The 66,441-nt window shown below is 45.8% G+C and overlaps 3 protein-coding genes across 5 annotated transcripts; 1 reads left to right on the plus strand and 2 right to left on the minus strand.

The window, feature by feature from the left end:
* Positions 1-16,570: 16,570 nt before the first annotated feature.
* LOC132438439 (protein FAM209-like) lies at positions 16,571-18,015 on the minus strand. Its single transcript, XM_060032652.1, has 2 exons — positions 17,767-18,015; positions 16,571-16,834 (listed from the first exon to the last, which is right to left on the minus strand). Exons 1-2 carry the CDS (start codon positions 18,013-18,015, stop codon positions 16,571-16,573), a joined length of 513 nt encoding a protein of 170 aa, XP_059888635.1.
* A 2,379-nt stretch (positions 18,016-20,394) lies between these two features.
* Positions 20,395-60,701, minus strand: RTF2 (replication termination factor 2). 2 transcript variants are annotated; one of them, XM_060033377.1, is made up of 9 exons: positions 60,581-60,701; positions 56,779-56,873; positions 55,843-55,936; positions 53,970-54,109; positions 50,302-50,380; positions 24,963-25,076; positions 22,044-22,098; positions 21,841-21,936; positions 20,395-21,027 (listed from the first exon to the last, which is right to left on the minus strand). In XM_060033377.1, the coding sequence occupies exons 1-9, from the start codon at positions 60,647-60,649 to the stop codon at positions 20,852-20,854; spliced, it is 918 nt and encodes a 305-aa protein (XP_059889360.1). In that variant the 5' UTR covers positions 60,650-60,701; the 3' UTR covers positions 20,395-20,851. The 2 variants fall into 2 exon arrangements, with proteins under 2 accessions (XP_059889360.1, XP_059889359.1); XM_060033376.1 differs by having other exon boundaries at positions 20,395-21,030.
* LOC132438989 (beta-1,3-galactosyl-O-glycosyl-glycoprotein beta-1,6-N-acetylglucosaminyltransferase 7) lies at positions 30,458-50,531 on the plus strand. 2 transcript variants are annotated; one of them, XM_060033375.1, is made up of 4 exons: positions 30,458-30,776; positions 35,899-36,927; positions 37,868-37,963; positions 41,816-42,699. In XM_060033375.1, exons 1-4 carry the CDS (start codon positions 30,761-30,763, stop codon positions 42,037-42,039), a joined length of 1,365 nt encoding a protein of 454 aa, XP_059889358.1. In that variant the 5' UTR covers positions 30,458-30,760; the 3' UTR covers positions 42,040-42,699. The 2 variants fall into 2 exon arrangements, 1 of the variants encoding a protein (XP_059889358.1); XR_009522256.1 differs by lacking the exons at positions 35,899-36,927; positions 41,816-42,699 and adding an exon at positions 50,335-50,531.
* Positions 60,702-66,441: the final 5,740 nt, after the last annotated feature.

The raw sequence follows: 66,441 nt of genomic DNA on the forward strand, positions 1-66,441 counted from the left end.
GCACTGGCAGCTGCTCCCTGCACAGACCTCAGCTCAGTCTGGAGACGCAACCAACCAAACCCGGATCCTGGCACCAGACCCGCTGCAGCTCTAGGTCAGCATAAGTATCACCCCTTTCCTCTGGGGTGCACCGAAGCCAGGTGCTTTCATCGTTGCCCAACTCCAGAGTTACCCTTGTTCTGCAGCTGGAGGACCAAGGCTAAAGAATGGCTTCCCTGGTGGCGCAGGGGCTTCCCTGGAGGCGCAGTGGTTGAGAGTACGCCTGCCGATGCAGGGGACACAGGTTCGTGCCCCGGTCCAGGAAGATCCCACGTGCCGCGGAGCGGCTGGGCCCGTGAGCCATGGCCGCTGAGCCTGTGCTCCACAACGGGAGAGGCCACAACCGTGAGAGGCCCGCGTACCGAAAAAACGAATAAGAATGGTAAGCACCCCAGCTTGCCTGGTCGGGGAGCTGCAAAGCCAGAATCCAAGCCTCTCTGAAGGCAAGGAGGGCACGACGCTCAAGGTCCTGTGACTCTTGCTACCTGTGCGGCCTTAGAAAGGTTGCAAAGGCCCTACCTCATAGGGTCATTTTGAGGTTTAAATGAATTGATACTTATGAAGTACATAGGAAGCGTCCTATGGCTATTATTATTGGGGGTTATCGCCCCCACCCCATGTCCATCAGCACCCCCACGGCAAGGCAATCCAAATAAGGATACACTCAAAACAGAGGGCGCTTTCTCAGAAGACACTGCTTCAAGACAGATCCCCCATATTTAAAGTACATCCCCATGCCTAACCCCTCCTTCTCAGGAACTAGCATTTCAGGAACTGTCAGTCTATAGTTAAAAAATATATTATTATTTTTTTTTTTATGGCCGTCTCCAGGCATCCTACACTTCCAGCACCCCCAGGTGTTCACAAACCCAGAAGCTCTCTGAATCCCATCCTTTCAGCTGGTTTTATGGAGGTTCCATTATGTAGGTACGATTGAGTAAATCATTGGCAGCCAGCTAGTAACTTCCAGCCCCCCTCCCTTCCCCAAAGGTCAGTGGGTGGAGCTGGAAGTTCCATCCCTCTAAGCAGGTGGTTGGTTCCCCTTGGCAACCAACCCCACCCCAGCCTCCCATCCTGAGGCTACCCAGGAGCCCCAGTCACCAGCCATCTCATTAGCATACAAAAAGACATTTTTCACTCCAGAGATTCCAAGGGTTTTAGGAGCTTTGTGCCTGGAAATGGGGGGCAGAGACAAAATATGTATTTCTTATTATGTCACAGCATCTTAAAATGAGTAAGGAGGTATTTGGAATAATCGTTTATTTACCCAGAATTCTCTGGCAGGGGGGCATATTGGGGTTCTCTCTCCTTGTCTCTTCCATGTGACCCAAGCTGAGCCAATCAGAGCGCTTCCCTGGGATTTTTCAACTTGAACTCTTGTAGTTCCTCCCTCCTACCCTTCAGGGAGGAAGACTTACAAATCTAATTGGGTCAAATTCTAATTTACTAATGGGCCAGGTCACTGTCACTTAAAACAGCAGCTCCTGACCCCAGCAGTTCTAGCTTTCAAGTTCTACATCCTTGTTTCTCATCCCTTGGCGTGATTCACCCCCAGTGGCCAGGTGAAGTTGACTGGTAGTTGGCAGGAGATGAAAGGCTATCCTTTTTCTCCATCTTCACATCTAAGCCAAGAGGTACCCCCCTATTTATCAACAATTAGAGTTCAGTTTATCACCAGAGTTCTGCCAGAAGTCCAGTTAATAATAATGAAGCTGGTCTTCCCTGGCGGTCCAGTGGTTAAGACTTCATGTTTCCACTGTAGGGGGCATGGGTTCTATCCCTGGTCAGGAAACTAAGATCCCACATGCCATGCAGCACCGGCCAAAATAATAATAATAAAGCTTACTTTTAATTTGCTTTTGCCTCTTGTAGTGGGTGGACCTTAAGGGGAAGGAGTGGATTGGGCTAAAACAAGATTTAGGCATTCCTGGAATGACATGCCCAGTAGGGGCCCTTGCCACTTCCTTTGGGGAAACACTTCTCCTTGAATCTGTCATGTGATTCAGCATTGCTGTCCATCACAATATCCCATCCTCTTGGCCATGGAGAAGGGCATAAGTCCCAGACCTGGCCAATCACAGTGTCTCATTTCACTAGCCACAGTGGTTGGTCCAGGAGTGGGACACGTGACCCAAGCAGAGTCAATCAGATTCTTTGAAATTGGGGAAGGAGATTTGACTTTGAGGTGGACACTAAAAGGATGGTGAGAAAGGATGTTGACACTCCTTATTGATTATCCTCAGTCCTGGCTGTTATAAGAATTACCTCATGGGCCTGTTTAGAAACACAGGTTCCCAGGTGAGATCACCTGAGTCCGAATCTCAGGTAAGGAAGGAGGTGGGAATCTGTATTTTTTCATCAGCAACCTAGGTGGCTTTTATGTAGCCCTCCTGGGCGAACCTCAGAATTAGGAATCATTGATTTATGATGCAAAGAAGCCTGGCTATAAAATGAAGACCTCCATCACCTGCCAGACTATCTTTCTTATAAGGCACCAGTCATCCACACAGTCCAGCATTGGCCGAATTTCCCTCTGGATCTCTTTTTGTTGGACAATTACTTTTAAAATGGTTGCATGGGGGTTGCGTTACGTGTGTATTTCTCCACGTACCTGTTGTAACGACAAGCAACAATATTCCTGTTTTTCATTTCTCTTGAAAGACCCTGTCTTTGAGCACCACACTGCATGGAGGATGCATGATACGGGGCCCAAGTTCGTCCTACAGGGTTATTCATGTTTACCTCCATTCATGTTTACCTCCTTGACCGTGGGCTGGTGGCTATGTTTGTTTTTTTGCCCAGTCTAAGACTTCCTGATTCTATAATGACCGTGCATCATTTTACAACCACAGGGGAAAAAAAAATGTTTAAAATAAATTTTAAACACACTCCAAAGCCCCCCAAACATTTTTTTAAAAGGCAAAAATGCTATAAATCTGAAAAATGATTATAATGATTGCCTCTTACTTCTTTCTGGCTTTTCCAATCCATCTAAAAGTTGGTTGGGAGATGACACCTGCAATTGGGATGTCTGACATGATAAATGCAGGGGTATAAGCAGGCTTGAGAGTTTGGGCTTTTCAAACACCACTGTTGGTACAAGAAACACTCTCCTGGCTCAGGAGGGGAAAGGCTTATCTTTTTCAGGTGAAAATGCTATGAGGAAACTTGGCAGAAATCCAAGGTTATAGGACCCAAAGACTCTAATTCCTCTTTTATGAAAAGAAGAAATGCCTAAGAGGCAACACTTTCCAAACAATTAACTTGCCCGTGGGCCCCTGAGGGATCCTGGATGACAAAGAGCCCCATGTTCTCTGCAAATCCAAGTAAGGTTTCTACCTAAGAAAAGTAAACCCGGAGGAGAATCTGGAGGGTGCCTGGGAACTAGAAAAACTGGTTCAAGCTTCTGTCTCGAATCCACCTCCTTGATTCAACAAGAAGACCCCTGCCCAGCTCGATGTATCATGACCCCAGGCAAGCAAGTGATTCTTCAGCACAGCTTAAACTGTAATTAAGGGGGAAATTTTTCAAGGAGCTCCTTGTAAACAGCTTGATGTGGTTGGGTCCAGGTTGCAGGGACCAGCGGGGACTGTCCTGTACTATCAGGACAGGGCCAGTGGGATTCCTGAGTAGGTGGCCTACTTTATGGGTTTGCAAAGTTGCAAGTTCTTGAGTCAGGAGACGTACCTGAGAAAATGTCCGTTTTTCAGCCCTTCAGAGCTTAGAGACCAGGGCTGGGCCGGGAGAGAAGTCAGGCGGGGCTTTGGGGACACTTGTCTCACTGCTTCTCAAATTCAGGTGTCTTCCTTAACAAACTCATTTCTGAGAACATTTGCCAGGGAAATAAAGGTCCTCAGTAGAGCAGCTTTGGAAAAGTCTATGGAAGGGAAAAGCAAAATGCAGTCACTAAACATGGTGGTGAGGAAGGGTGTTTACTCCCTTGGAAGACGTTCCTAGTATATGACAGGGTTGGCAAACACTTTCTGTAAAGGGCTAGATAGGAATTTTAGGCTCTGCGGTACATATTGTCTCAAAAGCAGCCACAGGCAGTATGCGAATAATATGGCGGCTGTCACTACAACAGCGAAGTTGAGCAGATGTGACAGAGACCAGATGGCCCTCAGAGCCCCAAATATTTACTATTTCTGGCCAATTACAGAAAAAGTGTGTGGACCTCTGAGTATACTGGGTGGATTACAAGTCAATGAAGGAAGGAACTCAGGAGAAGCAGCATTTCATCGTTGTCAAGATGAAAGAATTGACTCAAAGATGGAAACCATTGGCCACCATCACCACCTGAGCCAGGCAGCCCACGGATGAGACTTGCTGTCTCCGGGATGCTGGCTCACATCCTCCACACCTCCCCACCCCCGCCCCCTGCATCTAAGCTGCAAGCACCTCCCTTTGGGCCCTCCCTGATCTGGCCCCAGCTATCCCTGAGCACGAACCCCACCACTCCAGGCTTTCACTTTACATTCTCATAAAGATGGTATTCGGTGTCCCTTCCGCATTTTCCATCCATCCTTCCTCTGGAAACAAGTGCCCCCGCTTTCCTCCATGCCCCTGCCCCCCAGTCCACATGTCTCCCCAAGTTGAGCATCCAGGCCGAGGATGGGGCTTGTGACCTAGGCCTAAGCCAATCAGCACTCTGCTTTCACCTCAGCCATTGCGATTGGTCGGGGATGGGCAGATGCTCTAGAAAGAGCCAATAAGAGGCCATGAGACGTTTGAAAAGGAAGCCAAAGGAAAGATCTCCATGGCGGTGGCCTCAGGAGCTCCTGGCAGCCTTTTCGCAAGCACGAGGGAAGGCTGGTCTGAGAATGAAGTCGAGATAATAGAAATTGGGCTTCCCTGGTGGTGCGGTGGTCAAGAATCCACCTGCCAACGCAGGGAACACGGATTCGAACCCTGGTCCGGGAAGATCCCACATGCCACGGAGCAACGAAGCCCGCGAGCCACAACTACTGAGCCCGCATGCCACAACTACTGAAGCCTGATTGCCTAGAGCCCGTGCTCCACAACAAGAGAAGCCACTGCAAAGAGAAGCCCACGCACCGCAACGAAGAGTAGCCCCCGCTCACCGCAACTAGAGAAAGCCTGCACGCAGCAACAAAGACCCAATGCAGCCATAAATAAAATAAATAAATTTATTTTTAAAAAAAGGAAATAAAAATTTCCTTTTCCTGGAAAGAGGGTATATTTGGTAAATTTCCCCCAAACTACAAAAATAAAATAAAATAAATGCTGAGCAGAGGGGATTATCAGCATCCTCATCTGGGCTAGGAGAGCTGATTACAGGTGGGAACCTCCCTCCATGGGGTAACTGTTGAAACCACTGCATGGTTGGTGTCTCGGCAGAACCAGCAAGTTTCAGGAATCGGTTCCCAGAAGCTAGTGGCCCCGCCCACCCCAGTGGCCCCGCCCACCCCAACTACCCCCACCCCGCTCCCCCCAGCGCACCCGTTTCCACCACTTGTCCCAACACCTCCCCTTTACGTGAAAGGTTCAGAGGAAGATAAAGTTGGTGGTGCAGACCCTCAAAGCAGAGGTCGCGGTGGCCAAGAGAAAAGCAGCGTCTCCAGGCCACACCTGGAAACTATGAGAACTTTCTTCTCCCTGAGCTCATGATGCCCTCACTTCCCAGAGGCCTGACTCAGTGGGAGCAGGTCCAATTCCAATCACTCATTTATCGTTGTGGGCCAGGCACCCAGCAGTGATTCAGACAAAACTCTGTGCCTGCTTGGAGCTTACAGTGCAGTGAGGGAGGGAGAAAACAAACAGATATGGGTAGATAAGTAGGATGATGGCGTAATAACGATGAAGGAGGTAAGGTGATATGATTAAGAATGAGAGAGCTAATAGCCCAAGGGTGCAAACAACCCAAATGTGGTCCATTCATGCAATGGAATATTATTCAGCCATGAGAAGGAACATGGTACATGCTACAGACACAAAAGGCTGTACGTGTGTGACTCAGTTTATGAGAAATGTCCAGAAGAGGCCAATCCAAAAAGACAAAGTAGATTCGTGGTTATCAGTGGCGGGGCAGGGATGGGGAGTGAGTGCCAATGGGTATGAGGCTGGTGTTTTTGTTTGTTTTGTTTTTTGTTTTTTTGCGGTACGCGGGCCTCTCACTGTTGTGGCCTCTCCCGTTGCGGAGCACAGGCTCCGGACCCGCAGACTCAGCGGCCATGGCTCACGGGCCCAGCCGCTCCACGGCATGTGGGATCTTCCCGGACCAGGGCACAAACCCGTGTCCCCTGCATCGGCAGGGGGACTCCCAACCACTGTGCCACCAGGGAAGCCCTTGTCTGCCTTTTTGATGACAGACATCCTAGTGGGTACAAAGTGGTGTCTCGCTGTGGTTTTGATTTGCATTTCCCTGAGGACTGCCGATGAGCACCTTTTCATGTACTTATTGGCCATTTGTACATTTCTTTGAAGAAATGTCTCTTTGAGCCCTTTGCCCATTTTCAGTTGGGTGTTTTTCTTTTCACTGTTGAGTTGTGAGCTCTTCCTATATGCTTAATACTAGATCCTTGTCAAATATATAATTTACAAATATTGTCTCCCATTCTCTGAGTTGTCTTTTCACTTTCTTATAGTTTCCTTTGGGGCGCAAAAGCTTTTAATTTTGATGAAGTCTAACTTATCTATTTTTCTTTGGTTACTTGTGCTTTGGGTTGCATTGCCTATGTAATCAAAAAAAAAAAAAAAAGGAAACGTTTTTTACAAAAATAGGCCCAGACATTATGCAGGTTATTTAGTTGACAACATTCTTGTCCTCAAGGAGCTAACACTCGGCTGACATTCCTTGGGACTCACCGTCAGTGGTTAAAAAGCGCTGGGTCTTCATCTTGGGTGCTTTTCCAGGTTGCTGGGCAGAGTCTTTCATATTCTGATGAACCAGATGGCCCTTTAAACAGCTCAGAATTTAAGTGGGATGAGTCATCACTTAACTGTGCTTAGAAATTCTAAAATAAGTCACGTGTAAAAAGCCACTGCAGGGTTTCTGTTTTCAGTGCCTTGGCGGGCTGCGCTTTCTGTGTTTGCTGACTGTGGAATAAACCCAAACACTGGCAGATGGCGGCTGCACGGCCTCAAGTGGGAAGCACCAAATCCTGCCCGATCTAGGGAAATAGGTACCATATGTGTTCGTAATAAGAAAACACTGGAGAGCACCCAGACATCCACCAGTAGCGAACTGGTTAAATTGTGGTGCATCCAAACTCTAGAATAAGAAGAGCCAAAATCTATTAAAAATAGAGAATTTAACATGTTGGGGAGAAAAAAAAAAAAGAAAACTGAAAAAAAAAATAATAAAAGAAAAAAAAGACAAAAAAATGTTGGGGAGGAAAGCTTTTCCTCTACTCTCTTATGCTCAGTAAATAGGGGTTTATGAATTAAACTAATAAAAGGTGAACAGAAGACAATTTTTACTGTTTGTGTGCACAGGAGTTCACAGAAAAGAAGTGATAATCAAAGAAGCAGAGAGACTCAGGGGCTTATATACCATTTTAACAAAGGAAAGAGGGTTTAGGGTTCAAGGGACAGACTGTGGGGAAGTGACTAGGAAATATATGGGGGAAACTAATGGAAAACAGGACTGTTCTAGTCAGGTCTGTTTATGCAAATGCATCTCGGTTTCGACTTCCAGTCTTTGATGATAAGAGTCACTGTTCTCCCCCTGGTGTGCGGGGAAGGGGGGCACCTTCTTCAGTGCGAAATTTATGTCCTGCTTTTAGGCAGAAAAGGGGAGGGTGGAGAACTCTTCCTGCCTCAGCTGCCTTCAGCTAAAAATAATCCTTATGCCAAAGTGGCATATTTGGGGACAGCATATCCGTTAAGAACCCAATTACAACACAAATGAAGGTATAATTAAGGATGGAGGTCGGCCCTCTGAAGGAAGAGGTGGGTTTCTAGGAGAACCTCAGGGCCTTTGCACTTGCTTTTCCCATCACTGGGTCCTCACCTCACACAGGTTTGTTCAAAGTGTCCTCTGGAAGGTCTTCCCTGACCATCTGGCACAAGAGACCCCTCCTCTGGAGTATTTTTCTTCACAGCACTTACCCACTCCTGAATGCTGTTGTATATTTTTATGTGTTTGTAGCCACTGTCTGTTTTTCCTAATTGTCTGACAGCCCCCAATAATACTGTAGGATTTGATTACCTTTGCATTCCTGGTGCCCAGAGGGTGCTTGGCCTTTTTGAAGCCGAATAATACTCAACGCATGTATAAGACACGTTTTGTTCATCCATTCATCCATCCATGGACACTTAGGTTGCTTCTACTTCTTGGCTGTTGTGAACAACACTGCTATGAGCCTGGGTGTGCAAACATCTCTTCCAGATCCTGCTTGTAATTCTCGGGGTTTTATACCCACAAGAGGATTTGCTGGGTCACATGGAAATTCTATTTTTAAGTGTTTGGGGAACTTCCGTACCGTTCTTCACAGTGGCTGCACCATTTACAGTCTCTTTCTCGAGAGCAGCCTCTAAGGTGTGTGAGGTGGGTCTCCCTGTGGTCCACGTTCGCTCATCCCTGTATCCTCTGCACCCACTGCCATGTCCGCACAGTGAGATGCTCCTGAGTCCTGGTTGAATGATGGACAGATAAATGACGGAAGGAAGGATGAGTGAGTGGAGGGGAGAGGGTGTTTCTGGAAGAACGAAGTGGCCGGAAGGCACTGGTCCGAGTGAGAGGCAAAGCTCCTGCCTGCAGCGTCTGCCTGACGTCTAAGTCCACACACGCCGGGGAGGAAACGTACTGAGCAGACTCGCGGGCTCTTCAAGTTGAAGGAACCTGGAGGTTTGCCCAGTAAAGGCAGGCGCTTTCCTGAGGGCGCCAGGAGTGACCTCAGGGCTGGGGAGGCCTCCCTCGCGCCTGCACGGGCAGCCAGCGAGGGTCTGCTGGGAGGAGCGGGGGGTGCTCAGGGTGAGACCAGGCTCTGCCCTCAGGAGCTCAGAGCCTCCCCTTTGCCTCCAGGGTGCTGCATCTCCTGGGTCACCACCCTCGGGCAGGTCCCCGCTGGGCCCCCTCCCCTGGGTGTCCCTGACACCTAGAGAACGGAAGACAGGAGAGCCTGGGCCGCAGCGGGTCCTCCCACAGCCGCTGCCCCCTCCTCTCCATCACATTTCCTTTTTATGGGTTTTCAAAATGGAAGGGAATCTAATTTCTTCCCCTCCTGGGGTAACGTGCTAGAGGTGTCTTCATGTCCGCACCATGGCTGAGAAGGGCTCGGGGCACCGGGAAAAGGAACTTTTGAAGCGGCAGACTCACGACTCATGCGATATAAGACGATCATGTGTCAAAAACGTGACTCAACTCATTGGTTAAGGAGGGGCCAGTAGGACGGTACAGCAGGTTCAGAGGAGGCTTCAAAGGACCGGAAGCCGACGGGAGGACAGACAGACAGAGAGCTGCACAACTAACTGCGTCCCTCACATGAGACCCACCTGCATTTTGATAAACACCGAGGCTTCGTGCATTACCCATTTTCTACAGTTTACAGAATTGTTAAGTGGCCCAAAGACAATGGAAGGCAGAGGTCACACAGCAGGGCCCCTGAAAGGTGCTTGTCTCCCACAGGAAGCCTCATCTCCCCCCACCTGTCGTCCCCATATCCCCCACCCCCAAGGGCCCCTGAGAACGGAGACCAACAAAGCCCAGATCAGGTGTGGCCGGGGCTGGGCCGTTTGGAGACACCTGGGGGATGGGTGCATCTCTGTCCGGGGAGTGGGGGAAGGAGGGTTTCCACAGTCTCCCCACAGCCCTCATCTCTCTAGGAGGGAAACTCGAGTCCTGCCGGTGGCCTGTGAGGCACCCGCTCCTTGTGTCCTACCTCATCTCCTCCCTCACTGGGCCCCAAGCACGGGACCCCCAGCAGCTCGCCTTGAGGCCTGGCGCTCCTGCCTCAGGGCCTTTGCACTTCCTCTTCCTACGTCCTCTTCATCTCCTCGTGGGTCCTCAGGGCTGACTCTCTCCAGTAAGGGCTTCTCAGCAACCCTTCCCCGACCACACTAAGATCCTAAGCAACCATTCACTCACGGACCCCCAAACCCTGCTCCCCTTCCTTGTTTTACCTTTCTCTGTAGTACATGGGCCCACCTGACAGCCTACATGTTGGACTATGTACATGTTTCTTGTCTCTCCCCCAGTGGAATGCAAGCTCTGTGCCTGCAAGATGTTTGTTTCTTTTTATCTCCTCATGCCCAGAGCCTGGAACAGTGCATAGAACAAATACTTGACTGAATGAGTGAATAATCAAACGACAAATGTTCATTGTTAACACAAAGTAATGTTTTCATTACTACCAGTACAATGAATGCTAGTTGCTAACTGGGATACAAGTGTTATGACAGCTACTACTTCAACTCACACGTGACTGTTATCGAGGGCCCTTTAAAACGAAATCTTCGGGAAGCTAGAGCGCTGTTCCCTGTGACGGGCTTTGTCTGCCACCTAGTGGAAATCTTCAGTAACTGCAAGCCGTGCAAAGCGTTCTAAGACCGGCGTTTCGGGCAGCTGAAACGCTGTGTTGGCATCCCTGATGAGAACGCGACTCAGCACCACCCTTCTGGAGGGAAATTTAGCAATGCCTAACAAAACCACACATGCGTTCACCCTTCTCCCCACCAAACCCACTCCTAGGAACCTACCCTGAAGATACATCTCCAACACCATAGCACAAGGTTATTCACTGCATCATTATTTGTCATTTCAAACTCCTGGAAGCTACCTGAATGTCCGCATATAAGACAGGGGCTGAACAAACACAATGGCGCACTCTGCAGCGGGAAAAAAGAATGAGAAAGACCCCCTAAGAGCCACTTCGAAGGGATTTCCAAGAACCTTCTGTTAAGTGGAAAAAGCAAAGCCCCAAAGAATTTGGAAAGCTTGCTGTCCTTCACGTCGGAAAGAAGGGGTATGAGAAAATATACACGCATCTGTTCGTTTGTGCAAGAGAAAGGAAGGACAAAACAGAAACTAAGAGGCTGATCTCATCACTACAGGGCTTCGTGGAGGGCAGGAGGGTGTGGGATCCGGGTAGCCGGGATGAGGAAAGAGCGGCAGTTCCCTGGGTGTATCTTCTTCTAAATCTTTGACTCTTACTGGAAGCCAAAACATGCATTTCCCATGTGACCCAGCGACCGCAACCTGGGGCATTTATACCAGAAAGATGAAAATGCGTGTTCATGTAAAAACCTGCACACGATTCTTTGTAGCAGCTCTGTAATTATAACCGAAACCTACAAGAGACCAAAACTTCCCCCACACGGCAGGCAGAGGGTTCCATGGACTCAGCAGCAGACAGGCACGAAGTGCTGGCACATGAGACTACCTGGATAGATCTGAAGGGCCTTATGTTGGGTGAAAGAAGCCAGCCTCACAGGTCACACACTGTAGGGGACTTCCCTGGAGGTCCAGTGGTTAAGACTCTGAGCTCCCAATGTAGGGGGCTCGGGTTCGATCCCTGGTCGGGGAACTAGATAGATCCTGCACGCCGCAACTAAGAGCCTGCATGCTGCAACTAAGGAGCTTGCGTGCCACAACTAAGAACCGGCGTAGCTAAATAAATACATAAATATTAAAAAAAAAATAAAAGGTCACACACTGTATGATTTCATTCACATAAACATTCTTGTAAGGACAAAACTCATAGAGATTGGGGACTTCCCTGGTGGCGGAGTGGTTAAGAATCCACCTGCCAACGCAGGGGACACGGGTTCAAACCCTGGTCCGGGAAGATCCCACATGCGCGGAGCAACTAAGCCCACGAGGCATGACTACTGAAGCCTGCGTGGCTAGAGCCCGTGCTCCACAACAAGGGAAGCCACTGCAATGAGAAGCCCACGCACCACAATGAAGAGCAGCCCTCGCTCGCTGCAACTAGAGAAAGCCCGCGCGGAGCAATGAAGACCCAACACAGCCAAAAATAACTATAAAATAATAAACAAAATTTTAAAAACATCACAGAGATGGAAACTGATTGGTGGTTGCCAGGGGTTGGGGGTCTCTGCTGGGATGGTGGAGTGGTGGGTCCACGCCTCCACACCCGGGATAAAACAACACAGAACTCCCCACACACATTGTTGCAATGTCAGTCTCCTGGTTTTGTGACTGTACTCAAGTAAGATGTAACCGCTGGGAAAAACCAATGCGGAAAACTAGGCCAAGCGTCTAAGGAGATACTCTGCTACTTTGCAACTTCCTGTGAATCTACAAATTTCCAAATAAAATGTTAGAGAATATGATTATGGGCCAAACAAACATGCTGGGCTGGGGGGAGGTTTGGTCCCTGAGCCAACACTTTGTAACCTCTGGTTTCCAGGAGCAGGGTAGCCCTGTTCGTGACCCTCTGCCAGTATTTCCTTTGGTCCCATTCCCCTGGTTCAGAGGCTGGTGACTAGGCCAGAGGGAGCGTGGATGTGTCATCCAAAGCATCAGAAAGAGCGGATGGAAAGAGTGTGTGTGTGTGTGTGTGTGTGTGTGTGTGTGTGTGTGTCCTGTATTGATTTTCTACTGCTGTGTAATAAACTACCACAAAGCCACTTAGTGGCTTCACACTACACACATTTATTTTCTCACAGTTTCTGTGGGTTGGGAGTCTATGTTCTGGTAGGTGGCCTCATCTGCTCAGGGTCTCACCAGACTGGGATCCCCTCTGACTCGGGGGCCTCTTCCAGGTTACTGGTTGCTGGTAGAGCCCATGTCCTTGCAGTTGTATGGCTGAGATTCCGGGTTTCTTTTCTAGCTGTTGACTGGGGACCATTCTTGGATCCTGAAGGCTGCCCTCACGTCTCGGCCCCACGACCCATAACCTCGCGTATGGCAGTGGCCCCTTCAGGCCCCCAGGAGAGGGGTCTTGTCTACGAATTCTGCCAACCACCCGAGTGAACCTCCTCTGACAGAGACAGCAGGTGTAGACAACTACAGCGATCCAGCGGCTACGATTTGCTGAGTCACTGCGGAGTGTGGTAACAGTGGGGTTTGAGCTGACCCTGGAACAACAGAGCCGAGCAGCTTTGTGGAGCTCTGGCTTCTCCATCTATATCTAACGCATTTTTGCCTGAAAATATTGCATGAAATGGACTGGGGTGAGGAAACACTGTTTTCCAGGCAACACCGAGGTCTGCAAAGCTCTGTGTTAGGGCGAGGCAAAGACCCGGGACGCTATTTTATGGGAATTGCTAAATCCAATTGTACAGCAGATTTCGTTCTCATTTATGTCCTCGATCGACTTGCTATAAGGCATTTTGATGTTCTGCTCTTTCTTAGGATTCCCTTCATTAGCGGGTAGTGACCTGGACAAAAGTAGACACAAAAATATGATATGAAATTACATTTTTGCCCATCAGACAAAGAGGGGCTATTTGTGAAGGTTATTGAATACACTGGTTCTCGATGAACACCTTTTCTGGTTGTTAACATATAAATAAGATTAGCATAAACTAGGATTGGCAAACTTTTCCTGTAAAGGGCTAGTTAGTAAATATTTTCAGCTTTGGGGCCAAAATGGTTTCTGTGCAGTAATTCAACTCTGCCACAGAGCACAAAAGCAACCACAGGCAATATGTAAATGGATACAGCTGTGTTCCAATAAAAATTTATTTATGGTCACTGAAATGTGAATTTCATGTAATTTTTCGGGTTTTTTTTTGGCCTCATCCCGTGGCTTGCGATCTTAGTTCCCTGACCAGGGATCGAACCCAGGCCCTCGGCAGTGAAAGTGCGGAGTCCCAACCACTGGACCGCCAGGGAATTCCCGAATTTCATGTAATTTTCATGTCATGAAATACAATTCATCATTTGATTTTTTTCAACCATATAAAAGTATAAACACCATTATTAGCTCATGGGCTGTACAAAAACCGGCCGTGGGCTGATCCGGCCCATGAGCCACGGTTTGGCAACCTTTACATTATCTCTATTCTAATCTAAAACGTGCCCCATGTTGACATCACAGGTTAAAACCAAAGTCTTTTTTCCTTATCTGCATTTCTTCAGAATGTGCTGTGAAAATAACTCACATAGTCCCATTTGCTTGAAAACACCCAGAAAGAGAACAGAAGGCACAAAGGAGGTGTCTCAGCTCCTTCCAGTTTTTCCACATCCTGGAAGTTGAAGTTTCGGCAAAAAGTAAAGGGTTCAGGGACCACTTTTCAAAGGTAGCGTCACAGTTACGAGAGGGGAAGAGATGGCCAGCTCTGATCTGAGGTCTCTTCCCGAACACGTATGTGCGACTGACCCTGAGGACTGTGCTCCGACGATGAGGATGAACTCTTTGAACTCTTTATGGCTGGGAAGGAAGGTGATGGAGAGTCAAGCCCACTTTAATTTGGACTGAAGTGGAAATAAGGGAATTTCCATGGTCTCGCATAGCTGACGTCTCTGCCCAGGCCTGCACCTGCAGGTCTCTCTTTTTTGTTTTTTAAGATGTTTTTTGATGTGGACCATTTTTTTTAAAGCCTTTATTGAATTTGTTACAATATTGCTTCTGCTTATGTTTTGTTTTTTTGCCACTAGGCGCATGTGGGATCTTAGCTCCCTGACCAGGGATCAAACCCGCACCCCCTGCATTGGAAGGCGAAGTCTTAACCCCTGGACTGCCAGGGAAGTCCCTGCATGTCTCTGAAACTACCAGGCTGGCCTAGATTAGAGGTCATGAGCTAACAGAACAGCCTGGAGTAAGTGTAGTTTCCATTAGCCATACAAACATGCCCAAATACCCATATTTTAAATAAGTATTATAAAGAATATTCATATTGACCAATTTGGGAACCCCTGGTTAGCTCATCTATATCTGAATTACATTAAAACATGGTTTGATTCTCCATTTCTCTGAATCCACTTAGACACATGTAACTGTTAGTTTTGTAGTAGAAAAGTCAATGCATGGGACCCATGAGACAGAATGAATAAGATGACTTTTCTGGTGGTAAGAAAATGAAATGATTCTAGAATCCACCATCCCCTTGACACACACACCTCCTAACAATAATTTTTTATTTTATTTCATTTTAAAACCTATAAAGTTGTCCTTTGTAATATAATAAATCATAAAGATAAAAAAAGGTTCTGTCTTTTGCAAAAATAGCTACTGTAAAGATAGTTATTAAGAAAATAATATCAGCATCTTACCACAAATTTCCCAAAAGCCTTATTCTACAAGGGCCATGGCACAGTGGCCAAGAATGTCACCCTACACTAATGCCTCTGTCCATGCACTTCTCACCACCCTCCACTCTAGAGGAAGTGAGGAAGGCAAGAACAAAACAATAACTGCTGTAAATGCTGGAGAGGGTGTGGAGGAAAGGGAACTCTCTTGCATTGTTGGTGGGAATGTAAATTGATACAGCCACTATGGAGAACAGTATGGAGGTTCCTTAAAAAACTAAAAGTAGAACTACCATATGACCCAGCCATCCCACTACTGGGCATAAACCCAGAGAAAACCATAATTCAAAAAGAGTCATGTACCAAAATGTTCATTGCAGCTCTATTTACAATAGCCCGCAGATAGAGACAACCTGAGTGCCCATCATCGGATGAATGGATAAAGACGATGTGGCACATATATACAATGGAATATTACTCAGCCATAAAAAGAAATGATAATGAGCTATTTGTTGTTTTTGTTTTTGTTTTTTGCGGTACGTGGGCCTCTCACTGTTGTGGCCTCTCCCGTTGCGGAGCACAGGCTCCGGACGCGCAGGCTCAGCGGCCATGGCTCACGGGCCCAGCCGCTCCGCGGCATGTGGGATCTTCCCCGACCGGGGCACGAACCCGTGTCCCCTGCATCGGCAGGCGGACTCTCAACCACCGCACCACCAGGGAAGCCCGAAATTGAGCTATTTGTAATGAGGTGGATAGACCTAGAGTCTGTCATACAGAGTGCAGTAAGTCAAAAAGAGAAAGACAAATACCGTATGGTAACACATATATATGGAATTTAAGGGGAAAAAAATGTCATGAACAAGCTAGGGGTAAGACAGGAATAAAGACACAGACCTACTAGAGAATGGACTTGAAGATATGGGGAGGAGGAAGGGTAAGCTGGGACAAAGCGAGAGAGTGGCATGGACATATATACACTACCAAACGTAAAATAGATAGCTAGTGGGAAGCAGCCGCATAGCACAGGGAGATCAGCTCGGTGCTTTGTGACCGCCTGGAGGGGTGGGATAGGGAGGGTGGGAGGGAGGGAGATGCAGGAGGGAAGAGATATGGGAACATACGTATATGTATAACTGATTCACTTTGTTATAAAGCAGAAACTAACACACCATTGTAAAGCAATTATACTCCAATAAAGATGTAAAAACAAACAAACAAACAAACAAAAAACAACAGTTAAACAAAACAATAACTGCTATGGCTACTGGTCTCACACTTTTTTCAAGGTTAAAAAAAGAGAAAGGAAAAAGGCCCCAAATTCGAGAATTCTTTTTCTTCAGAATAGTTTTACTAGTTTGCCTATGGTTTGTAAACACTCAAATTTTTCTCTCCTACTCTGACACACAAATCCACTCACTCGGAGTCTTCTTCTCCCCATATCTCATATATTGTAATATTATTGTGTGGGGCTGCAGGCATCTCTGAGTTGAGAAGCTTGAGGTTACTCCCTGTTGCCATGGCAGCTTTCAGATTCTGCACCTTGGACATGAATTTCACAAGGTCCATCTCGAGCTGGGTTAGGATATTGAATGCATGGTCTTCGCTGGGGGAAGCATTTTGATTTTTCTTTGTTGGAGAGCGTAATGAATAGCCTCGAAGGGCCGGAGGATTCTTCTGCTCCTGTCAAGAAAGATATTCGGGGTGAATAATACTGTTGATGTTGCTGGTTTTGACACAATTCTAAGAGAGCTGGGCTCACCTAAGAGAAGTTGGCTCTAGCATTGATCTAGCCCAGGGATTGGCAAACGATGGCCAAATCTGGCCCACCAGTTTTTCTTGTTAATAAAGTCTTATTGGAACACAGCCAGGCTCGTTCATTTGCATACTGTCTACGGCTGCTTTCATGCTCAAACAGCAGAGTTGAGTCCTTGCAACACAGACTGAATGGGCTGCACAGCTGAAAATATCAACTATCTGGCCTTTTACAGAAAAGGTTTGCCAACCCCTGCTCCCATCAGTTTGGACACAGAATCCTGAAGCGGGGGGTTTGTCCAGGAGCGAACATGCTGCCGTATTTCTCTCCCTTCCTCTTTTCAGAGCTGTTCAGCCACTTTATGGACAGGCTGTTACCTCTTTACACCTCTGATGCTTTATGACAGGTCTTTTCCTTTACCTGGGAAATGATACCATTTCCATTCAGTTCAGCAACTTGTAATGACTCAAACGCTAGGGAAATTAAAAATCAGGGGCAGTGAGTCTGCCTCCATAACTAATGTTGACCTGAAACACGCCAAGTTCTTGAATCTATCCTCAATTTGAAACATCTGATTTAACAGGATAAATATTGAGCCAAGGCTTTAGTTGCCCAGTAAACAGAAGGTGGTCTTCAACTATGAGTCCCCACCTCTGTGAGTTAAGATCTCCCATCCTCCCTAAGGACACGTCGGGAAATGAGTTAGCCAATGTTTCTCAGGACCAGAAGTAGGTACTCTGTATTCATACTCGTTGTACTTAACCGTCTTGCCTGTAACAAACAGAGTACGTGTTCCTCTGAGTCTAAGCTTTCTGCGGTGGAATCAACGTGGTGTGAAATACGGAGCCATCCTTACCTTACCCGTCTCACTATCTCCTCGAAACTTTAGCATCACATACAGCACGACAACAAAGAAAGGCCAGAGCCACTTGCTCGCAAGCCAGCCTTGGGCGTGCTCTGGGAGACTCTGCCGAATTCGAAAGCGCGCTCCGCAAGGCGCCTTCTCCTGGGGTTCTCTGGCTTTATCTCTCAGAGAAGAAAACGTAAAGGCATAGCCGCAGGAGAGGCACAGAGGAAAGAACAAGAACCATTTCAGTGTCCGCATGGTGAGCAGAGATGGGGGACAAAGTGGCTCATGGTGGGTTGGTCTGCCCTTGCACCCGGAGACTGGGAACCAGGGCTGGGCTGGGCGGTTGGTGATGTCACAAAGGCCCTGAACCAGAACTAGCTCTGGCCAATGTGATGACTTCAGGGCAGAGGATAAAGAGGCTCGCAGGGGTTGCCTGGGAGTAGGGCTTAAAGGGAAATAGCGAAATTTCCAGAGGGCAATAAAAAGAGAGGCGGGGGAGTGATAGAAGGCCATCTCCTTGCCACTATGTTCTTTCTGACCCTCATGCTCTACTGGGAGAGTCCATCTATTTTTGTTTTTCTATTTGTTGACTGCAGACGCTGTGGTGAGCAGAGCAGCCCAGGCATGTGTCCCTGTGGAGCTGAGAGCCTAGTGGGAAAGAAAGATATTAAACCAGAGGCTAAAAAAAAAAACAACCAAAAAAACAGAGGCTACAGACTAGGAGCCACTGATGTATTTTGGCCTACATTGTTTCTGAAAATGATTATTTGCCAATATTTAAATGTCGGTGGCGGGAGGGCTTCATTTAAAAAGGCCAGATTTCAAAGGAAACTAAGTTTCCTTTGAAAAGTATGGACCATCTGGTAACACGGGGGCCCCTCTCTGCTGGAGTTGAGTAGCAACCGCCCCTCTAGGTGGCCATGTTTTCTCCACAGTCCCCACCACTCCCTATCGCCTCACAGTTACACTCATTGACTTCACCTGAGTGTGCAATGCCTGAGTTAATTAAGAGTATCATTTATTTCATTAAAATTGTGATAAGGCTGGGCTTCCCTGGTGGCGCAGTGGTTGAGAGTCCGCCTGCCAATGCAGGGGACACGGGTTCGTGCCCCGGTCCGGGAAGATCCTACATGCCGCAGAGTGGCTGGGCCCGTGAGCCATGGCCGCTGAGCCTGCGTGTCCGGAGCCTGTGCTCCGCAATGGGAGAGGCCACAACAGTGAGAGGCCCGCGTACCGCAAAAAAAAAAAAAAAAAAGTTGTGATAGGGGGATTTCCCTAGTGGTCCAGTGGTTAAGACTGCACGCTCCCAATACAGAAGGCACGGGTTCAACCCCCGGTTGGGGAACTAAGATCCTGCATGCTGCACGGTGTGGCCAAAAAAGAAAAAAATAACATTTGTGATAAGAACAGAGAGCTTTAAGAGAACACAAGGGGGCAGCTCTAGGCTGGTTCAGGCAGGAAGGCTTTCCTGAAAAAGACATTCAGGTGGAACGTGTGGGATGATCAGGAGCTGGCTGGGTAAGATGGGGAAGTGGCTGACGTCCAGGCAGGTGTGAAGACTGAGGCGAGAGGGACACAGCCTGCAGGACAACAGAGGCCGCTGCCAGGAGTACAGCCAGGGTTCAACGGCCAGTGCACTTGAAACCATCAGTTTCTAAAAATGACATGAAACAAAAAGTCCCGACTAATGGAACGCAGGGCTTGTACCTGTTCCGCTGGGTCACCTGATTCACACTTATTCCCGGGGAATAAAGCCTTCTGCTGGATATAACCAAGGGTCCATTGGGTGCCTCCCCTGTGCCTCTGTGTTGAGTGATGAAGTTCTGTGAGATGGTTTGAAACCAGGAGGAGAGACGGAGAGTGGGATCCGGCGGCACAGACTGCCCTGGGGCACATCCTCCCCCAGCTTGGGGTGGGGATGTGGGGCTCCCTGCCAAGAGCATCTGTGCAGGGCTTACGGGGGCGCGAGGCCCAAGAATTGATTAGGAAATAGGCACGGCTATTATAACCAGACTTATCTGTATGTAAAGGTATATAAATGCTGATCTGGGAAAGAAAATAGATAATTTTCAGGTTTGTTCTGGAAAAGTCCACAACAGAAATTCACTGATGTTAGTGTCATTCTGATAAAACTCCTCTATATTCACAATGTCAACACGTCCTCAGGTCCAACTTCCCACCCCGCTGAGGCACAGGACCCGGGACGGAGCAGGCTGCGCTCGGCTCTCCACCCCCTCCCCAGAATCCTCCCTCTGAGGCTGCTCCCTCCCGCCTCCGACCTTCCTCCCCCAGCTCCTTTGCCTGCTTTTTCATGGAAACCAGGGCCCTGGATCTGGTATAAAGAACCATCTGAATGATACAACTGTCTCCAGAAAGGCAGTGTTGAACCTGGATGTTCCTGATTCTTAGTCTCATAGGAGAATTTCATTAATTATTCACTTCAATACACTTTATGGATAAGATACACCAATTTTATGCACAGTTTCCCCCTTTTATAATCTTCTGCTGAGAGAGCAAGTGGAATTGACATGATGTCATAGAACTACAATCGCTATCAGTGCAATGGCTGCAATTTTCTTACTCAACGTTCGGGGAAGAAAGGAGAAAAATACAGAGATGAGAACAAGAGCAGACTTTAGACTTACTTTATTTTCGTACGAAATCATCGGGTGCCAACTAAACCTCCTCTCTCATCAAGGCGATCAGCAAGGAAGCCCCCTCAGTCCCCTCCCTGGCGCCAAGACGACCCCTCCTACAGCCCACAGCCCTGCAGGCGGAATGCACTTCAAACTCGCCCTTCCTCAAGTTCGGTTTCACTTGGCTTGTTTAATTAATTAACCACCGTGAGCAAAACCATAAGAGTCTGAGTCAAAATGAGCCAACCACATACCCATGAGGAATCTGGCATCTTTAATTATTTTAAGCATAAATAGTGCGGCCAGCGTGCTTTCGGCCGTGGGCGGGTCCACGCGCACTGGGGGAGGTGAGTGGAGAGGGTGACGGGGTGGGGCCGGCAGGGTCACCGAGCCCCCGTCTTGCCCTGCCACGCCGGCTCCGAGCTGTGGGGTGCGCCGAGGCCGCGCCCTGGGCCTCAGAAGCAGTAGGATGTGTGGGTGACCCAGTGGGCCGATTCCTCCTTGGAGCGCTTGGCGGAGCTGTGGGTCGTGAAAAGGGACTTGTAAGCTTCTGACTCTCCGCTGTCGGCGATGGACCTCTTCATGGCTCCACACGGAGGCTTCCCGGCTTTTCCGGAAGAGCTCCCCTGTGCTGCTGGAAAAATGAAAAGCCCAAAACTTTAAAGCTGGGGCTACAGATTATTCCAGATGTCACATCCTCAAAAGTTCATTAATCCCAGGAATTTCCCTCCTGCTTTCTGGGGATGAATGTTGAAATACGTTATCTCAATTGCCAAGTCCTAAAAACAAATGAAGCTACTGTATTTAAAATCACACTCATCACGACTTGCTATATATTCTCGGCACTGGTCCCAGCTCTGGGGATGACGTACATCAGATCCCGAGGCCAGGTGGCTGAGGTGTGTGTCGGGGTACTGGAACCCATGAACACTCTGGAGGGCGATTACACCACAGGATTACACACTCCTTTATTTACCTCTTCAATCTGTGCTTTTCTTCTTTGTGAAATACTATTTTCTTTGCTAAAGGTAGTGAGTTTCCAGGCAAAGGCACTAAATTCTGGACTATGCACCAAATGGAACGGCTCTCGGTCAAGAGCAGGTGGAGGAAGGCCGGCTCGAGTGCACACGTGGTGCACAGCGAGCCCCAGCCTTAAATTAGGGAACGCCTGAGTCAGGCCTCGGCGCCCCTTGTTAGCCTGGCACCAAGTGCAGACTCCACAGGAAAACTGGCATTTGTGCCCGCACCCCTTCTGTCCCGAGAGGGCTCCTGCTCTAAGGTGAATCAACTGTTTCTTAGTTACCCGCCAAGAGAGCTCAGTGAACTATTCAGAGACACCACTAGGACGAGCTTGAGTCCTCGAATTCGCGCCAGCAAAACCGTGACGCACCCACGCAGGTTCCCAGCTGTCTAAGTGGCCCACTGCCATCTCAATAGGACCCACCTGCACTTCTGGGAGGCAAGGTGGTTTTCTTCTCTTGAGAATCAAGGCTGGTTTCTTCGGGCTTCCCTGTCTTCATTTTTGATGGTCCTGGGGCTTCTGTGAAAGAACAAAGTAAGCAAAACAAAACAACATCAGGAACTTATTTAGGAAACAGGCCTATGGCCTTATTTTTGCTAAGATAAGGACCTCTTTAAGCATCTTACCTTCACTGACATCTGATTTTGAGAGAGACTCTGCCACCTTGGGTTTCTTTGTTTTCTGTGAAAAGAAAGGGGGTGGGGGGAGGGGCGGACACGTGCTCAGATGCACTGATTTCGGTGTCAGTGTGGCTCCCGCCAGTCCGGGAGCCCAGTGAGAGGCCAATACGGGTCACTCAGGGCAGGCCTCCCGCTGAAGAGGACTCTGATCCTCTGCCCTAAACCTCGGCCTCCCCACGTGTTTCCAGTTGTGCACTCTGGCCTCACATGACATACATCCGCAGAGATCTGCTCAGCTGTATAGTTACATTCCAAAACCACATCCTCAAAAAACCTAAGTGCGGAGGACAGGTTTCAGTGGTAACAGTCAGTGTTAATGGTGACGACTGCACACAAAAGAGCAGTTACCTGGATGATAACATAAGTCCAGCCAGTACCAAATCTCAACCTTTCCAGGAAGACTTCTTCAAAGTTGTCCAACTGCTCTGACACTTGTGTATTTAACTATAAGGGCTTGAGGCCTGTACTAAGGAACACTTGAGCCAATTCTCCTCAGCTCTGGATCACTTCTGTCAGAATTCTGTCGCTCATAATCGTTAAACTGGTCAGCAAAAATTTAAGGAATGCAACAAACCGTTCTAAAACCACACAGCTGATTCAATCACAGAAAGGACAAACAGGACTTACGTTCACTCAGAGAATTTACTTTAAACATGCCGTTTTCCTAAGCATGCAAAAGGTGGCATTAAAGATACGCAGCCTAAACGTTTCTGAAGGCTCCCATCACTAGAAAACATCAAAGACCTTGCTCAGGCAGTGGCCCTGAACCTGTAATATGTATATGCTACGTGATCTGTAACACTTGCATAAAACATAAACACATCCTGTTCATTTCACACATGCAAGACATGCATTCACATTTGTGAAGGTAACACGTCATCCTTCAAAAAAAAAAAATGCAGAAAGCTGCTTATTTCTAAGCCCTCCATTCAGAGCTGAGGTTATCTGAAAAGCACGAGCAATGAGGCCTTAGACAGGAAATGCTATGCCCTGTCTCCAGCTGCGGGTATACTGGGGAAATATTTTGGTTTCCTGGTAGCCGTCTCTAGGAAGCATTCCCAGAAGCTCTGGGAAGTATCCTGCCTCCGGAGAGGGGTGTGTTAGTTCCACCGGGCTTTGAACAACTTGGCAGGAAGCCTGGGACAGAGGAGACAGCTCACTAAAGTAAGAAGAAGGCTAATGACCATACCAATGTCTCTAGGAGCTTCCATTAAAATACAATTTTTCCCTTTTGTGCTTCTTAAAAACTGAACTTGATCAATAGTAGCAACAAAGAACAAGTTGGTAAATGTCCTCAAAAATACCTCAAACTTCTATTCGCTTCTAAACCCGAACTCACCCCTTTAAATGACAGAGCGTCTCTTTCTTTCTCATGAATATTGCAATAACCTTGTACAAGACCGCTTCACGGAGCACTTCTACTGGTATTTGATCACAAAAGCTGGGCACAATTCCTTGTACTACAGAACCATCCACACACATTATCTATTTTCTACCTAAGTGAAGCTATCAAAGGAGGAAATGCCAGTGGTTTGGCTCTGAGAATTCTGGGCCCACACACAATAACGATACCGCTATCATATTCTCAGCTTTTTAAAGCCTCATGACCATGAATTATGTATTATTCCAGGGTGATACGGTCTTGCACTTTCCTCTATTATGATTTTAAAGAATGAAAAAGCTGAAAAATCTTTAATTATTACATCACTGGTAAATGCAGCCAGCAGCACAGAACCAGGCAGGCTATTTCTCTTCACAACTTTATGTCCTCAGGATACTGAAACTAATTTTCTAATACTTTAGGCATTCTTCTGCCTTAGTTCTGATGGCATGAAGTTTCTCCCACATTTACCCTGAACCTTTTTTTTTTTTTTTTTTAAAGAAAGAAAAAAAGACCATGGCTATCATCTGTAAGTACTCAAGAAACAACAAAATTTACTACTGGATCCAGAATCAGTGACACATTGAATGATTTCTTAGCTGCTCAACTGTTTTGAGCCTGCTCATCACATCAGATCATTAAGCACGGATTCCACTGCTTATGGAAGGTGGTTCTAAACCTGGGGCGCAAAGCAAAGCCTTCACCCCAGCACCCCCGACCCAGAGCGCCGGGCATCAGCAAGCATCGCCGGGGCGCCACTCAAGACCGCGGCCAGGGGAGGCTCCGGACGGCCAGGCAGCGGCTTCCACGGGGGGAAGGCTGCTTGTCTCCTCGCTCCAGGGAGTGCAGGGAGGGGGTGTGCGTGCGTGTGTGTGTCTGCATGTGTGTGTGTGTGTGTGTGCATGCACGCGTGTGCGTGTGTGTCTGCATGCATGTGTGTGTGGCTGCATGCGTGCGCGCATCTGCATCTGCACTCCCAGGAGGGGGTGGGAAGCACAGGCCCCGGGCTCCCCCCAGATCTCTAGGACGTTCAAACCTGGGCCGCACAGGCTCTGCAGAGGTGCTGGGGGTGGTGTCTTTCACTCCTCCTCAGTTTTACAAGGTGTGACACCAAGCCTCTTACACGCAGTGCCCGCGCAGCAATCGTGGTGGCCGCCTTGCCCTCCGGACGCACTTCACAGGCCTGAGCTTTTCTACCCTCCTGCCCACACCCGCCCCCCGCAGGTGGCGTGAACCCCCGCCCCCCTTCACCGATGAGGCAGCCGAGCGCAGGGCAGACCACTGAGCTCGACCCAGCAAGGCCGCCTGGAATCTTCTAGAGCCCAGGCCCGCCTGGTCATAAAAAACACCTCGATCGCAGCGAACCCCGAACCAGCACCAGCAGCACAGCTGGCGGGTTTGCGACGGGCTCTGGAGCAGAACCTGCAGACTTGACTTGCGCCCAGACTCGGGAAGGTGAGGAACTGAGCCTAGGACTCTGGTACCTTTCCCAGCTTGGATCGCAGCCTCCTCCCCTCCATCCTTCTCTTCAGCGTTTCCACGTCCTCCTTGGTGCCATTGAGCACGATGACGTCGTCCTCCTGGAAGGCAGCCCCACACTGAAGAGGACGAAAGAGAGAAGACGACAGATTCCGTCACCACGCGGAAAGCAGCTACCCTCAGGCCCTCACTCTTAGCCCAACCACGGGTCCTCAAGCTCTTGGGAAATTCCTGTTGTTTCCCCACCTGCACCTTGGCTTGGCCAGTTTTTGACCCCGAGCCCTGCTTGGGAAAGTTTCTGTGTACAGGGTAGCATAGCAGGCCTGCCTGCCAGACTGGCCCTGGCTGGTGTCTAGGAACTTGGATTTCTGCAGGGTTCCTTCCACTTCCTAATTGTGTTGGGCTTCTTTGCTTACAGGCCTCCCCACTGGACCCGACCTCCAGGGGCCCCATGCAAAGACCCAAGCACAGGGTGGACGTTTAGGAAATGTCTGTTTAAGGGATCATTAGCAATACTTATTGAGCACCTACTGCTGGCTCATCTCATGAGGACTGACTTAATAAGAGCCTGTGAGACTCACACTCAGCTGAGCCAAGGCTAAAAGCGAGAGGCCGGGGGATCTCACATTCCAGACAGAGGTTTGCAACCTTGACCTTACATCAGCATCTCCAGGGAGATCCCTGAGACCCACGCCGGTTTCTGATTCAGGAGTTCTAGGGTGGGACCCGATAATTTGCATTTCTAATGTTTTTTCAGGTCATGCAGATGCTGCCTGTGGGGGAACCAGGCTTTGAGAACCACTGTTCTAGAGTTTAGGAAGTTGGTCAATTAGGGTAAATGGGCTAAATCCCAGCAGGAGAGGGGAAGGACCAATCCGGAGGCACAGCCTGCATTTCGGCTCTTTCCTGGGCTGCAGCTGCCCACTGTCATGCCCACAGGGGATCTGCATTTTCAATTGCTCCCTGGGGAGCCAGCACTGCTGAGGACAGTGTTTGGGCCAGCATCCATTTCGGGGGTTTGTTTCCCTCTTCCTGTGAGTTCTCTAGAGTCCCTCTGCCTAGACCTTGGCCTCAGTTACCGCATCTGTTAAATGGGGATAAACTGAACTCCCAGCATGATCGGGTTGAGGCAAGAATTAAGGGTAACGCCGTAGGGAATGGAGCCCAGAGCTGGGCACTGAACACTCAATCAACCATCACCAGTTTTGCATTTTCCTAACACGGATGGAACTACAAGTTCCAGCCCTCAGCATCGTGTCTCTAACTAGCTTCCCTAGGCTGAAGCATCGCATAACCTGAGTTCCTCACCCATGGATTCAACCAACTTCAGACAGAAAATATTTGGGAAGAAAATATTTTCCAGAAAGTTCCAAAAAGCAACACTTGAATATTATATAAATAGTTGCCATGTACCAGTGCAGGTCCTGGCAACTATTTACATAGACCAGCAACTATTTACGTAACATTTACACTGTATTTACAACTATTTACATAGAATTTACATTATATTAGGTATTATAAGTAACTTGAAGATGACTTAAAGTAAACGGGGAAGATGGGTGTCCGTTATACGCAAACGCTACACCACTTTATATAAGGGGCTTGAGCATGTGCGGATTTCAGTATATGCGGGAGTCCTGGGCCAATCCCCCCAGCCCCCCAACCGACAGGGAGGGATGACAGTACGCGCTGCTGCATTTTCCTCGCTGGGAGTTGTGCCCCCTCGTGGAAGGGAGAAAGCATAAGGAAGCCTCACGTGGATTTCTCTAGACTCTGCCTGGGTCTCTGCCCGTTACCATCTGAGGGCTACACAGCCCTGCTGGATCACTGGACAAACCTGGGCGGTGAGGACGGCCGTAGGCCGAGTCCACGCCCAGTATCTCTCTCATAGAAAACATTCTCAGTACAAGAAAAGCCACACAACTGCTCTTTTTCTTAAAAGTTGCCACAGCTTTCCCAGCACCTCTTAACACACAGAGGAGCCGGTCACCGTCTGCTGACTCTCCTTGGCCGCTGCCTTAGCTGGGTTATTTATTGTGGTTCTGTGTCTAAAACCCACAGCTCTAGGTCAAAGTCGGCTCTTTTTCTAAGGTGGTAAAGACCCACAAAGCCTGAGGCTGGTGCCACAGAGAGGAGCTCTGTGCACAGACAGGGGGCGTCTGGTATGGCGTCTGGCCAGGGCTGCCTCTGGAGAACAGAGATGCCAGGAGGCCAGGGGAGGGGAACAGCCCCTCTGCAGGGGAAGGCCACCTGGGAAGCCCCGGGCTGTGGGAGACTGGGGCAGAGCCTTCCCCTGGGGGCTGTCCTCCTTGGAGAGAGAAGGAAAAAGGATCTGCAGGAACAGAATCAGGTGGTAGATAAGGCCCGGTGGGGCTTGGGGCTGGGGCTCTGGCGTCAATAACCCTCCTTAGCGCATCTGCTCCCCTGCCCCGTCACAGCCCTCACCCTCCTCCCCCGCGGGCTTTCTGCGCCTCTTTCCACCACTCTTGCTGCCCGGGTCTGACTGATCGTGCCAGTGGTCCGCAGCCTCCTTCCCTGCACACGATTGTTTAGTTGTCTACGTGTGACGGTGGGCCCTGTCCTGCCTACAGCTGTGGTGTGTTGTACCCGAGTTGTAGTCCTAGAGTTGAATCAGCTGCTAGTAACAACACTGAGCCGGGAACCTTGCACGCTAAAACTTGAGATATTTTGCTCTTTGTCTCCAAAATTCAAAAAATCCACTAATACCAAACCCACCCCTCAAGGACTCAGCTGCCTGGACCTGAGCGGGCAGCCCCTGGGGACGGCAGCACGTGGCCCTACCTCCAGCTACGGGCCCAGCACCTGTTCTGGGGTCATGCCTGACCTCACCAGGCTTCTGCTGGAACCCAGGGCCCTGCGTGGAGCAGCCCGTCCCTGGAGGCGAGTAAAACCAGGGCAGGAAGCAGGTTTCTGCCACGATGTCAGCTGCCAGACAGGGGCTCTCCTCCGTGGACTAAAGGGCGGGGGGGCCTTAGAAAGGGAGTGGGGCTGCTGCAAAGGCCAGCGGCCCAAAGGGACTGACCCTCTCTTTGCTTATAAAAGTAATAGGTACACAAAGTAGAAAACACCTGGATTTCCCATTTTTCTATGTGTACTGTTCCCGTACAGGTGAAATCACATATTCATTTTCAGTTTTGCTTCCTTTTATGACTTGTACCTCAGATGTCCAAAAAAGGTGGGAAATGGCTAAATAAATCATAATACATTCCTAAAAAGGAAGCGTATACAGTTATGTTAAGAGTTTTCGACAACACAGCATATGCTCAGTATATGTTAAATAGAAAAGCAGACTAGACGTTGTATATTTACATGATCTCTGGATGTTAATTTTTTTTAAATATTGAAAAAAAAAAGGCCAGTAGGAAAGTGCTGAAGGAAACAGAATCAAGAGTAATATGCTACTATGTCTGTATATTTATATCACAAACAAGTGGAATAGTGGTTTCTCAATCTTTGTTCCTACAAATAATAATTGTGATGAACAACTGATTACATGCATCTTTGACCCCCAAATTCCACTTCTGAGACTTGCTTGTTCTCTATCACAGAACCCTGTTTCCTGTATTCATGGCTTATGATAAATGAACGTATGCCTGTATGTGTGTATTGACTTTTAAAACAGGGCTTCCCTCTGTCACACTGTAAGCTCCAAATGGGAAGGTTTTGTCTTTATCTTTCATGGCTGTAGCTGAGTCTTAAGCCCAGGGTCCTGCACACAGTGGATGTTCAGTAAATAATTGCTGAATGAAGGAATGAGAACATGACCTAAAGAAATATTTCAAACCAGGATGAAAGGGAGTGAAATTTTAAAGCCAAATAGCTCCTCTAGAAGGTCATGAACTTCACACTCCTTACAACATGTGAGAATGCCCATCATACCACGTAAAGGAAGGAGAAAAAAAACTTATGCTAACCTAAAAAGCAGAAGAAGACAGCTCCTTTTTGGCTTTAAGAAACATAAAACACCCCACTGTATTCACAGCGCCTCTTTTGTAATTTACATGTTTACGCTCTATGTCTGTTTTATTTATTAGGATTTTCATCTTTCAAAAATTTTAGTTGAATCACATCAGTATAAGGAGCTGATACAGGGCTTCCCTGGCGGCGCAGTGGTTAAGAATCCGCATGCCAGTGCAGGGGACACAGGCTTGAGCCCTGGTCTGGGAAGATCCCACATGCCGCGGAGCAACTAGGCCCGTGCGCCACAACTACTGAGCCTGCGCTCCAGAGCCCGCGAGCCACAACTACTGAAGCCCGCATGCCTAGAGCCCGTGCTCCGCAACAAGAGAAGCCACCGCAATGAGAGTAGGCCAACGCTCACTGAAACTAGAGAAGAGTAGGCCCCGCTCACTGAAACTAGAGAAAGCCTGCGTGCAGCAACGAAGACCCAATGCAGCCAAAAATAAATAAATTAAATAAATAAATTAAAAAAAAAAAAGAAGCTGATACATTAAGCCTGTTTTTTTGTCCATTTATTACAACACTCCGTTCAGCATGGCTGGTTTTACTCTGTGTCTCCCTTAGAGCTATGGGAGTACAAAGCTGCACGCAGGCAACTCTCCGCATCATTTTCTCAGGTTCTTCCACTGCTTTTTTCCAGGTTAAGCATGTGAGGTCCAGGTGAAATCCAGCGCCAATCCTCTTCCCCCAGGGACGGACCTGCCAGGCCAGTTCAGCAGCACTCACAGGACAATTTAAAACAAGCCCTCGGGGTTGGGGCAGAGTTGGAGCAACACTTCAGCAGCTGACAGGGTGGCCTTTCCTTTCCTGACTCTTGTCTGATAAAATTAGTCTCTCAACTCACAGAATGTGAACAACTCCATGCAAACATATACACGGTCTCCCCACTAAAAGGCTGCACGGACCTGTTTCTATATAAAAGGCACACATGTCACACGTGCAGCAATGCTGCGTCCCCTTAAGACTAGAGACTAGGTTCTATCTGCCTAGTTAAGAAATCTTTCTAGGGCAACAGCAACATCTGTTCTGCAAAAGAGCAACAGGTATCTCGAGTCACCGCAGCAGGTGAAGAAAAGCTGAACTCGGCTGACTAAATAAAGAGCTCAGGTGTCTGGACACCCACGAGGGTGAGAGTCTCTGCAGGGTGTGATTCACGTCTCTTGGCTTCACTATTCTCGACAGACACATCTGGGATAAACCTAAAGAGAGGTCCAGCGAGCGGGAGGACCTTTTAAACCAGAAAAGGAAGGATGTTAGGAGGAAAAGTATCCATCGGAGAATAACGAAAGGGAGTCATTACTAACCATGCACAGACGGCCGCGGGAGGACGGGGCACGGCAGGGCGCACCTGCCTCCCTGAAGTCAGGCCTCTGGAGAGCCACACTGAAGCACTCCGAATGCTACTTAGGAATCAAATGAGATTTTTAAACGACTTTTATTTATCCCTTTAATGAAAAAGTGTCCGATAACCAAACCTAGCCTCCTACTTTTAAAGACATTTAAAGAATTTGACCCAGGACTGCCAGGATTTCATCCAGCTTTCAGAATCCAACAATTACCCTGCGCTGCCCTTCACCTGGGCTGGGTGTTTTCTGCTGTTTGTTTTGTAAGGCAGGGGGCCAGCCCTGAAGAAATACGCAGGTTCTATTTTCCAACCCATGCGTCAGGATCAACAAGAATAAAATCCTCCAGGGATGAAAGGGTAACAAAACCTGCCAAGCAACTCTGTTCATGTGATTTCAGCCAGAGCCACAGCAAGGAAGCAACTGAAGGAAAAAAAAAGCCAGGCTGGGCGCGGACACGGCCAGGACCTCTACCCCATATGCGAGCCTCTCCCGGTAAGTGCTTCGTTAACTATGCAGAGATCATGAATGGCACAGGCTGAGCAGGTCTTATTACTAAAATATGTTTTTCTGTGCCTCCTCCATGGTTTTAAAATAGAACGATTGGAATATCAGTAATTTTATAAAATGTGGAAGTAGCAGGCATCTTTTCCTCTCAAAAAACAGTCCTCTAATAAAAATGTTGTTTTTGTTGTGATTGTTTTAAATAGATATCCTAAAATGTAGTTTTCCCCTTCACATCAAAGTGGCTGAAGAAACGTATACACATTTTAGGAATAAGCATGTGTGATTAAGGCATCTATTTTACTGGACAGCTCTGGCGGTCTGAATTCGAAATCAGTCTAACTACTATGATAGAGCTCAAATAGTTCAAGAAAAAACTGTTAACTTGTAGGGTGCTCTGGACATCATTCTGAGCCCAGAGACGACAAAAATAACAGACACAAAATTTTCATTGCTGCAGCTACAGTGACTTCTTTGGTCTGAGGGTCTCACTGCTCCGGGACTGGCGGGTACCGAGTAGCCCCACCCCGCTCAAGCACTGAGCACTGCCCCGGGCCAGGCTGAGAGGGAAACGCTCAGCCGTCTGCTCCACACCCCTAGCCCAGTGTCCTCATGAGGCAGGTACTATCATACACCCTCATCTGCAGTCCAGAAAATAAAGACTAGATTGTTTAATCTGGTTAAGCTAATGTTAATACTCTAAAACAGTAATAGTCTATAGAATATATGGCAAAATATTACAAGTTCATCTTTAAAGATGCCCATTTTCTATTTACTAACAGGAATTACCTTTAAAAAAAAACCAGAGGGACTTCCCTGGCGGCGCAGTGGTTAAGACTCTGCACTCCCAATGCAGGGGGCCGGGGTTCGACCCCTGGTCAGGGAACTAGATCCCACATGCATGTTGCAGCTAAGAGTTCACACGCCACAACTAAGGAGCCGGTGAGCCACAACTAAGGAGCCTGCCTGCCGCAACTAAGACCCGGTGCAACCAAATTAAAAAAAAAACAAAACCCACAAAGTATAAAAGATTTAGCAAAATAATTAATTTATCCAGGATGTTGCCAACTCCCCCTGAAAAGCCTATATGACAAATTAAATCCTGTCATAACAAATTCAAAATGACTGCCCTTAAGTGTTCTAGTGGCAACACATAGTACCAGACCCATATTGCTGACTTCTGTTCTTGGCTGTTAAGGCCTGCAGTAGGGGCGGTGGGAGAGGGGTACTACAGACAGATAAAGAAGGCAGAAAAGAAGAAGGAAAACATGCTTGCCGGCTCTCATAATTAGGATAGTAATGTATTTTGAAACAACTCCTTGGCAATATTTTATGCTTGGACAAAAACCTAAATAAAAGGTAAAATAATTCCATTCTGAGAACTGTAACTGGGAATCATCTGTGATTTCTAGCACCACGAAAAGGAAAAAATTTTAATACCATCCTTAACCGTAACTTTGGTAATTACTGCTACTGAAAGATACTCTACAAAATCCCTTGGATGTCATATGTCCTCAGTCAACTGAACGTGTAATCTTCAAAACATTATTCACTGTCTGGAAGCTATTCAATTCTACTGTACACTATACATATTTTAATGATGCTACTCACTAAAGGCTGCAGATATGAGGAGCTAAAAGATTATCAAAATATATAAGGGCCAGGAAAGATAATTTAAGGAATGACACTATACGAAAAAAGCCTTAAGATGTTCTCTCACACACACAAAATAATAATTCTAGAAATCATTTGTGATTTCAGTAGTACATGAGGAAATAGAACACTGGAATGGTAAAATAATGGGTCTGGTCTGAATAAAGAACTTTTGTATCTACTCCATGATATATAATGATAACTGCCACTCTTTCTAAAGTCTTTAAAATAAATAAAAATTTAAACATTTTGTGGAGGAAAAAAATTGCTCAATAATCAGTAAGACTGCACTTTTTTTTAATGGGCTGCATGTTCCTCTCACTTGGAAAATATCACTTACATTTCTTGGAAATTAATTTAGTGATAAAAAGGCACATGTTTAACAATTACAGTTTCATTATGACTACAAAAGTTGATTTCACATTATAGCAACAAAACCATGACAACAAATCACCAAGAACTGAAATGTCTGCAAAGCTGAAAGTGATGCTCATCGCGACTTAAAAAGGAAAAACTGCCAGGCCCTAAAGAGTTGATTCCTGTGGGAATTTTCACACTGTCCACCAGAAGCAGGTTAAAGCCACAGCAAGAACTATGTAAAATTCAGCAGCAGTGGAGTCTCCAAAGGCTTCATTACAAGGCTGTCCTGACTACCTGGAAAAGCTTGTACCGAAACAATGAAAATAAAGCTGGTGACCCTTCCCACAACATGGCATTCTAGCCACACCGATTTCTAAATTTCAAAGTGAACCTGAGCCAAAAGGAAGATTTAACTGGGCAACTGTGAGCACTGCACTAACAGAACACGAGGCAGAAAGGCAGCAGATTAACTGTGAGCAAGCTCCTGTGCCTGTCTCTCTATAAATAAGGGAGGGAAAGCATTTAGCCAACGTACTGCCCTGAAGGACAATGGACTACACGTGGGACGTGTCTTCACTTAATTATCATAAAACACTGAAAATACCCAATCCCCTGGGCTCTGCATGGGGTATATAGTCTGTCAGTTAAGTGGGGCTAACATTTCTGTGATGAGACCAGCATGTTTTACACTTTGACCATAAGCTTAAAAACAACAACCAAGACAACAAACCAAAAAACCCCCCAAACCCCCTTCCCATGCAAAAGCTAAACGCAGGAGAAAATGTAACGAACTATGGTACATGGTTTACCTTTCACCAAAATTCTTAACAGAGAAGCAGTTAAAAGCTTTATTTTCATTTCAAGAAGGTATTTCTGTCCAACTGAATTTCTGTTTTTATGATACATGTTTTGTCTGTTTTAGAGACCAGATATGAAATGTGTTAATTATAATGATGACTGTGCTTATAAAAGGTATTATGTAATTTATAAAAATGCCTGTAAAATTATGCCGTAACGTTTTATGCTGGGGGCAATCAACATTTACCGAACCAGAGTAAAACGTAACCTGACGTATTTGGGCAGTGGTTGTTTTATTTTTGAAGCATGACGGGCAAAAAGAAACTATACAATGAAAATAAATACATTTTTAAAATCCACAATCAGCGTTTACAGTTTTTATGGGCTCATAGTTTAAGAACACAGGATAACTCAAAATACTGCCTTGTTAATGCTTTATCCAAATGGCATTTGCAATAATGATGTGGAAAGGTAAGGGACTAATGTCAAATCTGAGATAAACACTGGTCAAAAGTAAATGGGGGGCTTCCCTGGTTGAGTGTCCGCCTGCCGATGCAGGGGACACGGGTTCGTGTCCCGGTCCGGGAAGATCCCACATGCCGCAGAGCGGCTAGGCCCGTGAGCCATGGCCGCTGAGCCTGCGCGTCCGGAGCCTGTGCTCCGCAACAGGAGAGGCCACAACAGTGAGAGGCCCGCGTACCACCAAAAAAAAAAAAAAAAAAAAAAAAAAGTAAAAGGGTTTTTAAAAACAGGAAGTAGGGGGACTTCCCTGGTAGTCCAGGGGTTAAGAATCTGCCTTCCAATGCAGGTGACGCGAGTTCGATCCCTGGTCGGGGAACTAAGATCTCACACGCTGTGGGGCAACTAAGCCCACACGCTGCAACTACTGAGCACAAGGGCTACAACAGAGAGCCCACGCACCACAACTACAGAGCCCATGCACTCTGGAGCCCTCGTGCCACACCTAAGACCCGACGCAGCCAAAAATAAAACAAATAAATATATTTTTTAAAATAGGAAGTAGGAACAAGCAATGATGTGACTTTTTACAGAAACCTACAGACAAAATTCATAAACAAGGGAAAAAACTACTAACAATATAGACATTTTACCTGATCAATTTTCTTCCCTAAATTCCAAAGGATGGTCTTTGCATGCCAACAATAATTAATTAATTAAAATACTTCTTCATGCATCTCTGTAGAGTTCAAGAGAGGAAACTAAATTATTGTCAAATAATTTTATTAGATAAAGATATCTTGTTTTTAATCACTGAAGCCTTCTCTAAAAACAATTCATAAACTCATTTCAACAAGTTGAATTATGTGATCACAAAATTTCTCTTGATTTGTTGTTTTCTTTATTGGAAAGATATATTCTCATAACACGATACAGAATAATGGCGTAAGATAAATTCTGAATAACGCCGAACAGGACAGTATCTATGTCCAAAATAAATATTTGAGATTTTTATCTGCCAATAAAAGGGCAATAACACATGAAAATTAGTCATCAGGGAAATGCAAAGTTAAACCAAAATGAATTACCACTATGCACCTATTAGACTGGGTAAAGTTTTTTAAATTGACCATACCGAGTGTTGGTGAGGATGTACAGTAAATGGAACTCTCATACACTGCTGGGGGGAATGTAAAATGGCACACCCACTTTGGAAAAAAACCTGGTAATTTCTTAAGAAGTTAAACATATACCTGTATGCGAGCCAGCCATTTCACTCTTAGGTATTTACCCCAGAGACACAAAAACAAAGGTCTACACAAAGACTTGTGCACAAATGCTTACAGCATCCTGTAATACCCTAAAACTAGAAGCAACTTCAGTGTCCTTCAACAGATGAACAGATAAACAGATTGTGGCTCGTCCATTTCATGGAATACTGCTCAACAATAAAAAGGGAAAAATGGTGATAAATGCAGTGATGTGGATGAAATCTTAAAATCATTATCCTAAGTGAAAAAAAATCCAGGCAAAAAAGTACACACGTATAACTTTGTTTATATAAAACTGTAGAATATGCCAACTAGTCTACAGTGACAAGAGCATATGAGTGATTGCCCAGAGACAATGGTGGAAGGAGGATGGAGTAAAAGAGGTCCAAGAAAACTTTTAGGGGTAAAAGAAATGATTGTTATCATGACTGTGGTGACAGTTTCATGAGTATACACATATAAAAAAAACTGATCAAATCATATACCTTAAATACGTGTACACCAATAGAGTTAGCAGGGACGGGGGGGAATAGAGTTAACAACACCCTAAATTCTGCCTGTTGCTCTTTTAGGAAGCTTAGAGGAAAACATTTCAAACCATGGTAATAAGAAGGCGACTGGAGCTCAAAACATGAGCCAGCTGCGAGCCACAAAGCCAGGTCTTCTCGTGTGCGTAGCCATTTGCGTCTTCATTTTTCTTTATTTAAGGAATCCAACTCCTGAGGAACCAGAGGAGGAACCCACCTACCCAGCAGTAGTGGAATGTGGCTTTTATCCAGATGAACTGTGTTCAGCTTTGTTTGAAGGGAAAGAGGTGGCTCCCCAAATTGCAAAATTCTGTAAAAACCCTCACGGATCTGAAATACTTGCTCATTTACACAGGCCAGGAAATTGTTCCAGGATATCCCAGGAGTTGCATTTCATAACCAGACCCCTGTCTGCAGAAGAGGGCACCTTCCCTTTGGCATATATTATAACTATTCATAAGGAGCTGGCTATGTTTGTGCAGCTTCTCAGAGCCATTTATGTGCCTCAAAATGTTTACTGTATTCATGTTGATGAAAAGGCCCCCAAGAAGTATAAGACTGCTGTGCAATCCCTGGTTAATTGTTTTGAAAATATTTTTATTTCATCAACGAGAGAGAAAATGGCTTACACTGGCTTTAGGAGACTACTGGCAGATATTAATTGTATGAAAGATCTAGTCCATTCCAAATTTCAATGGAACTATGTCATTAATCTTTGTGGACAGGATTTTCCAATCAAAACTAACAGAGAAATCATACACTACATCAGAAGCAAATGGAATGATAAAAATATAACTCCTGGAGTAATCCAGCCACCAAACATTAAATCCAAGATGAGTCAAAGCCATCCCGAATTCACCCCTGAAGAAGATATCTATGTACCTCCAAATGAAAGATTCAAAGATGAACCACCCCATAACTTAACAATTTATTTTGGAAGTGCTTACTATGTACTAACAAGGAAGTTTGTGGAGTTTGTACTAACAGACACCCGCGCAAAAGACATGCTTCGGTGGTCTAAAGACATCCACGGCCCAGAGCGACATTACTGGGTAACTCTGAACCGACTGAAAGGTAAGACCAATCCAGAAAAACAGTGTCTGTTCAGGCCAGGGGCAACAACAGGAGAAGTGTATCCTTAACTGAAGATTCTTTCTATTTCGGCTCTTTGCCTTGGTAAACAGCTCTGCGTTCTGTAAGACCTTCCACTGGGGTAGTCCAGGAGGGTCTTTGCTTTCGGGGATCTGAGGTTTGCCGAGAGCGCGCCGTGTTCCCACAGCAGGCTGGCTGCTTTTGCTCCCTCTCCAGAAGGAAGTACCAGCACTGTGCATCTCCTCAAATAGAGCCTTTTGAAACTTCTGAGCACAGATCTTTGGAAAGTTCTTCCTTTCTTCCTTCACTTATTAGATACTGCTGGATACCTACTAGTGCCAGGTATCATGCTAGGGGCTCGTTAAGAATGGAAAATATTAAAACTAGTAATTTTGTTTGTGGCTAATATGATACTTCAGATAGGTTTTCTTAGAGGTAGAGGGAAATCTGATGCACTACTTTAAATGGGCTTATTTGCTCTTTCTATAAAGCTGATTGGTTCTTATTGCGAATGTGGCTTCAAGCTTGAACAGCTAAGTGAATCAGTCAGTCCAGGCGACAGTGCAAACAATGAAATCCAGCAGAAATGGGTTAGGAGCTTTTTAAAACCTCTCACATCCACTGAAAATCCTTTCAAATCACCCCCAGAGAGCTGCTGCGGAGAAAACGCGATCCAAAGAAACCCAACATAACACTCTGTCAATACTAGGTGAGTTACTAGGGATGGTGGAAGGGATGAAAAGTGAAATCTAAGCACAAAGACGGAATACGGGACCTCGCTCCACCCTGATACTACCACAGGTGCAGCACACACCCCGCCCCCAGAAGCGTTAGCCTTTCATCAGATGAGAACATGCATTCTGAATGAGGCTGGGCTTCCCCATCATCTGCTCACTGTATGCCTGCATGTCTTTTCCCTTAGATGCTCCAGGTTCCACCCCAAACACTGGATGGGAAGGAAATGTTCGAGCCATTAAATGGAAAAACAAGGAGGGAACTGTTCATGATGGCTGCAAAGGTAAAAACAAAACCCAAAGGGGTTCTCTGGTGGCCTAGTGGTTAGGATTCTGGGCTTTCACTGCCGGGGCCCAGGTTCAGTACCTGGTCTGGGAACTGAGATCCTGCAAGCCACGCAGTGTGGCCAAAACAAAAATAAAAACAAAACCCAAGCCACAAAACGCCTTCAAATTTTATAAAAACTGTACAACTGCTGCCTCGAAAACAGTGGGAGAAGACTGACAGTCATGTTTACTGCAGTCTGGAAGAATTAGTGATGATCCAACTAGCACGGTGTCAATTTTTAAAAAACTTTCCTTTGAATTATAATATCCAGACAGAGAAGTAGACAAATTCTAAGTATTTGAGTCGATAAATTTTCACAAAGTGAACACACAACAGGGCTGCAACTTTTAAAGTTTTAAGATGAAAACACATGAGCTATCTGGCTTGTCCCACCTGCTCCTAGAATTCAAACCCTAACATTTATTTAAAATGAGTTCTCTGTCTCCCTGGGTCTCTTTACTAGAACAGACACCTGAGTAACACAGGTATATGCTCCTCGGTGGGGTCAGCCAGCTGCCCCCATACTTCTTACGCAGTTCTTGCTGAAAAAAGGTCTCTTTGCTTTGCCCTCAGGAGATTCTCCCTGAGGGACTGTGAATTCTTTTGCCCCTTTGTCTTGTGTGCCAGAGGTTTTAGTGACCAGGCCAATACACAAAAGCCAGATCTGGGGTGGAGGAGAGGACATCTCTATCCTGTGAAGAGTCTGGAAGAGAACTAGCTGGCTGCAGAGCAGCTCTCAGGTGCATCGGTTCGGGGAAAACACCTCCGGAGTCGAAGAGCTAGAACTTGGCTCCTGGGAAGTTATCCGTGCCTCCTCTCTGGGGCCGGCGCTCTGCACCCCTGAACCCCCAGGGTGAGCAGACAGTCTCAGGGAGGAAACAATGGATGACAGACAATTCGCAGCATGATACGGATGAGTCCAGCAGAAAGATGGCAAGTTCTCTGGTGTACTCCGGGGAAGGAAAACAGAGCGTGCTTGACGTCTCTGGGGCCACAGCTGGTGGTGGACAGAGAACGCGGGAAGACTGGAGCAAAGCCGTGTGTGAAGGCGGCTCCGGCAGAGCACGTGCTCTCCAGGGATACCTGGGCCCTGCGCTGTCTGTCTACAAGCAGCTCCCTAACCACCACGGGAGCTACTACAGAGATACATACCTATTTTCACAAGGCATCTGGGTACAGTCCTCGGGTCTGAATACAGTATATCAGATAATGCAAAATAAACTAGGTTCGCCCAGTTTCCAAGCTGATTTAAAGACTGATCTAAAAGAAACAGGTTGTGGACAAACAAAAAATGGAAAATCTAATACCAGAACAGTTCAAAGACAAACAATTCCCGCTGCCATGTGCACAGCCATCCTCCTGAACAGGTACCAGGTCAGAAGGACTGGAATAATTTTCTAGTATTTTTTAAAAGGTAGATATGATTCAGCTAGGGGGATAGTCACATAGAAAGAAGGTAACAGTTAAACGACAGACTAACAAACAACCCTGGCCTTTCTTCAGACAGTAAGTGGCTCACAGGGGTTGACAGGACTGGCGGATAAATGCTCAGAAAAGGAGAGGCTCAGATTCTTCCTGAAAAAGTGATTCACCAATGGTATATAAGATGTCATGGGGCTTCCCTGGTGGCGCAGTGGTTGAGAGTCCGCCTGCCGATGCAGGGGACACGGGTTCGTGCCCCGGTCCGGGAAGATCCCACATGCCGCGGAGCGGCTGGGCCCGTGAGCCATGGCCGCTGAGCCTGCGCGTCCGGAGCCTGTGCTCCGCAACGGGAGAGGCCACAGCAATGAGAGGCCCGCGTACCGAAAAAAAAAAAAAAAAAAAGATGTCATGAAGGGTTGTGGCTGTCAATGATAAAGTGATTCCAAATTCTTAGAGTAGCAAAATCTGAGTATTTTAATAATGTTTGCAAGAAAACCTAGTCACTGCGAGTCTTAACGAGAATCATTATTCCCTACAAGTAAACACTTCAGAAAGTTCTTGCCATCACTAGCTTCACTGTGCAAATGGTTCTACTAGCAAAGCAGTACAGGGCCAACCCTGGCCAGCATTCAGTCAGTCCCGACTTAGGCCAAGCACTGTTGCAGGGTCTGTGGTAAACCCTTCTGGAACCCGGCTCTGGGCCTGCTGTCGATGCTCACAGCGATATGCAGGTAGAAACTATCATTATGCACACTTTACAGACGAGGAACCCCAGACTCAGAGAAGCGAGGTCACTCCCAGAGTCACAGGACGTGGCACAGGAAGTGGCAAAGGCAATAGCAGAGCTGGGTCTCAAACCAGGTGCGGCTGCGTGATGCCACGCCACTGGGGGAGCATATGGCCCAGCTCTGCACACAGTGCAGAGCCATCCCATTGCTATCAGCAACAAAGAATTTGTTTATTTTTATCACCAAAACAGCATTAACGCAATTCTGACAAAGTTCCATTTATTTGTGTTCCCTTCCAGTTCATACGTACATAAGCTATAGAGTATGCAGTTACGATCAAGGTGCAGTTGATTCCTCTTTCACTATGTCCTAAGCTTTTCATATTATCTTCATATTTACACTTTCAACTGGTTAAATGTAATACTACTGAGATTCTGTGACACTGCACCAAGAGTCTATCAGTTAAAAAGATTCTGATCATGATAACAGTTTTCACACATACAGTGCTTACCATGGGCCAGTTCTAGGCCCTTCACTACACGAATGCACGCTTAGCAGGGAAAAGATCCGTTTTGATTTTTTTCAGTCTTACAAACAACACTGGACATTTCTATGCATGCAGTTCCAACCCTTTTAAATAATATTTCCTTAAGATAAGTTTCTGGAAGTAGGATTACAGTATCAGCAGGGGGGAGAGAGCATGGCAGCACTGAGCAGAGAAAAGAGCAAGGTCTCCAAAATGAACAGAAACTTCCCTTACACGCAAACTGAGCACTCCTGCCTCTGCAAACTGAAGGTGATGACAGAAACCACCTCCCAGTGTTGGTGGGAGGATTAAAATAGAGTAGGAGGGGGCCTCCCTGGTGGCGCAGTTGTTGAGAGTCCGCCTGCCGATGCAGGAGACACGGGTTCGTGCCCCCGTCCGGGAGGATCCCACATGCCGCGGAGCGGCTGGGCCCGTGAGCCATGGCCGCTGAGCCTGCGCGTCCGGAGCCTGTGCTCCGCAACGGGAGAGGCCACAACAGTGAGAGGCCCGCGTACCGCAAAAAAAAAAAAAAAAAAAAATAGAGTAGAAAGAGTCAAGCACAGTGTCAGACACATAAAACGTGCTACTGAGTTCACCTCGAAGGAGTCCAATCAGTACTGGATCCAAACTAGAATTCCAATTTTAATTACTTCTATTTATATCAAACTCACTCTGCAAAACCAAAAGAAGGTTGAAGCAATAGAAGGTTGAAGCAATGTGTTGGTTATTAAAACCAACACAACTCTTATGAACTACCCACAACCGAGGAAAATAGTTGAAAAGTTCATGGAACTTAAAACAGCAGCTATCAGAATTTAGGTGTTATCTGGCAAATGATGGCTGTTACTTCCCCCTTGTGCTCATGACTAGCTAAAATTCTACAGTATTCACCTAAAGTAGCCATTAAACATTTCAGAAATCACTAACCAAACAAATGAAAGCTTCCCTTCCATCATGAATTCAAAATTCAACATAAAAGCCCCTGTCAAAGCGATCATGGAAACCCCATTTAATCTGAACTGGCATGAAGCAGAGAGGCCTTACAGATGACCTTAGAAGTGCATCACTTTTCCACGTGGATGTAAACTGATGAGGAAACAAAGGCAGCTAAGTTTCTGTGTTCCCTTTGCAGGCCACTATGTCCAGGACGCCTGTGTGTATGGACCAGGAGACTTGCCCTGGATCATTCAATCACCTTCTTTGTTTGCCAACCAGTTTGACTCGACCGAGCCTCTTGTGGTCTCATGCTTGGAGCGGTGGCACAGACTTAAAGTTCTAGGGCAGGCGGAGGTCCCTGTGGAACCACACTGGCATTTCAAACGGGAGAGTCATTTTAATATGAAATTGAACCACTGAGCTGGAAGTTATAGAGAATGTTTGCTTTCTTACTGGTATAATTCTGTTTCCCTAACTTGAAATCAGAGAACATTCAACCAAAAAGAATGGGAAAATAATTCCTTGACACAAGTTAGTCCTGAAATGAGTTTAGAAACGTGCTACCAACAAGACTCTGCTATTGACTATAGGCCACTTTTACGGCTTTGAGAAAGAAATCACAAGAGAAAAAATAACTCAAAGTCCCACTGGTGACTGGGTAAGTGGCCTGGAGGCTCGACTGCCTCACTTAACAGCTGCTGAAAATCAAAGTCCCCCAAACACTTAGATTCAGGCTCCGGTTAGAATAAGAACATATCTTGTCTTAAAGATATACTACTGTGGATGAGATTCTAAAAAAGAACAAACTCCCACAGAAAATGGGAGAAAATATGCTTATCTCTGGCTGGGAACAATGTAACTTTGTTCTGGAAATCCTAGAAAAGCATGGAAGAGTCTATTTCCTTTGGGTAAAATAAAATTCTGGAGTTGAAACACAACTTCCTACAAAGGCCGCCCTAGGTCCCTGCAGCCGTGCAGCTGTGATGATGCAGTGGTCTACGTCTGCACAGTCTGATACCAGACACAATCACGGGGAGAGCTGGGCATCTGAAACGTGGCTGCAGTGGCTGATTAAGGGAACCTTAACTTTTAAAATTTTAATTAATTGAAATCTAAATAGTCACATGTGGCTGATGATTACCATACAGAACAGCACGGGTCAAAGGCAGGAATGGTCTGAATTCTCTCTACTCACAGATTCAGCTCTGCCAAAAGTCCGCGAATCTTTGTTGTTTTGTCGAGGACTTTTAATATACTCTCTTTCTAAAAAAGAGCTCACGGCGTCATACAAGGCTGGAAATATACAACTATTAAATAGCACAACTTAAAACAACTAAAATAAAGGAAAAGCAGGAACCACAGGAGAGGACACTAAAGAAATAAATGGATAATTCAAGGGCGAAGTATAACCCCTCAGTGAACTGACGCTTCCCAAACAGAGAAATGAAATGAAATCCACTCAATGAAAATAGCCCTTGAAAAGCACGAAAACTACAGAGAAGGAAAAGAGGCTCTGAAAGCACAGCCCACAAATCAAACCCGAGCTACCCACAGCATATTAAAATCTCTGCTTAAACAAACATTTCTTCCCCAAAGATACGTAATCCCAGGGAGAACACACAGTAGCGGGTTAAGACCGTCAGAGGAGGGCATGAGAGCCCCAGACAGCTCGGAGCAGCCTCCCCGCGCACAGGCAGACACACAGCTCACGGCCGTGTTCCAACTGGCTGTTCCGAAAGCTCAGGTTCACCACAGTCATGTCCCTTACGTTTCATCACAACCCATTTGCAAGTAAGTGCACACCCCATTGCATTTTTAAAATTAAATAAAATAAAACATAAAGGAGAAGCTTAAATCTTTTCAAATTACTTAAAAGATAAGCCTTCCTTCATCTCATTTCAACGTCAACTCATAGAACCCAAATTCAAACACATACCTGCCCTCAGAGGGCTCAAACATTATAATGGAAGAAGTCATCTCAGTGAATCCTTTCAGTAACAGTGAGATAAAATAAAAATAATAAAATAACTTAAAGGCACGGTGGAACGAAGCAGCATGAGACTCAGGGAAGCGCAAGCTGGGTTTCAGTGGAGCGTCAGGGGACAGGCCAGGGAGGCCAAGGTAAAGCAGCAGGCTCCGTGGGCATCGGAACCAGAAAGAAGCTGCTGCTCTCTCCAGCCTGACTCAGCCTCTGGCTGTACTCATTCATGAAGTAAAAGAACATGTGTAAAACACGTCTGAAATACATTGCTACAAACTGTAACTTAAAGGCAACCTTGAGGATAACAGGGATACTGAGATGATTCCTCTAACTTTCTGGGGAACAGAACCTTCTTGCTAACGCAGTCTACTGTTCAATTTTTCTATTGTATTTTTCTTTCATGTAGAAGTCTACAGCTGCCTGTGCTGTATATGATTTCTTGAGGCTTAATATTCACAAAGACCATAAAGACAGTAGAAAGGAAAAGCGTGAAGGAGGCTGGGCCCGAACAGCAGAATTTGCCAACCGCTTTTGAAGAGACCCCCTTCCTTATTCTCTCCCCTTTCCACTCCACCCCCTCCATGACAAGTACTCAAAACAAACAAACAAAAGGTATACGAGTGTAAATTTTTGTTTCGCTTCTGACTTTAAACACCGCACTCACCTGTCACAAAGCCTAAATAAATGAAGCCAGGAGGCTAGCAAGTCAAACACTGCTGCCCACACCTCCAGCGCCCAGATCAGCTTCTCAAGCTTTACTGTGCATACAAGTGCCCTGGGGCTCTTGTTAAAATGCGGTTTCTGATTCTGCAGGTCTGGGGAGGGGCCTGCGAGTCTGCATTTCTTAAAAAACGAAAATACAAAAACCTCCCAGGCGATGTCAATATTCGCAGGACCATGGACCGTGTTTTGAATAACAAGCACATCATTTATTTTGCAACCTGTGATTACTCCAATGTGTTTCTTCTTATTACAAGAAGGGAAGAACATAGTGGGGAATACAACTAATTTTTCGGCTGGTGCTTTGCTGACAGTGAAAACAAAGAAACCTAGCAACTACATCTCTTTGGACTCTGTTTACTGAAATCAAGTGTGCACACCATGTGTTTTAGACACAGAACCAGAGCTACTTCAAACCCTGGAGTCTCTTCTAGGGAACTGAAAAGCCAAATGTCGATGGAATTACACAGGGAAAAGCAGAGAACGTGCACACCCCTCAGTATCACGGAGGTTCCTGACACTGTTTTTTTTTTTTTTTTTTTAAATATCACATTCTATTGTGTCTGTTTACTTGTTTATTCCTTTCTGTTTCCATGGGAAGGTGTCTTCCTTTTTTTGTTTTTTCCTTTGGCCGTGCCGCGCAGCATGCAGGATCTTAGTTCCCTGACCAGGGATTGAACCCGTGCCCACTGCAGTGGAAGTGCGGTCTTAACCACTGGACCGCCAGGGAAGTCCCTGACACTGTTCTTATGATGTTGGTTCCTCTAAATTTCAGACATTACGTAAAACATGAAAATATTTGCTTTAGACTTTGACACTGTGGCCTTATCTTCCCTCATTCACATTTTCACGATGCACTACAGCTCCTGAAACTGCGCCATCACTCTTCCTTTTGCTGGTTTGGCAGAAGTGGCTCCTGTTCACCTCTTCTTCCCGGGTGTCCAGCTAGACTATAATCCCCAGGCTCCTGCATGTAGCTGTGGTCACGTGACTGAGTTCTGGCCAACGGAATGTGAACAGAAGCATTAAGTAGGCCTGGCCCATAAAAACCTCCTAAGCTAGATGCTTCCTTCTCTGTTCCCATCAGCCAACTGAACGGAGAATACTCTAAACACCAGAGGAAGTCAGACCTACAGGACAGAAGAAGCCTGAGTCCTTGAGTTTCCCTTAAAAGAAAGCTGCCTAACCAGGAGCTCTCACCGTTCTTAGCCACTGGAATTGGGGGGCTGTTTGTTACAGGACGTAGCCAACCTTGACTGATATACTTAGTATTACTAAACTTTAGAGACCTGAAATTAGAAGTACGAGCTTGATTCCTAATGACAGTATATGAATTTGTCATTGGATTTTTTCTTCATTTAAAAATGTCATTGTTTGGAATTTGGGTCTAAAAGGAAAGCGTCCAAAAATTTACTACAATTCCTTTGTTTTACATACTAGAATCTGAAGCCCAGAGAGGTGAAGTGATTTATACTCCCAAGCCAGCCAGTGCTGGTGTGTGAACCAAAACTGATATATATCAGGCTCTCAATGTCGGTCCTGTGAGTGCCCGAATGAATGACTCCCACTCAAGTGTGCCACTGACTGACTGTCCCATGCTCTGATTTTCTAAACTGTATAGTGTTATCAGTTGAATTATGCTCCCCCCGCCCCGGCATGTGTTGAGGTCCTAATCCCCAGTATGTTAGAATGTCACCTTCTGCAGATGCAATTAGTTAAGGTGCAGTCACTAGTGTGGACCCTAATCCAACCCGACTGGTGTCCTTATAAAAAGGGGAAATTTGGGCACAGGGACAAACTCCACAGAGGGAAGACAATATGAACAGACACAGGGAGAAGAGGCCACCGACAACTCAGGGAGACAGGTCTGGAACAGATCCTCCCCTCACTGCCCTCAGGAAGAACCAACCCAGCCAGCATCGTGACTGCAGACTTCTAGCCTCCAGAACTGTAAGAAAATAAATTTCTGTTAAGTCACCCAGTTTGTGGTACCTGGTTATGGCAGCCCTAGCAAACTAATACGCAGAGTATTCAATCTAGCTATGTTTCAAAGGCAATTTTTAAGGAGATTATACAAGTGAAAAGAGTAAAATATTACTCTTCTGATAACAGATTTATTTTTAAGAGAATTTTGTCCCTGAGGTGTTCCTGGACTCCAGCCAGGGTCCTGTCTTGACTGCAGGTGGTCTCAACAGCCCTGGCAGCCCCCATTAGGAGGCTGGAGGAGCCGGTGTCCGGTCCTCAACTGGTCTTGGCTTCTTGCGCAATCCTGATGCAGTTGCTTCCCCTTTCCTCCTACTTCCTTCCTTTCCCTTGAAGCGCTCTACGTAGACTTTCAGACGTTTACTAGCACTTTGTTCCCAGACACCAACAAAATGATTTCAGAGTTCCCTTGCAATGTTGCATTTCCATGAAATAAGATCAACTTCTCTGCAGAGCTGTGAGCAGACACTCCTATTCTGCTTCAAGTCTGTCAAGATGGTTACGGATGCCTGGCGTCAGCCAGTGAAGGGACAACTGCACGCCAATCTAAGAAAGTTATCCCTGTGGGTCGGGGAAAGAAGCCTGAGTGCTTTCGATCCCCGAGTCCCCCAGACCTGCCTGCCCCTTAGAATTATTCCGGGAGCTTATATGAAAGTGGAACTCCGTGCGGGCTCCACACTAACCCTGAAGATGCTCACGAGGGGTCTGAGGTGGGGAGTGGGAACTTAGCAAACCACTGTGGGGATTCTACAGTGCAGCCTGGGTTGGGAACCACTGATTCAGGACACTTGGCTGCTTTAATAAATTTCAGCTTCATTTCTCACCTTCTCATATTTATATCCTTTCAAGTAAATTTCCTCAGTGTGCCTGCGGATGTGTCTAACACTCAGACAACGCCTCGCGCACTATCTGTGAAAACACGCACACACTTGGACACAGAACAAATGCGAGCGAGGTTCCTTTCCTGCTCGCAGGAAGCCCAGGCCAGCTGAGCCGTTTCCTTCACGATACTTCTCTCTCAGGCTCCTCTTCCTCACCTGCTGTCAGATTCTTGCTCTTGTTTAGTCTTTTCCCTCTGCCCATACTGCACAGACCTACACCCCGCTGCTCCCCAGGCGCTGTGCTGCTGCAAAGGCGTCAAGGGCCGCCTGCTGCACGCCCCCCGAGCTGCCCCTCTGCCTGGCACTCAGAGCTTCCGCCAGCAGTCTGACTCACATCTCTGGCCTCTCCCTGCTCCTGAGCGGCTGGGGCAGGACTACATCTTGAGGCCCCATCTTCACAGGCTGCCCCAGAACTTCCTCCCCTGAGTGTGATGGCTGCTCTCCTCTCCCACACATTCCCTTTGCCCACAGCGCACCCACCATCACTGACAAGGGCGTCTCTCAAACTTCAGGCGTTCCCCTGCCTAAGGTACTGTCAGTATCTTAATATTTTTCATTAAATCTACCCATTGTTTTTACTTAAATTTACTTTAAATGTTGACTTTATATTCATACCATATGTATAAAAACAGTACCCCTTGCCATAAATGTAAAGAAAGCATAAAAATGCAGAGAACACAAACATGTCTCTCGAGGCCCTGCCTGCCAAAGCTCTGAGCGTAAGGTCCGCTCTCTCTTGGGAGCTCAGTGAGATGTATTAAAACCATCCGAGGACCAAACGGAGACTTTCTCCACAAGGCAGGCAGGCATACAGGCAGAAGGTGCGCCAGAATGGGAGCTACCGTCCTGCTGTGCGATGTCTCACAGGGGCGTCTGGGGTCCTGTCTGTGGACCCCTCACACCAATTCCCCTATGCCAGCAGCCATGTCCCACTCTCTGGGAAAGCCTGACCCGTGAGAACACGCTCTGCCTTCAAGGCCTAGAACAAATGTCTCCTCCCATAAAGCCATTTCTCACCAGCATAGCCAGAGAGTTCTCTGGCCCTTCAACTCCAGTAGCATCCTTACATCCACTTGGCAACTGGCCTCAAAAAACAAAACAGAATATGATTTTTCATGTAACCTGATTCCTGCACGACTGCAGTCTCCTTGAGCACAGGCACTGATTCCTTCACATCCCATCCTCCCTGGGAACACCTGTAACATCGTCGTGAACACAGGAGACATAATAAATACTGGACAATAAACGACATGAATCAATTCCTGAATGCATTCTTTGAATTTCTCTTTTTTGGCAAAAGCTTAATGAGACAGATTCCAAATTCTCTGACGGCTTGATCCGTAATCGCCCCAAACTGGAAACAACTCCACGCTCCTCCCTGACTTCTTCACTACCAATCACCTTTTGTCTGTCTTTTGAGTCTCAAATAAATGGAATCACATTTGAGCGTATCCTCCTCCACGTCTGACTTCTTTACAGAGAAATCGTTCTGAAACTAAAGTACATCCGGCCTGGCCGAAAGCTGTCCCCAGCTTCCCACTGCTCTTAGGGTAAAATCCACAAGCCCCAGCGCAGCCACCTGGGCCCTACAGAAGGTGGCCCCTGCCTCACCCTCATCTACTTCTCTCCTGTCCCCACCATCCACCGCACTCTCTGCTCCTTCAACTAGCGAAGTCCTCCGCCACTTCTGAGCTTCGGCTCAGACCTCGCTTGGCTGGCTGCCGTTCACCCTCGGGTCTTAGCTCAAAGCCCCAGAGGCGCCCCCGCTGACCACCGCTGAGGGGGCCTCTCGCCCTCCGGCACCTCACCCTCTGCGCTTCCTTCCTGGCAGCTGTCACAAGCGGTACTGCCTTGCTCGGTTACCTGAGTGTCTCTCTCTCCAACTGGAATGTGGGTTCCATGAAGGCAGGGACTGGATCAATCTTATCTACAATGTACGCCACCCCACGTGCCTAGGACGGTACTGCCCATGGCAGCTGTTCCACAATAGCTACTGGATCAAAGAATAATTCACAACAGGGAGAAACAGTACTGGGAGGCCTAAGGAAATCCAAGCAGAATTAATGTGCGTGAAAATGCAGCCAGGAGTTGTTGGTATCCATGACATTAAAGTAAATGCCAGGCTCCCCACGGACCTGCGGAACACCCAGACACAGATGTCCCAGGCTGCAGCAGCAACCCCGTGAGGACAAAGCCCTCAGCACCGCCCTCACGTGAGCTGAGCAGGCACGCCCTCACGTGATGGGTTCACTCACTCCCGAGAGCATCTATTGAGGACGTGCGACCTGCCCTGGGGAGAACAAGGCTGGCGGGGTGAAGGATGGACGAGCTTTGCCCTCGCTCTCAAACACTCACAGGCGGAGCACAGGGGATCGCGAGGGCAGCGAAGATACACCACGTGAGGCTATAATGGTGGATACACGTCATTATATACTTGTCCAAACCCACAGAATGTACAGCACCACGAGTGAACCCTAATGGAAAGGGGATGTGGGTGATGATGGGGTGTCAACGTAGGCTCACTAACTGGAACAAGTACACCGCTCTGGGGGGGGATGCTGATAATGGGGGAGGCACCTGTGAGGGTAGAGGGTACGGGGAAAACCCCTTACTTTCCTCTTAAGTTTGCTGTGCACCCAAAGCTGCTCAAAAAAAATATAAAGTCTTTAAAAAAAAAAAAAAAAAGAGTTAGAAGAAGAAACCCTCATGGTCCAGTAGGGAAAGCACCACCTAACTAGCAATTACACTGTGATGAGATCAGTGGGATAATAAGGTGCCCAGGGAGCAGGGAAGGAGACAGCAGCAAGGTTCACACAGGAAGCAATGGCTCTGGAACTAAGGTTCGGGGAGCAGGACCCCTCCCGCTTGCAGGTCACGGTGGAGGGGACAAAGGCACAGGAGAGGACAGGCGGGCAGGGACACATCACAAGAGGCGGTCTGAGTCTCTACTTCCGGCAAGGACGGGAGTAGAAAGGTTTTAAGCAGAGAAGCAACTAATTAGATTCATGTTTCAGAAAGAATTGAAAGATGCTGAAATGACACATGGAGGGGGGACCCCAAACCATCTGATTTCTTCAGCTACTGGGAAGGAACAAATGATGTATGTTAACAACTCACCGTGTGACAAACTTCTGCTTTTATCTCTTTCAGGGCTCGTTCAGAAAACACGCAACCACAGCACCGCAGGAAACAAAACCTGGAGAAATAATCCAACATGGAGAATGACTTAAATAACAATTCAAAAATCATTACCCACATTTATCAATTAACATTTGTTTTGTTTACACAAAGGCCAAGAACCTCAAAGAAAAAAATGGTTATATGTGATTCCATTAAAAAAAAAAATCAGTGTGTCCTAAATAAAGTACTTAAAACACACACACACACACACACACACACACACACACCCCGCTTTCTGAAAGTGTGCCTTACGCCACTTCATTTTTACGAAAGACCTACATTAGTACCTATTTTTGCTAACGGAAAGAAATCCAAAGCGGATTTCTGCTTTTATGAAAAATGGCAAGAACTAAAAAATGGCATTCAGCATTTGTTTTGCAGTGAGCTGTTATACAGGCAGCTCGCACCCCAAGCTCCTTCTAGAGGAACTACATTCAGCATCTCAGTGTCAAGCTGCCATAGCTTTGAACTGTGTCTGTGACCATCTGTGCTTTATCCCTATTTATTTTGTGCATCTGCTAGCAAGATGTGTCTTAAGGGTAACTGCTTCTTCGATTTACGCCATTTCAGCTTAGGAAAGTTTTCTTAGTCACTTAGGAAAAGCTCTACTTTTCAGAGAGAGGAGAAACTTGTGTGCTGAAATTAAAACCACAAACATAGGCCAAAGTTCCACTCCTACCCCCTTGCAATAATCCTTTGGAAAAAAGACTCTATCAATAAAAATAAATAAAGGCATTTTTTTAAAAACACCATAAAAAGTCAAAAGACAGAATAGGAACTCAGGGAGAAAATATTTTAAACACATATGAGGTTCAGAGTTTACGAATATTCAAAGAGGTCTATAAAAGCAACAGTACACAATATAGAAAAATGGGTAAAGGGCGTTAACATGCAGTTGACAAGAGAAATATAAACGGCCAAAACACACAAGAGATGCTTAACCCCTACTTTTAATTACAGAAATGCATTTCAAACAAGGACATACAGTGTTTTACCTATCAGGAAATAATGAAAGAGTCTGAAGGTATCCAGTTGGAAACTGTCTGAGGAAACAGGCACGTGTTGCTGGGTGGCTACAACATTTCAGGACAATTGGCAGTAGTATCAGGTAAAGCATCACTCTGCAGACTTTCTCCTACAGAAACATGCCCACAAGTGTGCACATGCACAAGTATGTATTTATGAAGTTGTGTAGTACAGCAAGGAAGAAGAGGAAGCCACCTAATGCCTATCAACAGAGGACTAGTTAAATAAATATGAACTCTTACACAGCTATTAAAAAGAATAAGGTGGGACTTCCCTGGTGGCACAGTGGTTAAGACTCCATACTCCCACGGCAGGGGCCCTGGGTTCGATCCCTGGTCCGGGAATTGGATCCCACATGATGCTGCAAGTAGGAGTTCGTGTGTCACAGCTGGGGAGCCCGCGAGCCGCAACTGAGGACCCTGTCTGCCACAACTAAGGAGCCGGCGAGTTGCAACTAAGGAGCCCGCCTGCCACAACTAAGACCCGATGCAACCAAATAAATTAAAAAAAGAATAAGGAAATCTGTATGTATGGCCAAGAAAATGTTTAAATTAGACAGAGAAGTAGAAAAAAATAAGGTTACAAAATATGTGTAATATGATTCCATGCCGGTGGGAAGCATACATGTCTATTTGTGTCTCTCTTGCAGAGGTGCAGGGAAGTGTGTTGTGTGTTGGGGTTGCAGAGGTCTGTAGGGGGCGTTAGACACCGAACAGCTAACAGTGCTGTCACTGGAGGCTAGGATGGGGCAAAGGTGCAAAAAGCACTTTCACAATTTACTTCTTTTTAATTTACTTCTTTATTTATTTTTTTATTTGGCTGTGCTGGGTCTTAGTTGCAGCATGTGGGATCTAGTTCCCCGACCAGGGATCAAACCCGGGCCCCCTGCATCGGGAGCGTGGAGTCTTAGCCACTGAACCACCAGGGAAGCCCCTCACATTTACTTCTTATGTTCCTCTAAAAAATACCACCATAGAAACTTTCTCCAAACTTTTCACCATAGAAACTTTCTCTAATTTCTCCATAGAAACTTTTAATCCTAGGGATTATAGCAGATGCAGATTGCTCTAATGAAAACCAAATTAATAACATTGTACTAATATTCATTAAATGTTGTTTAGGACTTAAAAAAAACCCTGCTTTATGAATGCTTACTAAGTATTAGTGACTTAGGAACTGGTTTTTCTTTAAACAAAGGCTAAATGTTTTTATTATACCAATAACCTATTTCTATTTTTCTATACACTTAAATCTTTATTATACAAACGTTATTAAATATACAAACTAACCCCCAAATCAATTTTTGAGTGTGGAGGCCCTATTAACAGGAAGAGGGCAAAGCCAAAACAGGCAAAGCTCAATTAACCGAGAAGAGAAAAAGGAGAAGAGATTAACCAGCAAATGAAAGGGAAAAACTGGGGGAAGCCACAACTGGAGCAACAGGCTACAGGTAACCCCTGCTCAAGACGCCAGAGTTGAGTCTGTTTCTGCTAAGTTCCTCTTTTGGGGGTGAACCATGGTTTTCTTAAAAAGAAGTGGGAAGCCAGATACAAAAGGTCACATATTGTGTGATTCTATTTTATATGAAATATTCAGAATAGGTAAATCCACTGGACAGAAAGCAGATTGTTTGCTGCTAGGGGCTGGGGGGAGGGGGCATGGGGAGGGACTGCTTAATGGGTAGGGGGTTTTTACTTTGGGGTGCTGAAAATGTTCCGGAACTAGATGGAGGTGATGGTTGCACAACACTGAGAATGTACTAAACGCCACTGAAACATACCCTTTAAAAAGATTGTGAATGTTATGACTTCCACCTCAAAATAATGTGTACACACACACACACACACACACACACACACACACACACACACGTAGGACAAGGTTAGGTACATGAATCTCATTCCCCAGAATATTCCTCTTGTGAAATTTAGTCTGGACTACCAGCTATTAAAGATATTTCTAAATGGTGGGAAAGAAGTTTAAAGCTTTGGCAAAGTGAGACATCCTATAAAAAGGCACCTACTAATCCACTCGACACTCGTATTTTTTTAAGGGGGAAATATACTTACTTACTTACATTTGCAATAGAAATCTCAAGCTTAAGATTTCTGGTGCTCTAGCCAGAGGATCTGTTAGCTACAAATTCAAAGCAAGTTATCATCATCAACCGGGCCTTTCACTGACCGATCAACCACACGTTCTGTAAGACCGTTTTCCACTGCAGAGTTTTAAGCAATTGTTAAGGAAATGGGATTTGTTTGATGGGAAATATCTGTCCTTTACTTTCTTTCCCATAGGAGAAGACCAAAGAACTCAACTCAAGTCTCGTAAGTGTCACAAGACAGATTTTTCAACTCCCTCTTTACTTTAGGTTCTCCTGACCTCAAGAACAGAAAGCCGCACACAACAAAGAGGCCACGTTACACGTGGCTGGTAGGGAATGAACATGCCTTGTGCGCCACCCAAACCAAAAGGCACCTTAAAGAAATCCGTGTGATTATTAAGCTTCGGCACAGATCCTAACAGCACTGGGATTACTCACCCAGACTCCACAGCATCTGCCCACGCCCATTACTGACCTGTGTCGGCCATTCATCTCCAAGCCCACAACAGGGCAGATGAAACGTGCCCGCTGGAGGTCATCGTGTTTGTCACCTTTAGTGTTTCCTTTATCTCCTTCCCAGGCGGGGTTATCAGAAAGCCTCAGTTCTGTCACATTCTGTGAAAAAAACATGAATATTTTAAGAGTTCCTTTGACAAATGGATCATCTTTGGCCTTAATTATTATTCTAGTCCCTTCCCATCCAAACCTCTTTTTCTACTTTCCTTTAACATCAATTAACATGGATATAAAATTAAACCATAAGTTGTGATAGAAAACAAAATTTTTTAAATGCACTGTCTAGCAAATAATTAATTTCTATTTTACAAGCATTTTGCTATATAAGGCAAAGTAACTTCAGACATGAAAATTTACCCCACTAAGAGAAGAAAGCTTTGTATTAGTTTCATCCAGAAAGGAACACTTTCTTCCCTGGCTGATGAAGCCTCACTGAGGCTGTTCATATTACTGACCAGCCACGTTTATTTAACAGATAAATAGACGGTAAAATCTGTGAGGCCATGGTCTAATGAGTCCAAGGCAGAATATTAGCCGGAGATTACTGTCACACTCCAAGATCCAGCTGTTCCGGTTTTCAAAATTCAGTTTTACAAGGAGTGACTTAACAGCCCCACTTTAGCATTTGAAGCATTTCTTCATATTTAACCGCACCATTTAATTTCAACACTCCAGAGAGCAGCTGAGCACCTTGAAAGGAAAGCCACCACACACGGGGTCGGCTTCCTGCTTGTGTGTTCATCAAGTTCTCTGCTCAGAGTGTCTGTGGACTATTAACTGCAGTAATAATAACCTTTGCATTGTTTTATGTGAATCCTTTTGTCTTTACAGTTGTGATTTCTTGGAAAAAAAAATTTTGCATTAAAAAATTTCAGCCACATACGTTATATATTGCGTTTTAAGTATAGACTTGTATAAGTTAATTTCAGTGATAATCGCATTTTTGAGATAAGATAATTATGCTACTATGGGTTTTTGAGAAATGAATTCTCTTCCCAAGGAAACAATGGCAACAGTCAGCATGGTTACCTCTACAGCACTACCAACAGCTACATCTCAGAATCACTAATTTTTCTGAAATAAACATATTCTGTAATTACCCCGAGAACTCAAACAAAAAGCCTATTATAATAATAAAAAAATTTTAAAAAGAAACAGAAGGAGGAAAAAACTCAAAGCCTTAGCCTGGGAGTCAGGGGCTCTGGACCTAGTTTAAGCGCCCCACTGACGAGCCATGAGGCCTCAACTTGTCATACACAGCGAGTGTTTTCACCTGTCAAGCTTGGTGGTTCTCAAATTCTTCACTACTTTGATTTTTCTCCCACTGACCAGATTTGAAAGATTCTGTCCTCTCAACAAACTTCCTTTACTAAAAAGCTTGTTTTTCCACTTTTATGAAAGAACTTTCAGAACCTCTAATCAGCAGGAGATAACCACTATGATTGAATAGTTATCCACCTATAAAAATCTCTAATTCTATAAAAGTGTCTTCCAAACCAAAATTCGAGTGGCTGAGTTTTAACTATAAAAATAATGCCCCCCCAAACCTATATAGCACAATATACAAGTTTCGAAGTTTTGAAACTTGTATACTACAGTTTTGAAGTTCTTTCCCACATATGAACTCACAACAGATTTATAATCCAGGAAGTACGGGTGTGAGGACTTCTGGTTTGGACTTCAAGTGACTTGCCCCAAATCACACCTTTATTAGGTGGCTGGGCGGGACTGGAATTCCAAATTTCCAAGTTCAGTCTAAAATTTACATGAATTCTATAAAATAAACCCTAACCACTGAAAGCGCCGGAGCACTTCAGAATCACCTGTCTTACCTTAATGCTTTTAATGTGAGAGGCTGCCTTCCCAAGAGCCTTTTCAGAAGACTTGTCCAATAAAAACTCAATGATGGCATCTTTGTTGTAAAGTCTGCAACAATAAAGATCAGTCAAAACATTCTGGCAATAATCAACCTTCACCCAAAGGAAGGAGACTAAATTGAGTACAATCCAAAGTCATTTACGTCTGATAATAGAAATGCCCTGCACTCCTAAAAAAAAAAGTAAATTTAATCCTGTATCAACCATTTCCAAAGCATACAAAGAAAGAAACTAGTTTAAATAAAGGGCTACAAACTGGCAGTCTGAGGACTGAATGTGACCTGAACAAGGCTTTTTTTAAATTGGGAAGTTTAATATAAAAGTACACATTTTCAACTTTCCCTGAAAAAAAGAAAAAAAAAACAACCATATGTTCTGGAATCAGTCTACAATCTTGAACTGTAACAACAGGCTGGAACTGAATAGCAGCTACCCTTAATTTGCCTTTTTTGTCGGCCGTGCAGCACAGCTTGTGGGATCTTAGTTCTCCAACCAGGGACTGAACCTGGGCCCTTGGCAGTGAGAGCGTTGAGTCAGTCCTAACCACTGGAGCACCAGGGAATTCCTGCAGCTACCTTTTAGACAGGAATGTGAACTCTCCAGTTTTCCCCAGTCCTCACCATTCCCTACTGACCCCACATGGGTCCTTCATGCATTTATCTTTATAACTTAACTCCTAATGGCCCCTGAGTTTTCAACCCATGGATTAAATAAACCAAACGGAATAGAAAAGTGCAGAAGTATGTTCTGAGACAGGGAATGATAACCCAGGCTTCACAAATTTGCTGGAGATCATTCACATTTGATGAATCAAGAACAGCATTTATACATTAAAATTCTTTTTAAGATCATTTAATAAAAACTCGTCTCCATTAAGTAAAGGAACCACACCTGCCAAGTTCACAGGCAACTATTGGTCGTCTTAATATTTCTTGACTTAGAGTACAATAGTTCCACTGGGCCACTAACTCAGCATTCTTGTCAACCTGAGAAAAGAAAAAAAATCTTGTCAATTAATTTTCACCTCTGAAAGACACATGGTCCACAGTTCCACATATAAAGGCTTATTCAGTAATACCACACTGTGACAATTTTTTTGTTTGTTTTTAAAATATTTATTTATTTATTTATTTGGTTGCGCCGGGTTTTAGTTGTGGCTCACCAGCTCCTTAGTCGTGGCTCGAGGGCTCCTTAGTTGCAGCATGCGAACCCTTAGCTGTGGCAAGCATGTGGCATCTAGTTCCTTGACCAGGGATTGAACCCAGGATCCCTGCATTGGGAGCGCGGAGTCTTAACCACTGCACCACCAGGGAAGTCCCACGATTTTTGTGTTTTAAATCAAAGATAGTGACACACGAAGTTGGGATTTAAAAAGTCACAAGTAACCGACACTACGTCAAATAAAGGCCTCTCTATACATGACATGTACAAAGAAACAGTTCACATCAAGTCATTATATTGCTTATGCTAGTTACATATTAATATCTATATCTTAACAGTAAGTTAGGAAGGCCATACAGAAAAAACAAGCAGTACAGGTTAATTCCTAACAATGGGAAAGGCTCCAAAGTTGTAGCAGAATTTAAGGAAAAAGAATTGAGAAGATAGGCATTTTTTTAAAAAAACAGTTCAGCACAGACTGTATAATTCTTTATAAAATCAGCAATTTAACAGAAGTGTTTTTTGCCAACTGCTCACTATGTGGCATATCAAGCCATTATCCACAGTATAAAGATCCAGATCTGAGACCTTCCCGAGCCCTCAAATGATATTTTCTCCTATTTAATATTCCATGTCCCACTCTTTCCTCTTCCTAAAATGTCAAACCTGAATAATGTAACAGGATGGCACATTTGAAAGAAAACAGGAAGAAAAAATTTTAAATTCCCTTAAATTTAATTTTTGCAGGAACAACTACTTAAGTGTTTACTGTGTGCCAGGCACTGTGCTAAGCAGTTTCAGTGACTTGTCTTTTAGCCCTCATAAAACCTTCTGAGTTAGGATTTTTACCTTTGTAGTTGAGGAAACTGACATACCAAGAAGTTAAGTTACATGTCAAGGTCACAAACACACAAGCAGACCAAGGAGCTAGGATAAAAAGCCAGGCAGGGGACTTCACTGGTGGCACAATCGTTAAGAATCTGCCTGCCAATGCAGGAGACACAGGTTCGATCCCTGGTCCAGGAAGATCCCACGTGCCACGGGGCAACTAGGCCCGTGCACCACAACTACTGAGCCTGCGCTCTAGAGCACGCGAGCCACAACTACTGAAGCCCACGCTTAGAGCCCGTGCTCCGCAACTAGAGAAGCCACCGGAATGAGAAGCCCGTGCACCGCAACAAAGAGTAGCCCCTGCTCACCGCTCACTGCAACTAGAGAAAGCCTGCGCGCAGCAACAAAGACCCAACGCAGCTAACAAAAAATCAATTAAAAAAAATAAAAAGCCATGTTCAGCAAGTTTAGGATCTACTTTCCAGATTACTCCTTGCCCAGGAATTTAAAAATTGGTCCCCCCAAAACTTCTGAAAACATTTATTCTAGGGTCACTCTTTTCAGGGCAAGGTATCAAATTTGAGTAATGTTTTGGGCCAGACCCAACATACCACATGAGTGATCAACAAATGTTATTATTTACCTATTTGAAAATGTAAGCTCTACAAGGGCTGGACTCTGTTTCCTGCTGCATCCTCAGGGCCTAGAATGGTGTATACGGTAAGCACTTAATAAGTATTTGTTGAGTGAATAAGGATAATAAAACTCCATCCTGCCTGGGCACTCTAGTTGTTTCAGATCACCCTTTTTCTTTTCTATCCCCTTCTGACACCTATTCTTTGCCAAGCCTTTCATTAAGCTACTTCTTCAGCTCTGGGCACAAGTTAACAAAACTGAGCTGAATACTCTTTGGGTAAAAGCTCTCGCACACAAGTGGTAACTACCCAGCATTTATGTCTGCACATGTTGGTATGATTAGAGGGTACGCTCCATCCTCCTGGGTGTTCATTCACTCTCAAATTCCACATATTTGTTGGGTGTCTACTGTGTGGCAGACACATCACAGGAGTCACAGAAATAAAACATACAAGGACCCTGTCCATATAGGAAAGAGACAAGAACAAATATAGTGATAATCATTATAAAGAAAAGTAGGGACTTCCCTGGTGGTCCAGTGGGTAAGACTCCACGCTCCCCACACAGGGGGCCCGGGTTCGATCCCTGGTCAGGGAACTAGATCCCGCATGCATGCCGCAACTAAGAGTCCACATGCTGCAACTAAGACCCGGCGCAGCCAAAATAAATAAATAAATAATTTTTATTTAAAGAAAGAAAAATAAAGCAGCAGAACAGGATAGAGTGATCAGAAGTGAGATGTATTTTGGCTACAGTGGACTGAGATAACATTTGAGTAAAGAACTGATTGATGTTAAAAAAAAAAACAAAACCCAAATGATATGACTATCTCAGTGAAGAACATATCAGGTTGAGGAAATTATACTCCAGGTTGAGGAACAAGGCCTGTGTAGCTGGAACAGAATGAAAGGGCTGGAGAAGGGCAGAAGATGAGGTAATTACATCAGACCCTGTCTGACCACACAGGGTCTTGTGGGATTCTTTTTCTGAATACAATGGGAAACCACTGGAGTGGTTTAAATACAGTTGATATGTGGAGTTTATCTTTAAAAAAGACTTCTCTGGCTGCTGAATGGAGACTCATATGGACCATCCACAATGTGCCAGCCACTTGTATTAGGTACTTTACACACCTTCTATTATTAAAAAGTAATTACTAGTGCTAATTTTGAAATCCTGAATAACTGGATGTGAATCCTGGCTTCATTACCTACCAGTTGCATGATCTTGGTCACGCTACTGACTCAATTTCCCTGTTAGTAGCATGGAAATTATAATACATAATTTGCTCAATTACTGGTGAGCATTAGGGATTATTCACTCATTCATTTATCCACTACATCTACTGCACCAGGAGCTGTGCTAGTTGTAGAGGGGGTAAAAGGTGCAGGCTCTGCCACCAGGAGCTTACCATCCTCTGAGATCAACATTAACCAACCTGAAAGCAGTCTACATGGTTGTCAGATAGTTTTAAAGAGGAGGACCTGGGGACTTCCCCCGCGGTCTAGTGCTTAGGGCTCCGCGCTTCCACTGCAGGGGGCACGGGTTCGATCCCTGGTCGGGGAACTAAAATCCCACATACCTCGCAGCGCAGCAGAGAAAAAAAAAAAAAAAGAGGAGGACCTGATCTCATAGGTAACGGTTTGAGAAGACTTCACTGAGAAAACGAAGTTAGTGTGTACAAAACTCAACAAACAGCAGCCTTTTGTATCACTGTTACTAGCAGCAGACAGACTTCAAATCCTGGTTCTGCCACTTACTAGCTTTACAACTTTCTCCTCCTGAGCCTCAATTTGCATGTCTTCTGACAGTATGTACCCGCAGAGCTGTTTTGAGAATTACATGAGATACCCCATATTATGCGCACTGCCGGGTGAATAGCAATAGCACGCACTCAATAGAGGCCCGTTATTAATACTGTGGTTAATCTTGAGTTCTCTGAAAGGGATAAATGAGCACAGTTGCGTGTGGAAACCCGCTGGCTCCCCCTCCCACCTCCTTTCGCCCCCTGGGGGCGTCCGTGTGCCCCACTACCCCCGGGCCCCACTGGACCCATGTCACTGACCTTCTCAACCTTCTTCGGCCCCTTCACCAGTTCATGCCTCTTGGGGATTGTTCCCCCGTCGCAACCCATCGCAAGCCGGGAGTCAGAGTCCAAAGTAAACCCCTACAGCCGCAACTTCCGGGCTGCCTAGCGACTGTAGCAGTCACTTCCGGCGCGCCGCAGTGACGCAAAACGCCCGTCGCAACGCGGCGGGGTGGGGTGGGGCTTTTGCCCCGCCCTGGTTGCCATGGAGAACATCGCTGGGCGCTGGGCGTGGCCCCACGGCGGGAGCTGCTGCAAAGTGTTGAATGGGCCTCGAGTGCCAAGCAGGGTGCGGAGCGTTCTTCCACTCCCTCGCGGCAGCCCGTCGGGCCCCAGCCTGTCTGACTCTGGGCAGACATCCGTAGGCTGGGGAGCTCGTGGAGGGAAGGGCTGCATTTTATTCGTGCAATTAGTGATGAATATGGATGGAACTGTTATTTCAGTTAACGTTCATGTGTTCAAAAAGAGAACGTATCTTTTTAGTGAGCATCAGTTGTGACCTAAGCACTCATAACAAATCCTTTGAAGTGATATTATATGAGATTATGGGGGAGTAAGATTCTCTAAGGCCTGAAACTTTCTGATACTGCCATGTATATTTTATACATATGAAATAGTGCACACAGTCTGTACATGTATACATTTCATTCACAGCAGACTGAAGCCCAGGCAAAAATATTTTACTTATTAAAACGCAGGTATATAAAAAAATTAAAAATAAATTAAAGGATAAAGGAGGTATAATTAACAGACTCAGGTATAGTTATAAAACGTACACTGATGTTTCCAAGAGACAGGCTGTATCATACCTATAATGAGAACACAAATCCCTTGCAAAACCCCTGTTAAAATCCATGATTGTCTGCTTTCATGCTCTTGACCATCTCTCCATTTGTTCCTTTAATTATTACAAATATTAGGGGAAAGCTTATCCACTGCGAGTAAAGCCGACCATTTATGAATGGATGTTACCACGTTGACCAAAGTGAAACATAAAAAACAGAAAATATTCCCCACTTGGGAACAGAAAATAAAGTGTATGTGGATATGAAAACTTCAAGGGCTATAAGATTGGGTTATCTGTTACTGCAGTTAATGGGAATTAAAAGAAAATAAACCCTTTAATCAGCTGGCCTCTCATTGGCTTATGATTTATTTTTATGCCCATGACAAGAATTGTAAACTCACTAGGGACTTTGATTTATTCCCTGTTGCATCCTCAGTGCCTAGAAGAATCTTTGGCACACTCACTATTCAGTAGTCAATAAACCAACAGAAAGTACAGACTCATTCAGAGAGAGGTGACAAGCAGCCCCTAAAACTGATGAGTACACCTAGAATCTCATTTCTAGGGGAGGAAACAGAAGGCTGGAAAGATCGAAGCACTCGTCAATGGTCAGACAGCTAGTCAGTGAGAGCTGGGAATGGGTTCTAAGATTAGTTTTCTCTTACAGCAATGGACAGAAAATCAGACAGAGAATAGCAAAAACCCAAGGATCTTTAGACAGACTCTCAAACCAGTGCTATTTTCTGACAAGTATATCTACCCCTCACTGAATTCATTTGGGGCAGAAAAAACAAAAACAGCTGCTCTTGGGCTTCCCTGGTGGCACAGTGGTTGAGAGTCCGCCTGCCGATGCAGGGGACACGGGTTCGTGCCCTGGTCCGGGAAGATCCCACATGCCGCGGAGCGGCTGGGCCCGTGAGCCATGGCCGCTGAGCCTGCGCATCCGGAGCCTGTGCTCCGCATCGGGAGAGGCCACAACAGTGAGAGGTCCGCGTACCGAAAAAAAAAAAAAAAAGAAAAAAAAATAGCTGCTCTTTATCAAACCGTGATTCTACCTACACTGGGAGATTTGGAAACATTCTTTCCTTCTGTCCTCACAACCTTAGTAGGGGGTGTAATGCCTTCTGTTTCCCGAAGGACAAACCTGAGGCTCAGATGTCCATGGTGTCTTGGGTCAGGGTCACACATCAAGGAAGTAGGAGTAGGAGATGAGGAAGGGGCTTCCTCAAATGAGGCCCATCTAACCCCAGATGCCAGGATCCTTGACCTCTCCCCGCAAAGCTGCTGATGACACCCAGTGGTGATGACTCTCAGGGCATTAAAGTTCAGGCAGCTGGATGTTTTTTCTCTTCCTCCTTGGTTTCTTTTTTTAGAGTATTGGTCTCTAAGGTACTTCTTGTTGCAGACCATACACAGCTAAGTTGATTATTATCATCAGTAGCAACTAATTTGTGTTGAGAGCTGTCAGGCATTGTATTCCGTGCTTTATTTGATTTGAGCCATTTCATTTCCAGCGCACTGGGCAGCAGGTTCGTTATCTGCTGCTTCTTCCCACTGCCTTTGCTGAATGAACCAGTAAAGGATATTCCCTTACAAGGATCCTTGGTGACAACTTTGATCCTTGGATCAAACTGTGAACTTGAAGGGCAGGAGAGGAATGAAATCATGAAAGAGAAAAACATTACCCTCTAGCAAAATCAGTACTCCTTAACCTTTCTGGGGTCATTGGACCTGTCGGAGAATTTGATGAAAACTTTGGACTTATTCCGCAGAAGAATATCCATAAGCATGTAGGAAATTTTGCTACAGTTTATACGTGTATGTATTTCATTCATGACTTCCCGAGGCCCAGGTTAAGAACCAATACTTTAAATGCTTCTACTGGGTGTTACTATAGTTCCCAAATATTTCAGACTTCTAAACTGTTGAGGGTTTGATTTCCGGTTAGCTCTGCCCATGTGCTCTCCAGAGGTGCAATTTTAAATTCTGTTTGGAGGGACTTCCCTGGTGGCGCAGTGGTTAAGAATCCGCCTGCCAAGGCAGGGGACACGGGTTCGAGCCCTGGTCCGGGAAGATCCCACATGCCACAGAGCAACTAAGCCTGTGCGCCACAACTACTAAGCCTGCGCTCTAGAGCCCAAGAGCCACAACTACTGAGCCCACGTGACACAACTACTGAAACCCGCGTGCCTAGAGCCCATGCTCCACAACGAGAGAAGCCACCGCAATGAGAAGCCCGTGCACTGCAACGAAGAGTAGCCCCTGCTCGTCACAACTAGAGAAAGCTCATGCGCAGCAGCGAAGACCCAACGCAGCCATAAATAAATAAATAACATAAATAATAAGAATTCTTTCCGGAAAAAGTTGATATGCAGAGTAACTCACTTTAAGAGTTAGCATGAAAAAAAAAAACAACTCTGTGCTAGGATTCTTCAAGAATTTCGCAGCCTCATTTAAGGTTACACTTGGGAGGATAACCCAAAGATGGTTAAAATAAAATAAAGTAGAAAATGGGATTGATTGCTGAGATAACTCAGGACAAAAATTACTTTTTGTTTGCAGTTTTAGTGAAATATTAAAAATATTCTAGGAGGGTCTTCCCTGGCAGTCCAGTGGTTAAGACTCCGAGCTTCCACTGCAGGGGGTGCGGGTTTGATCCCTGGTCGGGGAACTGAGATCCCACAGGCCGCACGGTGCGGCCGAAAACAAAATATTCCAGGACTATATGGGCCTTACATGAAGTGGCCCCTGGCTATTCCTTTCAGCTCATGTCACTCTCTTCTCTATCTCTCACTCAGTTCCAGCCTCACGGGCATGCTCCTCTCTGTTGAACTCTCCAGGTGTACGTCTACTCTGGGCACTCACCTTGCTATTCCCTTTCCAGAACACTCTTCCCCATGTTTGCCAGACCAGCTCCCTTCAGTGATGCATCACTCAGCTCCTGGTCCCCTATTCGGAGTCATCTTCCCAGACCTCTCCATCTAAAAGAGCACGCCTCCTCCATCATGCTACCCCCTACCTTGATTTAATTTCTTCCTTGAACTTCCCACCACTGATACCGTGTTATAAATTTAAATTTTGATATCTTGTTCACCATGGATTTTTTGCATTGATTTAGATTTTTAAAATATGGCATCAAAGTATAATTTATCTTGATTACTAAGTTTTGGGGGAGCCCCCCTTACATTTTCCATCCAAAAAGAGTGCCTCACTCGCCTCACCCGGTTCTGGCCCTGGTTTTCCATCTCCCTCAGCTGGGATGAAAGCTGCATGACGCAGAGTCTTTGCTTTGGCCCCTGCAGCACCTCTAGTGATCAGCAGAGGCCTGGGCAGATAGGAGGTGCTCACTAAATGTTGAATGAATGAAAGGAAAAGGGCATTAGCAAATAACCTACATAAATGGGCAACTTTTGCAAAGGGGCAGCTTCAGGAGACATGGGGTGCCTACCTGGGGCGAACATAAGTTTTTAAAAGATGCTTTGTTAAGAAAAATAGTTGCCACTGGGTGCTTGGGTCCACAGTGCTTATCACACTAGGAGATCTCTAAACAAGGCTTCTTACCACTTCCATCTTCCTGATGAAATTGAACTTAATTGAGATCAAGTTGCTACCACCACCATCACCACCATACCACCCACCATTTCCTCTTCCTACCTGGAGAGGAAACAGTACAGAAGTCTGGGTGTTAGAGAAAAATACTTAGCCAAAAGTTGCTGAAAGCTAAAAAATACGATTTTATCCTAATTTACAGGTTTTTTTCAGAAGTAATTTTCCTATTGAATTAATTGGTGGAAACTCATCCCACAACTGCTCTCTTTTAAAAAAAAGGAAGGAAACACATTTAGCTGAGAGCAGCACTTTGCATTATTTTAAACCCAATGGTTTTGTACTTTGTTGACAAAGGTCCTTGGTTTGAACTCTTCTCAAAAAAGGAAGTATATATAGATATAGCTCCAGATCCGTGTGCGTGTGTGTTTCTCTCTCTGTCTTTCTCTTTCTCTTTGGCTCTATCCATGGCTTGATCTCTCCACTCACATACGTACATACATAGTATTCTGAAACCATTTGGGACCTGTCCGTTACCTATTGGAGACTATGTCACTTCTAAAGGACTAAATGAGCTGAAACATCTAAAGCATTAGAACAGTGTCTGGAATATAGTAATCCCTTAATAGATACATCTTGTTGTTATCACTCATGTGTAAAACATCATTTTGCCCCCTGGAGTAAACAATTATTGGTGTCTCCTTGGAGCAACCCCTCCTCCTAACACCATTGCTAACTTTGCTAGGGGCTCCAGCTGGGACACAGCGCTCCAAGGGTCTCTCGTGTTTCTGCACATCTTCTGAGCAGAGGCATTGACTTGACATTTTTTTCTAGACTATCCTTTCCAGGATGTTTGTAACAAACTCCCTTGGAAGACAGAGATAACCTCTCCCTCCAGAGCAGAAGGGCGGGATTGTTTGCTGTCCAATATCGTAAAGATAAGGTCTCCCTCTGAGGCAAAGCTTGGTCAGGTTTACACAGATACTATAAAAGATTGGGGCTTCCTATGTTCAGGGTTTTTTTTCTTTGGCTTTGATGCAAACCCACTGTGTGCATAGCATCACATGGGCCCACCTTTGCATTGCCCCTGGGACTTGAGGGATGTGAGGAAATGATGCAAAGATGAAACATAAGCTGCTTGCGAGGCTGTAAGAAAAGCCCCCTGACTGTGCAGGAGAGTTGACATGACAGGCCTGACTAATCTCCCTAGAAAGTCCTGCTTGCAAGGTTGGCTTTGGTGCTTGGATAGGAATTTGGATTTGAGGAGGGTTTTCACCATCCCCAGAGTTGGTAAGAATGGTGCAGGGCCTAAACTGTTTGTACAAATGATGTGATTCATGCTGGATGCCTGCTCTCCTTTGGAGAGTCTGGAATTTTGGTCCACGCCACACAGAGGCTGCCTGCATGATCAGCCCCAGTGAAGACCCTGGGGGCCAGGCTCTCAAGAGTTTCCCTAACCGGCAACATTGCCCATGTGTTTGTCACAGCTCGCTGCTGGAGGAATTAA

Source organism: Delphinus delphis, chromosome 15 (genome assembly GCF_949987515.2).
Source record: "Delphinus delphis chromosome 15, mDelDel1.2, whole genome shotgun sequence".
Taxonomy (NCBI): Eukaryota; Metazoa; Chordata; class Mammalia; order Artiodactyla; family Delphinidae; genus Delphinus; species Delphinus delphis.

Bases quoted from the DNA above. Each gene is read 5' to 3' on its own strand.
- LOC132438439 (XM_060032652.1), bottom strand. From the start codon at position 18,015: ATGCGGACACTGAAATGGTTCTTGTTCTTTCCTCTGTGCCTCTCCTGC. The intron at 16,835-17,766 runs GTAAGGATGGCT...TCTTGACAGGAG, and splicing joins GAGATAGTGAGACGGGTAAG to CAGAAGAATCCTCCGGCCCT.
- LOC132438989 (XM_060033375.1), top strand. The intron at 36,928-37,867 runs GTAAGACCAATC...CTTTTCCCTTAG, and splicing joins AACTCTGAACCGACTGAAAG to ATGCTCCAGGTTCCACCCCA. The intron at 37,964-41,815 runs GTAAAAACAAAA...TTCCCTTTGCAG, and splicing joins TGTTCATGATGGCTGCAAAG to GCCACTATGTCCAGGACGCC.
- RTF2 (XM_060033376.1), bottom strand. From the start codon at position 60,649: ATGGGTTGCGACGGGGGAACAATCCCCAAGAGGCATGAACTGGTGAAG. The intron at 21,937-22,043 runs GTAAGATGCTTA...GTTCTTTCACAG, and splicing joins AAAATCAGATGTCAGTGAAG to AAGCCCCAGGACCATCAAAA. The intron at 21,031-21,840 runs GTGGGTCCTATT...TCATTTTTCCAG, and splicing joins CTTGCCTCCCAGAAGTGCAG to CAGCACAGGGGAGCTCTTCC.